General features: G+C 52.0%; 6 protein-coding genes across 7 annotated transcripts; 1 reads left to right on the top strand and 5 right to left on the bottom strand.

Annotated features, from left to right (window-relative positions):
• Positions 1-23,828: 23,828 nt before the first annotated feature.
• On the bottom strand, positions 23,829-26,702 carry LOC120692981 (U-box domain-containing protein 4-like). The gene is made up of 2 exons (XM_039976389.1): positions 25,190-26,702; positions 23,829-24,336 (listed from the first exon to the last, which is right to left on the bottom strand). Exons 1-2 carry the CDS (start codon positions 26,513-26,515, stop codon positions 24,247-24,249), a joined length of 1,416 nt encoding a protein of 471 aa, XP_039832323.1. The 5' UTR covers positions 26,516-26,702; the 3' UTR covers positions 23,829-24,246.
• A 5,594-nt stretch (positions 26,703-32,296) lies between these two features.
• On the bottom strand, positions 32,297-37,864 carry LOC120692968 (heterogeneous nuclear ribonucleoprotein 1-like). Of its 2 annotated transcripts, XM_039976380.1 has the most exons (4): positions 37,290-37,864; positions 36,696-36,949; positions 35,398-36,577; positions 32,297-32,757 (listed from the first exon to the last, which is right to left on the bottom strand). In XM_039976380.1, the coding sequence occupies exons 2-4, from the start codon at positions 36,915-36,917 to the stop codon at positions 32,744-32,746; spliced, it is 1,416 nt and encodes a 471-aa protein (XP_039832314.1). In that variant the 5' UTR covers positions 36,918-36,949; positions 37,290-37,864; the 3' UTR covers positions 32,297-32,743. The 2 variants fall into 2 exon arrangements, with proteins under 2 accessions (XP_039832314.1, XP_039832309.1); XM_039976375.1 differs by lacking the exon at positions 32,297-32,757 and having other exon boundaries at positions 35,049-36,577; positions 37,290-37,807.
• Positions 37,865-41,808: 3,944 nt separating this feature from the next.
• Positions 41,809-45,069, bottom strand: LOC120692965 (BTB/POZ domain-containing protein At5g48130-like). Its single transcript, XM_039976364.1, has 4 exons — positions 44,336-45,069; positions 44,152-44,221; positions 42,948-44,072; positions 41,809-42,846 (listed from the first exon to the last, which is right to left on the bottom strand). Exons 1-4 carry the CDS (start codon positions 44,560-44,562, stop codon positions 42,151-42,153), a joined length of 2,118 nt encoding a protein of 705 aa, XP_039832298.1. The 5' UTR covers positions 44,563-45,069; the 3' UTR covers positions 41,809-42,150.
• A 3,487-nt stretch (positions 45,070-48,556) lies between these two features.
• Positions 48,557-50,653, bottom strand: LOC120692958 (probable serine/threonine-protein kinase WNK5). The gene is made up of 2 exons (XM_039976354.1): positions 50,014-50,653; positions 48,557-49,300 (listed from the first exon to the last, which is right to left on the bottom strand). Exons 1-2 carry the CDS (start codon positions 50,509-50,511, stop codon positions 48,833-48,835), a joined length of 966 nt encoding a protein of 321 aa, XP_039832288.1. The 5' UTR covers positions 50,512-50,653; the 3' UTR covers positions 48,557-48,832.
• A 1,855-nt stretch (positions 50,654-52,508) lies between these two features.
• On the top strand, positions 52,509-58,778 carry LOC120695570. The gene is made up of 5 exons (XM_039978786.1): positions 52,509-52,813; positions 52,970-53,057; positions 53,310-53,511; positions 54,387-54,458; positions 58,255-58,778. Exons 1-5 carry the CDS (start codon positions 52,509-52,511, stop codon positions 58,500-58,502), a joined length of 915 nt encoding a protein of 304 aa, XP_039834720.1. The 3' UTR covers positions 58,503-58,778.
• A 290-nt stretch (positions 58,779-59,068) lies between these two features.
• On the bottom strand, positions 59,069-61,674 carry LOC120692950 (putative yippee-like protein Os10g0369500). Its single transcript, XM_039976342.1, has 3 exons — positions 61,013-61,674; positions 60,326-60,434; positions 59,069-59,321 (listed from the first exon to the last, which is right to left on the bottom strand). The coding sequence occupies exons 1-3, from the start codon at positions 61,153-61,155 to the stop codon at positions 59,244-59,246; spliced, it is 330 nt and encodes a 109-aa protein (XP_039832276.1). The 5' UTR covers positions 61,156-61,674; the 3' UTR covers positions 59,069-59,243.
• Positions 61,675-68,758: the final 7,084 nt, after the last annotated feature.

Genomic DNA, 68,758 nt, shown 5'->3' with positions numbered 1-68,758 from the left:
CATGATAGCATCATCATGGGACAATTACATGATGAGGGTATCAAGGTTATCAAGGAAAAGTTATCACAGGGAGAAGCAAAGTATAAATGTTTCAGAGTGGATCATAGGGGAGTTCTATGGTTCGAATCCCGACTGGTGGTACCTAAGGATCATCAGCTTAGAAAGGAAATCCTTGATGAAGCACATCTATCGAAGTTTTCGATTCATCCCGGTGGTACCAAGATGTACCATGATCTCAAACAAAATTTCTGGTGGACTCGAATGAAAAGAGAGATCGCCAGATATGTTTCTGAGTGTGATGTCTGTCAAAGAGTTAAAGCTAGTCATTTGAAAGTAGCTGGTACTCTCCAACCTTTATCTATTCCATCCTGGAAATGGGAGGACATCAGTATGGATTTTATCGTTGGTTTACCCACTACTCCTCATAAGCATGATTCTGTTTGGGTAATAGTTGATAGACTCACCAAGACCGCTCATTTTATTCCAGTACACACCACTTATTCTGCCAAGAAGTACGCAGAGATTTATCTCGATCAGATTGTTCGTTTACATGGTATTCCAAAGACGATTATTTCTGATCGTGGGCCTCAGTTTATAGCACGTTTCTGGGAGCAAATGCAGGAATCCCTTGGAACAAAATTGATTCGTAGTTCGGCTTATCATCCACAAACAGATGGGCAAACTGAACGAATCAATCAAATCCTTGAAGACATGTTGAGGGCATGTGTTATTCAGTATGGCAAGAATTGGGTTAAGTGCTTAGCACTGGCAGAGTTTTCATATAATAACAGTTATCAATCCAGCTTGCAAATGGCACCATTTGAAGCATTATATGGTCGAAGGTGTCGAACTCCTTTGAATTGGTCCCAAGCTGGAGAACGCAAAATTTTTGGGCCAGATTTAGTCTCTGAGGCAGAGGAGCAAGTCAGAATTATTCAGGTTAATCTTAAAGCAGCTCAATCAAGACAGAAAAATTATGCAGACAAAAGGAGAGATCCTTTACAATTCGAGGTAGGAGACTTTGTATATTTGCGAGTATCTCCTACTAAAGGTGTTCAACGCTTTGGCTTAAAAGGGAAATTAGCACCCCGATACATCGGACCATTTGAAATTATCGAAACTTGTGGACCCGTTGCCTACCGACTCCGTCTTTCATCTCAATTGGCCGCCGTTCATGATGTCTTCCATGTCTCACAACTTCGGAAGTGCACCAGGGTACCTACTGAAATCCTTGAACCACAAGATATCGAAATTGAATCCGATCTATCTTATACGGAGTATCCAATCAAGATTCTTGACACAAAAGAAAGAAGTACTAGAAGGGAGAAAGTTAAAATGTACAAAATCCAGTGGAATCAGCATACTGTAGAAGAAGCTACGTGGGAGACTGAAAATTTTCTCCAAAGAAACTTTCCCGACTTTCTTAGAACCAATCCAGGTACCAAATCGTTGCACCCTTTTCTTTCTGTAATCTCGGGACGAGATTCCTTTTAGGGGGGAAGGCTGTAACACCCCGGGTGTTTACGCAGTATTTTAATTAGGTGCCTGCACAGTAATGGTGTAGGTTTGCTATGCATCATGTGCTTGAATTACTTAAAAAGGATCTTTTTGTAATTATGAAAGGTTATATGTGTAATTATGATTTTATGCAAGGTCCTTTATATAGTTAATTGTGTTTATAGCTTTTATGGAGGGTGTTTGTGCAAAATTTCAGTGCATTTATTGCATGGCAACCAATTTTGCTTGTAAGTCTATGTTTGTAGTGAATTTACGTTGAAAAAGACAAATTTCCTAGATTTCAAAATCCCTTCAATGATTTTAATTTTAGCTCTTGAATCTTTGGTCAAATAAATTTTTGCACAACATCAAAGTTGTAGATCTTGAAAAGTTGAACAACTTTCATGTTGAGCACTTTTTCATTTGAGCTTTAGTTCAAAAGTTATTGCTTGTTTACAGAAAGGTCCCTGGAACTTTTGGAAATTGCAAAATCGTCCTTATGACCATCTCCCCACCCTGCTCTGCTTCTCGCCGCCGGCCACCGACAGCGCCGCCCGCCGACGATTTCCCGGCCTTCCCGGCCATCAATTCGCCGTGCGCTGGCGCCCACGCGTCGCGGACGAGCTCCTCCCCCGCCTGTTGCCTCGCGCTGGCGCCTCCACCCCTCGCCACGCCGCCCCGCCGCGCCCAGAACCTCCCCGCCGGCTGCCACCTCGCCGCCGCCGTGGAGAGCCCAAACCAGAGGCCCAGCTCTCGATCTTTCGCGCGCCTGAGCACTACCAGAAGCCCCGCGCTCTATTCCCCTCCTCGTTTCGCCAGTTCCCTAACCCCACGCCCCAGAACGCCGCCGCCGCTCACCCCGAACGCCGGCGAGCTCCACTCCACCGCGGAGCCGCCAACCCAGGCCCGCTCCACCCCTACATCCCCCACCTTTAGCACCGCCTCGACCTCGCGCAGCTCCCAGGCCACTTCCCCTCGCCTGAACCTCACCGGAGCACCCTCGCCGTCGCTTGCCTCCGCCGCCGACCCGCCCTGCTCCGCCGAGCCGCCGCTTCCGAGCCCCTCCGCGCAACCCTAGGCCACCCAGAGGTGCGCCTTGCACCCGTGAAGCTCACGCACCCCTCCACTCTCGCCGCCGGTGAGCCCCTCGCCGGGAAACGGCCGGTCAACCGCCGCCTCCCCTCTCTGACCCGGCCCAGGGACCTCGGGTTGAAAGGAAAGAAAACCCAGGGGGTTATTTGCATAGGCATAGACTCAGATGAATAGTGCCAGTAGGGGCTGCTTTGTAATATTTTCAGTGAACTTTGAAATTCTAGATCAATTCGTAGAAAATTCGTAAAATAGCAAATCTTGATGTTTTGGAATCCTCTTGAAGAGCTCTATGCAGTAGAACCAGAATATGTTAGGCCTTAGTTGCAAGTTTTTGCTGTAGATGTTGTTTTGTGTTACTAGGTGTATAACTACTTGTTCTTTAATCTTTTTCTTATCTGATGCTTGAAAGCTTGTTTTGCTTTGAAATTTTGGTGGTAGTTTACTCATGTTACACTAGCTTTGCTATAAAAATTTCATGATCAGTTCTTTGTTGTAGCTTTTTATTTGATTTAATCTTTGTTTAATAGACTTTATTCATGGTAAATAGTTTCTGTTCTTAATAAATCCTGAAAATATTCATGAGTGTTCTTCTGGAGTATGTTAGCTTGTCCAGGAAGTTTGAGCTTTAGTTCATGTCTAGAACAGGAGCAAAAATTAAATCTTGCTAAGCTGATGTCTGTTTAGTTTAATTTTTCTGAATTAATTCCGTGCAGATAAAATCATGAAAAATTCACAGCAGCTAGATCATCCCTGTTTAGATCTCATGTTAAATTTTGAGCTTCTGATCTTCTTTAGTTTGACCTGTGTAATTTTTGCTTGTTCTAGATGTTATCTGAGTAAATGATTTATTGTGATTAAATGATTACATGTCTTGGCATGATTTTTGTAGGGTAGATTACTTTATTCATGTTCTGTTTAGAGTAATTTTGGTAGATTTTATTACTGTTTGTACTTTGATTTGTTGATTTATTTACAAACCATGACTTATTTGTATAGGAAATCGCCACCACTCTTTTTATGAAGTTAGTTAACTTCTTTTGTGCTTTTGATCATGATGCCTTGTGTAGTTAAATTTGTTATTTAACTACTCTATAAACGATTGCCCATGTTTGTTTATAATGTTGTTCTTGCATTGCATATAGATACGACTACTTTGTCAGACGGGACGTACGAGTTGATTCCGGAGTCTGACGGAGGTGATCTCGAAGCTCAAGTGAACACTGCGGAACTAACTGAAGCCCCGAACCAAAGTTCGGAAGAGCCTAGCGCTGAAATAGTTAGCAATTACCGAGAAGGCAAGCCCCGGACATAACCTATATTTCAAATTATTATCATTTACTGTTATTACTTACTTGTGCATTTACAGTTCTTAGGATTTGAATTGAAACCCTAGATGCATGATCCTAGGAACCTATGTACTGAACTCTAGACCTAAGTTCGACTATCTGCTAAGCTTATAGGAACGGTAAAAGTCGAGTGATTGCCTGTCACTCGCGAGCTTTATAGGAATTGCTTGTTTACTTTCTGTTATCAATATAAGGACGACGGACGGGGTTGTGTCGATATCATGTCCTATGTGAGACCCCGTCTGTGTTGATGAACTTGCTAAGGTCGCGGTGTGTGGTAGTGCTGGTTAAGTTTTTGAAAGTACTAGTCACATGCCGTAAATATGGTACGCGGCAAGCCTAGTAGCCGATTGGACCGGGGAGTGGATATACCTCCCACTCTCTCAGTAGGGATAGGTTTTTTTTATATGTTGCGCAACACTACGACTTCTAGGGACAAGGTTCGGCCTTGGAGCCCTGTAGTCGGGGAGAGTGGCACTATCCACAAGCCGGGAAGAAAGGTTAACGGTTGTTTGGGAATGACCCGACGGTATTCCAGACGTGTGTGCTAGGTTACCCTTGCAAGGTTGAATTTCGATTCAGAATCGTCCGCCTCTCACGATGAAATGAGACTGCTTGATCTCTTTGCCACACAGAGTAATAAGAGCAACAATATTCTTATTAATCTTGATGCTTGCTTAGAAGTTCCACCATGTTTGGTTAGTAGATGCTTACATAGAATGGTTAATCAACTAGAATCTTGAAGCTAAAACTTGAAAGTAAGGACCTACTCTTTATTGTTTTTCAGCAAAGGAAAACCAGAGCCTTACAAATGCCTTGCATAGTCTAGCTAAGGTGGGCTACTTATACCCGTTGTCGGTTAAGTCTTGCTGAGTATTAGAATACTCAGCCTTGCTGTTGAAATCCTTTTTCAGGTATGAGTTTTGAGGATCAGATCGCTAGCTTGACCTATCCTTGCGCTTTGCCTCCTGGCTGGTCCGTAGAATGGGATACGTCTTCGGCCAGCAATGACTATGACGAGTGATACCCGGCTTGGGCTAGCTTGGTATACTTTTGGCGACGTGTTGTAGAAATCGTGTTTCATCTTCCGCTGTTTAGACTCTGAACTTATAATTATGTTTTGTAGAACTGTTTTACTTAAGTTGGTTTTGTAATAATGGTTTGAACTATTTTGTAATCACTACTGAACTTGCCTGTGTTGTAAAATTTGTGGTTGTAATATCTCTGGACTCGCCTTCGTGCGAGGTCTGCTTGTTCGATCCGAGAATCGTTGGTTGTATCGGGACGTTACCCGACAGACCAAAAATTGTTCCGTTTGAAGTGCGTTTAAGCTAATGTTGCCTTTATGGTGATGGTTTACGCACTTGAGCCGGGATAATTTAGGCGGTTCTGCCACAGGAGCGACCTGACTCAGGAGGCCTTGGAGGTTCTGGTGCAGAACGTGACTGGGGACGCCTTCATCCCGGAGAACCTGATCCTCCCGCAGAGCATAGTCCCCCTCTGCGAGGACTCCACGAGGACGGCGGTGCTGGCCACCCTGCCAACCCTGGACGACGGGGGACTGGCCCCACGCCAAACCGGAGGCGACGCGAACCGTGGGCTCCGGATCCCTGGCGCGTCCGGGGATCAAGCCACGCTGAGTGCTGCGGGGTCCGGCGCCACCACGAAGGGGAAGCAGGCCGCGGCTAGCAGCGCGGCCGCAGCCGGCTCCAGCCGGGCACAGGGCAGCTCCGGTGCATCGTCGGGCGACGCAGGCCAGCGCAGGCTACTCCGAGGCGACGAGACCCTGGTCTCGGAGCCCGCTGCGAAGCGCCAGAGGTCTTCCGAGGGCGCAGGCCAGGGTAGCTCCTGGGCTGCCGGCCCCCACGGGCCCTCTGGGGCGACTGGACCACCACCATCGCCGCCGAGGAATTCCTCCCGCCGGCAGCAAGAGCAGCAGCAGCAACAACAGCCGCAAGAGCAGCGACAGCAGGCACGCGGCGGCAACAGCAGCAACAGGTGGGACCCCGGGTTGCGCCCATGCCGCAGCCACAGGGACGGCAGCAGCGGGAGCAAGCCCGGGTTGCACCTGCATCGCAGCTGCAAGGGCAGCAGCAGCAACTGCAGCAGCAGCAGCCGCCTGAGAAGAGGCCCGGGCTCCGGGGACGCTGGGTACCCGGTACTTCTGGGTTAGTGTCATCCTGCTCTCTTCCCTTGCGCCGGTGCTCTGTTTTGTTTTTTGAAGGCTTTTCTTCTTTGTTACCAGGGCTCCTCGCCCCAGCGGTTCTTCTACCCTCGCCGGCACATCGGCAGGTGTCCAGGCGTCGGCGGCGACGGCGACAGCAGATGCGGGACCCTCAGGTACGGCGACCTGCTGCTAGCTCCGTGGCGCATGACGTGATGCTGAATGGCGTGTCATTTTTAGACTCCGCAGCGCACAACGCGGCGGCGGCGACGGGGGCGCCGGTGCTGGGTGCAGCCGCGCCCGACACGGCGACGGTGGAGACGCCGGTGCCGGGTGATGCCGCACCCGATGCCGCGGCGGCTGAAATGCCGGCTCTGGACGCCGCGGCCCCCGGCGCTGCGGTGGCGGAGGCGCCAGTACTGGGCGCAGCCGCACCCGAAACGGTGGTGGAGATGCCGGTGCTGGGCGCAGCCGCACCCGACGTGGCGGCGGCGGAGGCACCGGAGCTGGGCGCAGCCGCACCCGACGCGGTGGCGGCGGAGGCAACGGAGCTGGGCACGGCTGCGTCCGCCACGGCGGCAGCAGGGACGCCGGAGCTGAGCTCGGCCGCGCCCGACACGGCGGCAGCGGGGGCGCCAGAGCCGAGCTCGGTCGCGCCCGACACGGCGGCAGCAGGAGCGCCGGAGCTGGGCACAGCCGCACCCGACGCGGTGGCAGCGGAGGCGTCGGAGACAAGTGCCGCAGCGGAAGCCCCCACCTCCAGCTCCGGTCCGGTTGCAGAGGAGGAGTTGGAGGTGATCTTTGGCAGGCGGCTCCTGCAGCTCCAACTCCCGGAGGAGGATGCGACTCCCCTTCCCCAGGTGCTGTTGCAGGTTCGGCGGTCGATCGAGGAGGCAACCTCTTCTGCCGAGGTGGCCTTCTGGCGGGAGTGGTCTGCCCTGGAGAGCGAGCGCCAGCGCCTCTCCGACTAGCACACCCGCCTGGAAGCGCGTACGAAGGCTGAAGCCTCCCTCGCTGCGGAAACTCGGTCAAAGCTCAAGGCGGACCAAGAAGCCTACCGAGCCAACCTTAGGAAGGTGTTTGACCGAGAGTTCGCTGTGTCAAACCGAGAGAAATCCTTGGCGCAGCGGGAGCAGGACTTCACCCTGGAGGTTGTTGGCTTCGCTGCTCAGTGGTCCGACCTCGAGGCTCACCTCGCAGCTCAACAGTCCGAGCTGGAGACTCGCAGCGAGGACCTCGAGGTCCGAAGGCAGGGGCTCGACGTCTTCTCTGCGACTCTGCAGGGATGGCATGAACAACTGCAGGAGAGAGCCCGCCAGCTAACTGCCGACGAGGCGGATTTGGAGGAGGGCCGGAAGTCCCTCGCCAAGCGGGAGGCTCACGCCACCGGCATAGAGAAAGAACTTGGGCGCCAGCGAGACTCGCTCAAGAAGCTGAAGGAGTGGGCGGAGCAGAGGGAGGCCAAGCTCGAGGAGAGGTCCCGCGTGCTCGAGGAGAGGTCCCGCGAGGTGGAGGTGGCCAAGGCGGCCCTGGACACCCGGGTGCAAGAGGCGGTCCAGGAGGCGGTCCGGAAGCACCAGGAGGACCAGCGCGCGGGAGCCCAATGGATCGCTGACTGGGCAGCCGAAGCGAGCCTCGCACTGGTGCCATTGGGAATGAGCCCGATCCAGGTGGCGGAGCCGCCAGCTTCGATCGCTGACGCTCTCCCAGTGCTGAGCTCTGCTTCGGATAGGCTCCATCGTCTGGAGCCAGTCCTTGCTGGTCAGCTTGAAGCCGAGGGTCGCGAGCTGATCCGGATGGTGGCGGAGCACATCCTGACCTGCCTCCGGAGCCATGACCCGACCATGTCACTGGCGCCCGTTGTCAATGGCCCTGTAGCGGAGACGGAGGCCGCCGCTCGGGACAGCAGGCGAGAGGTCGTTGACTTCGTTGCCGCCTACTTCAAGCGGGAACCTGCGGACCCTTGAGCGGGGCATTGTACCTTTTTCCTTTTGCATTACGTAACAAACTTTGTATTAGCTGAAATTTTTGAAGTAGAAGAAACTTCAACTTAGCTGTTTGTCTGTTGATTTGCGGTATGCAGCGCCCCGGCGCCCTGGCCCCCTGGCGGATAGGTTCAATTGATTGGACCTGTCTGCCACGTGAGCCGTAGGAGATGCTCTGGACCTCCTTGGTATAAGGCAGCATAGTCTGTAAGACGAGCTAGCGCCTTGTTCCCTGTGTATTATACAGGACTACATATAGAGGAATCAAGTTCACTTATACAGTAGCAATGATACTGCAACTTAGCTGCTTGACGCATGCAGAATCCGTTCGTGATGTGTGGAACAAAGCGGATGCTCCGGGCCCCCTGGAAGATAGACTCGGTTGTTTTGAGTCTGTCTACCATTGAGACTGGATCTTGATCTGCATGAAGGCTTTGAAGCAGATGCTAGGACCCCCTGGTAGGTAGGCTCAATGGTTTGAGGCTGGCTACTACCAATCAGGGCTTAACCTGTGTACCACTTCAAATTTACAGCTTAGTAACAGGCCCGCGGGACTCGTCCGTGACCAGTGCCAGGCTGGTACAAGGTCCGGGGCTCTAGATGCGCAGGTCCAGGTTGATCAGCGCTTGTTACAGAGTGGTGGAGTGTGTAGGCTTAGGGTACGGGACCAGGCTAAGGCGCTACACAAGGCTCCGGACCATTCCAGGAAGCAGCAGTGGCAAGATCACTTTGTTGTACTCGATCTTTTGAGATATAGGACTGGGCATGCCGTGTTGGATTTAGGAAACCAACTCTTGAGCTGGAACGGGGTCCGGGCCCTTAATTACCTGACTCCAGGTACTAGAGTACTTATTACAGGGTGGGGGAGTGTGTAGGCTTTTGGGTACGGAACCAGCTAAGCGGCTACACAGGACTCCGGACCACCCCAGGAAACAAGCACCCGCTCTCCAGAGTAGGTCCCTAAGGGTCTGGACTCTTCTCCAGCAGCAAGAGGGTCCGGATCTGTACGGCAGTCCAGCAACTCAGCTCAGATCTTAGTTGTAGCAACAAGGACAGAGGTCCCCGCGGGGGGTTAGAGAGGTAAAAACTTTGAGAATCGGCATGCGAATTTTAATTTTGACACAAAGACAGAACTGGGAGAAATTATTTCCTTTGCAATCTTGTTGTACATGGCTTGCGCGATGGATGCCAGAGACTGGATTTACGAGGTCGGACCTCTACCGTTCTGGACCGCGTGTTAGCCGACGGTGCGATGGATGCCAGAGGTTGGGTTTACGAGGGTGGCCCCCAACCGCTCTGGGCTGCACGGTAACTCTATCTTATTACAAAGGAAAGGATTATTTTCCGGCTCTGCCTAGGTGTAGAACTTACGCAGATGCTCTATGTTCCATGGGTTGGGCAGCGGCACTCCATCTTCTGTGGCGAGGCGAACGCATCCGGGCCGGCATACCTCTGTAACCCTGAAGGGCCCCTTCCAGCTGGGGGAGAGTTTGTGAAGCCCTGCTCTGCTCAGGATTCGTCTGAGGACGAGGTCACCAGCCCGGAGCTCCCTGCTGTGCACGAACCGTTGATGATAGCGCCGGAGCGCCTGGTTGTAGCGTGCATTTCGGATTGCTGCTCGCCACCTTCGCTCATCAACGAAGTCCACGTCGTCGTGCCGCAACTGTTCCTGCATGGATTCGTCAAAGGCCTGGACCCGTGGTGAGCCCAGGTGAATTTCTGGGGGAAGGCATGCTTCAGCCCCGTAGACCAGGAAGAACGGAGTCTCCCCGGTGGCTCGGCTGGGTGTGGTCCGGTTGCCCCATAGTACGCATGGAAGCTCGTCAACCCATTTGGCATCATGCTTCTTCAAGCAGTTGTAGGTGCGGGTCTTGAGTCCCCTGAGGATCTCTGCATTCGCTCTCTCAACCTGTCCATTGCTGCGGGGGTGTGCTACGGACGCAAAGCATAGCTGGATGCCGATGTCCTCACAGTACTCTTGGAAGAGTCTGCTTTTGAATTGGGTCCCGTTATCCGCAATGATGCGGCTTGGGATGCCAAATCTGCACACAATGGACCTGAGGAAGGCGACTGCTGATTTCTTAGTGATATTCACCACAGGGGTAACTTCCGGCCACTTGGTGAACTTGTCGATGGCGACATAGAGGAACCGGTACCCGCCGACAGCCCGGGGGAATGGCCCCAGGATATCCACACCCCACACAGCGAATGGCCATGAGGGCGGAATCATCTGCAGAGCTTGAGCCGGGGTGTGTATTTGCTTTGCATGGAATTGACATGCTTTGCAGGACCTTACCAGCTCAGCCGCATCCTGGAGTGCTGTTGGCCAGTAGAAGCCATGCCGAAAGGCCTTGCCAACAAGCGTGCGAGAGGAGGAATGACTTCCGCACTCGCCTCCATGGATCTCCGCGAGCAACTCGCGGCCCTCTCCCTGGGAAATGCACCGCATGAGGACACCGTTGGCGCCACGGCGGTAGAGATCCCCTTCTACCACCGCGTAGCGTTTAGCCAACCGGACTATGCGCTCAGCGGACACATCGTCATCAGGGAGGATGTTATCTTTCAGGTAGTCCCGGATCTCGGAGATCCATGCATCGGGAGCTCCCTGAGAAAATGGGTGTGGCTCTGAGAGGTCACCAGGATCCTCTACAGGGCACACGGCCCAGGTTGGGCACCACAGGTGGAGTGCTGCCGGGACCGCTGGCTTTGAGGTGCTAGCTTGATCCCCTTCACCCAGTTCGACAGGCTGGGCGGTAGGTCTCTGCAGCCGTCTTTCGAAGACACATTCAGGCACAGGAGCCCAGGTAGATGCTCTCGCAGAGAGATCATCTGCTGCTGAGTTGTGCTCGCGGGGAACGTGCTGTAGTTCCAAGGCGTCGAAGTCCTTCTCGAGCTTCCTCACGTGTATGAGGTATGCCGCGAGCTGGGGATTGTTACAGTTATAATCCCCTCGGACCTGCTTGATGATTAGCTGGGAGTCCCCCTTCACCAGAAGCTGCCGGACCCCCAATGAGAGGGCTTGCGTCAGGCCAAAGATCAGAGCTTCGTACTTCGCCATGTTGTTGGTGGCCTTGAACTCAAGGTGCACTATGTACTTCAGCTAATCTCCGTTTGGGTCGATGAGGACCACACCAGCCCCGGCCCACTTCTCGCGGGCGGACCCGTCAAAGAAGAGTGTCCAGTGAGACTCGGTGAAGACTGGTGCCCTGATTTCCGGCTCCGGGGGTCCAGCGTTGACGACCGGATCCCCAGGATTGCTTGGGGAAGGAGTCCACTCCGCTATGAAATCAGCCAGGATCTGGCTCTTGATTGCATGGCGTGGCTAGAAGTCCAGTTGGAACTCTGCCAGCTCTGCCGCCCACTTGGCGATATTGCCTGTGGCGTTGGAGTTGTGCAGGATCGCTCTTAACGGGTAAGAGGTCAATACGACAACTCGATGTGCCTGAAAGTAGTGGCGCAGTTTCCTGGACGCAATTAGTATCGCATAGATAAGCTTATGCGTCTCAAGATACCTGGCCTTCGCCTCGTGGAGGACTTCACTGACGTAGTAAACCGGCTTTTGGATAGTCCGGATCCTGGTTACCGGGTCCGGTACGCCCTTATCCACCACATCAGGTCCTTGGGCCCCCAGCGGCTCCGGGCTCCCACTGGCACAAGGCTCGTCCGGACCCCCTTGTGCGGGGTCCGGGGCTTCAGGCAGAGGTGAGGCTGACGGGCCCCCGTGTCCGGGGTTCGGCTCACCATCCTTGGCCGGGGAGACCCTGGTGTCCCCCTGGCGAGCTTGCTCCGCCCTCTCGGCGACCAGCACCATGCTGACTGCCTCCGCAGACGCAGCAAGATACAGAAACAACGGCTCACCGGGCTCTGGAGCCACCAATACTGGCAGCGAGGTGAGGTGTTGCTTCAGCTCCTGGAAGGCCTGTTCAGCCTCTTCGGTCCAAGTAAATGGACCGGACCTCCTCAATAGTTTGAAGAAGGGGAGGGCCCTCTCAGCTAGCCTCGATATGAAGCGGCTAAGAGCAGCGAGAGATCCAGTGAGCTTCTGGACATCCTTGATGCGGCCAGGAGGCCTCATCGCTTCGATCGCCTTGATCTTGGCTGGGTTTGCCTCGATGCCTCGATGTGAGACCAGGAAACCCAGCAGCTTCCCTGCTGAGACGCCGAAGATGCACTTCTCGGGATTCAACTTCGTTCGCGTGGCGCGGAGCCGGTCGAAGACGAGGGACAGGTCCTCCACTAGTGTTGACCCTACCTTAGTCTTGACCACAATGTCATCGACATAAACCTCAACAACATCTCTAATCAGATTACAGAAGGTTTTGTTCATAGCTCGTACAAACGTGGATAAGGCATTCCTTAGACCATACGGCATGACAATGTAGCAATAAAGCCCATCTACTGTTACAAAGGCAGTATGCTTCCTATCCTCTATAGACATCTGAATCTGGTGGAAACCAGAGTATGCATCTAGGAAAGACAAAAGGTCACACCCGGAGGTGGAGTCCACGATCTGATTGATACGTGGAAGAGGATAGGGGTCTCTAGGACATGCCTTGTTGAGGCTGGTGTAGTCGATGCACATCCGAAGCTTCCCGTTGGCCTTTGGGACGACGACCGGATTGGCCAACCACACGGGGTGGTGGACCTCCTCGATGAAGCCGGCATGTAGGAGCTTGTGGACTTCTTCGCGGATGAAGTTTTGTCGCTCCACGGACTGCTTCCGAGGCTTCTGGCGCACCAGCGTGGCATCGGGGTAGATCCTCAGATTGTGCTCGATCACTTCCCTGGGGATCCCGGGCATCTGTGACGGTTCCCAGGCGAACACGTCGACATTTGCCCGGAGGAAAGCGATGAGCGCGTCTTCCTATTTCTCCTCCAGGTTCCCCGCGATACGGGTGGTCCTGATGGAGTCTGCTCCAATCTGCACCGTCTTCACGGGAACATGGTCCGGATCGGACGGTTGGACCTTGGGAGCCTTTGCAGGCGCCTTGGGCTGCGAGGTGGACGGATCCTCCTCGGAACGCGCAGCCTCTCAACTGCAGCGACGGCAGCGGTGCGGTCGCCCTGCACGGTGAGGACTCCGGTAGGGGAAGGCATCTTCAAGACCAAATACCCATAATGAGCAATGGCCATGAAGCGGTAGAGCGCCGGCCGGCCAATGATGGCGTTGAACGGGAGGTTTACTTCCGCAACATCGAACAGAACGCTCTCTGTGCGGAAGTTCTCCTCGGTCCCGAACGTGACCGGCAGTGTGATGCTCCCCAGAGGGAACACCGGGTGTGGGCCCACTCCAGAGAATGGGCGAGAGGGAGTCAGCTTGGACTCCGGGATCTGCAGCTGCTTGAACGCTGCATAGCTGATGACATTGAGGCATGCCCCACCGTCAATCAGCACGTGATAGAGCCTCACGTTGGATATGACAGGAGCGGTGACTAGAGGTAGTACACCAGCTCCGGCCATATTCTCCGGGCATTCGGATGGCCCGAAAGAGATGGTGGTGTTCATCCACCTCTGGTGCGGCGCCGCCTTCGGGACCCCCGGCTTCACCGAGAGGACCTCCCGGCGAAGGGTCTTCACATCCCGTCGGGAGACAAGCTCCCAGCTTCCGCCGTACATTACGTACAGCTTCTTGCGGCGGTCGCCGTTGTCGGAATCGGAGTCGTCATCGTGGTAGACGCCCTTCAGCTCTCGAGCGGGGGATTGGTACCCCAGCTCCCTCTCCCCGGCGGCGGCCCCGCTGTCGGAGGCCTTCTCCTTACCGGCCCGCTGGCGAGGAGGGGGTGAACCGTCCTTGGAGGACTGCTCACGCCGCCCACTGACCTGCTTCGCGAGCTTCTGGATCTCACGGCAGTCAGCGGCGCTGTGGCGAGCGGTGGGATGCACTGGGCATGAACCTCCGCTTCCACCTTGCGGGCGAGGGCGTTTGCCGTGTGCATTCTGGCCCCCAGTCGCTGCTGCCGCAGCCGGCGTCGCTGCTGGCGCCGCCGCTGCAACGACTGGTCCACCAGATTGCAGTTCTCCGCGATTCCGGTTCTTGTTCTTCTTCTTCTTGCCACCGCCCTGAGCGGTAGCACTAGAGCCGCCAGCCTTGGCGTCTCCGCTTAGGGGGGCTAAGTGCCATGCACGACCCTCAGCGGCCCTGGCACACTTGTCTGCCAGGGAGAAAAGCGTAGTGACGCTTTCCACCTCGTGCGTCGCCAGCTTCTCGAGCATCTTCTCGTCACGTACCCCCTGGCGGAAAGCAGTGATAATAGATGCGTCTGAGATACGAGGAATGGTACCCCGTACCTTGGTGAAGCGCGAGATGAAGGCCCGTAGCGTTTCTCCGGGCTTTTGCCTTACGGCGTGGAGGTGTGCCTCCACACCATGCTGCTGGTACGCACTGGCGAAGTTCGCTGTGCACCTCGCACAGAGCTCTTCCCAAGACTGGATCGTTCCAGGTGTGAGGTTCATGAGCCAGGTCCGGGCTGGCCCAGACAAGGCTACATGAAAGTAGCTTGCCATGACGGCGCCGTTACCACCAACCGCTGTGATGGCAGTAACGTACACCTGCAGGAACTCCGACGGGTTAGTGGTACCGTCGTACTTTTCCGGCAGGTGGGGGCGGAACTTGGATGGCCATGCCACTGCTCGGAGGTGGTCCGCCAGCGCAGCGCAGCCCACCCCAGCAACTGGTGCGCCTGGCTGTATCCGGGCGTTCACCGGGGGCTTGGGTGCCACCACGTCCCAGTCGGCGTTGAGGTTACGGCCCTCAATGTTAAGACGGCGCTCTCGCGCCCTCTCAACGGAGACTCGGGCATCCTCTCCCGCGCGCCGGCGGTTGAGCTCCGCCCGCAGGTCTTCTGTTCGTGCACCCCTCACGGTAGGGGAGCGCACGGACGCCGACGCACCGCCCTGACGCTGGTGGTAAGGTACCACCGCATTGCCGGGCGGAGGTCGTTGCCCAGTCCTTGCAGAACTGGGTGAGGCCTGAGCCAGGTGGAGGAGACGGTCAACGTCGTCCCGCCACTGCTTCAGGGCGTCTGGCGAGGCTGCCTCAGCCGGGGGGTTGCGAAGCAACTCCCTAGCCGCTGCCAGCGCTCCGCCGCTCGCAGTTTGTGAGGGGCCCCTTGATGGGCGCCCTGACTCTTGCCGGCGAGCAGCGCGCGCTGCCGCCGACGGTGGCTGCTCCACAGGCACAGTTGCCCCTGGAGCAGGAACACGAACCATGGGGACGATGAGGAGATGAACTGCGACCAGCTAAAGAGGCCCCCTACCTGGCGCGCCAAATGTCGTGGAGCTGCAACCACGGCCGGGTGGCGGAAGGCACCCGCCCTAGCCCAGAGGGTGTGTACTCGGGGGTTAGCTAGTCCCAGAACGATCTCACTCAAGAACACGATGAACACAGCAAGATTTAGAGTGGTTCGGGCCGCCGGAGCGTAATACCCTACGTCCACTGTGTGTTGTATTGCCTCCCCACGAGAGTGTGAGAGCTGCGAAAGCTTGTGTCCGTCCGGCCCTATCCTGTACACAGCGAGTGCCTCCCTTTTATATCTCAAGGGAGGCGCGTACATGGCTGCCGGGACCCCGACAAGTGGGCCCAGCGATGCGGTATAAAATATAGTACTGTTCATCATTATGGCGTTGCAGGCAAAGGAGATCTTTCTCTGGATATCTTTGCCTGCTCTTGGAGTCTCCCGTTCAGCATGTCTAGGCGCTGTCTTGTCGGAACGGTGCTCGTCGTAGCCAGCGGCGTCGCCTGCCACGTAGCTGAACGGCTGTGTAGGGAGCGGCGTAGGCGGTATGATGGAAAAGTGCCGTGCCGTCGTATCCATTTAATGCGGCTGACGGGCTCTGCGCGGGCGCGGCACAGGCGGCTGCACTATGCACCTTGGTAATACGCGGTGCACAGCGGGGCCTGACAAAGGCTGTCCCGCGTGCTGCGGCGGCAGAGCATGCGTCAACCATCCGCATTAAATGCGGTGGGTGGGCGAGCCCCCCTTGCGGAGGACTCGCGCACGAGCCCGCGCCCGTGCCTCCGGGACACGTGGCGGCTCCGGACCCCCGCACGGTAAGGGGGGTCTGGACGGCGCAGGAGGTCCCGGACCCCTATGGGGGGTCCGAGGCCTCGGCTGTCAGCTCGGAGCTTCCCTTCCTTAGAGACACGTGGCGTCTCCGGACCCATCCCCAGGCGGGAAACGGGTCCGGGGCCGTTGGCCTGGTGAGGGAAGAGCCTGACCGGAGGGGCCTGGCTACTCCGTCCTTATGCGTAGTTACGGATAACTACGCGGGTCCTGTCTTGCTGCGGTAAGAGTGGGTATCCCTGCTACAGGGTACCGACAGTGTCGATTAAGGACCGGTCGTTGTCGGCAGTGCTTATCGGGGATTAAACTATACTAACCTCATGCCGGGAGTAGGAGGTAGTCGAAACCGATAAGCCTAGTACTGCCTCGCTTCGAAAGTATAGAACTGCATCACCACCCCTTAGGGCGAGTCGAGTAGTCGCGGAGAAACGGGATGCATATGTTTATTTTTTGTGGTCTCACGTTGAGCTCGGCTGACTATATGAAGGTGGGGTGGTTCTGTAGTTCGAGGCGGGGAGGGGAGAAGGGTTGGTGCGTGTGGTCCGACGGGGCATACGCGTGCCGTATTGGTTATGTCTACCTTGCAGGGTTAAATCGAATCGATTCGCCGTGTCTCGCGGTTATGAGAGCCTTGATCTCTTTGCTGCATCGTAGCAAAATGTTAGAATGTGAGCTATCTGTATATAGTGTTGAACATATTAAATTATTTTGATTGCACCACCATGCTTGGTATAGTTGGTTCGTGCAAATATTATATTAGAGTTAATTTATATATAGAATTTGGGGGCTAAAATAATGAAAGTAAGGAATTACTTTAGTTGCTTTTCTGCAAAATAACCACCAGCCAAAAGCCTTGAATGTCTAGGTATGTGGGCTAAGTTATACTCACGGGTCGGGTAAGTCTTGCTGAGTATTAATTGCTCAGGATTTGTTGCCACCATATTTTATTTCAAGACACCCAGACGTCGATTTCTGCCCCTGCTGCGTCAAATTTATCCGCAGAGATGCAGAGGGGTGAGAAGTGGTGGATAAAGACACTTAGATTCGGGATTTGGCGGGTTGCACACTTAAGGGTAGGGTGTGCAGCCCTCAGCTTTGTTTCGACCGGTCTGGCCGGTCAGTGGACTGGTCTGACCGGTGGTTGCTTAGGCCAGGTAGCACCGGTCTGACCGGTGAGATGTACTGGTCTGACCGGTGGTGTTAGAACTGAACCAGTGAAGTAATGTAGTTGTATGTTTTCTTTTCCATTTGAGCTCGGCTACCCTATGTAAAATTTGTAAATTATGTAATTTATGTAAATTACGTGAGCTTGTATTTTGAACTAAATTTGTAAAACTCTTGTTATCGGTTGTCATACTTGTATATTTTCAAGTATTTTGTCGTGCTTGTACCATCTGCGCCCGTTTCCGCGTGGTACTTCCGGTGTTGTTTCGATCGGGCCGTGGGTTGAGAAAGGATCGCTAAATTAAACCATTAAGCTAATGCGCCCGATGTGTTCAAATGACGACCATTACGTTTAATTTAGAGTTTTAATTTGGCGGTTCCGTCACATAGAGTACTGTACAGTATTCAAAGGCGCCAATTCCCCCCGTTCATCCGGCCCCGACCGCATACGTAGCGATCAGCCTACAGTTCATCTAGTAAACTACCAGGCTCGGCTCGATAAAAAGGGCCCAGGAAAGGCCGGGAAAGGGGTCGCAGAAAGTCCGCGGCCGGGAGCGCAGCGCAGCCCGTGGGGGCACTTTTCCCACCGTGACAGCCCGAAAAGTCAAGGCGGGTTCGCGCCTTCGCGGCCGCGCTCGGCTTGGCGCCTTGCGGCGGCAGCGCGCGTGAGAGGGGACGCCAATGGCGCGCCGCCACCTGGGATCCGTCTCATGGGCAGGCCGCGTTGTTTAATCGGAGAGGCGGAACCGAGCGGCGACGAGCGAACCGGCCCGGACGGGGGCGTGGGATGCTGGGTGCTACCAGTCCGCGGCCGCGGGCGGGCGGGCGGGTGGGGGTGGGGGGGCGGGCGCGTGCCGTGGCCGGCGGCGCCTGTCCCTGTCCGGGCGCGCTCGCACGCTCGCGCAGGGTTTTTCAAAGGCGGGGATCATCATCGCGAACGGGCGGGCGGGTTCGCGAGCCGGATAGGCGTGGCCAGGCCACCCCGCGGCGGGGCCGGGCCGCCGGCCGACCGCGCCGCGCACGGGCACGAGGCGGCCGCGCTGGTGCGGGCGCGTGCGCTGCGGCGACGGAGCGGGGACGAGAGTCCCGGCATCGGTCGAGTACGCTGATGAGTAGGCAGGCGAAGGACCGACCGAATCTGGCCCATGTGCGGTTGACGCCTCCACGAGATGGACGGACGGACGGGTGGTGGCAGTGGCGCCCATGAGCCGGATGGTCCTGCAACCGTCAGGGCATGTGCGGGTTGCAAAGCATGTTTCTTGGTGGTGGTGGGTGGGTGAAAGGAGTGACCGAGTGAGCCATCGAAAGGTCCGGAGGCTGCGCGGTGAAACGCCGGCTCAGCACACATTGTGCACTGTCCTTTTCGCCGGCGTGCCGGTGTTATTGTTGTTTCAGCTGCCAGGCTTTACAGCTTGGACGCCGTCTAGCGTAGCTGGAGGACCCAATGAGAGCAGTGTACGCCGATGTCAATTGCTGCTTCACGCATGGTCGAGTAATGTTGCTTCCCCGACCAGGCCTATTCAGAAATCAGAACCAAAACATTTCACAAGCTGCCTGCAGCTGTGTGTTGTTTGGCTGAACTGAATCCAGTCTCCGATCGCCTTCTGTTCCTCTGAAGTACTGAATCCTGAGGTGGGGGGGAAAAGAAAAACTGAATCTCCGAGTTCACAAGCCAAGCAAAAACTGGCTTTTGAAGCTAGCTCGCGCGGCATCCATCACGATGTTGAGGTCGCACATGCGCGGATGTAATGGATTGACCAGAAGAAAGTAAGCGACGGCACATCAACGCGTACTTGATGGCAACTTGAGTGCAAGTATCTTGCTTGTGGATCCACTGATTTGTTATAGTTGTGACCACCGGGAAAGCTACTTTCAGATTCCAGTTAGCGATGACCTTTTTTTCTAGTGCAGTGTAACCGTGGCTCTCCCGCTTGGCAAAACTCCCTGAAACCTGCCAGCAGCCAAAGCCAAATCAGGTCTCATATAACCTCCCTTTTGGAATCCAAGCACCACATACGAGCATGCCACATACTAATGGAGGACCGACCGTGCATGTTAACTTTTGGTGTCTTTTGTGGTGGCTGCTACGCCTGGCATAGCGGTGAGTGTTGTCTTTTCGGCGACACCACAACCTGAAAGTGAAACAAGAGTGTTCAAAGTATCTCTCGCAAGGAATAATTCAGGCTAGTCGCAAAAAAAAAAAAAAGAATTCAGGCTTCAAAAAGAGGCGGCAAAAATAGTTGCGAGCAGTTGATTTGGGCCCGGCCCAATACTAACAGCCAGTACTGATCACCCTATTACGAAATTCGATACCCAAGACAAGACTCTAAGAAGAGTTCTCATGGTCATGGTCTCATGGACCTAAAAGAGTTTCCTGCCCAAATAAGGGATAAAGAAGTTTAGTACAGCTCTTATCCTGTTGTAGGGCACGAAGAAATTGTTCTGGATCTGTAATAGTCCGTGGTCGTACTGTGAGTACGAGTGATCGATGCATAACAGGGACGCTGTTCTGAAGATTGGATTATCTGAAACATTTTCTTTTTTGATCAACGGTTATCTGAATCATTGAATGCCGTTGTGCGTATGCTAGGCTGCTAGCGTTCTTGTCTCCAACCCCGACCGTTGGAGCCGTCGTGATTGAACGTTTGACGTAGTGGGAGTAAAGAACAAACGCTGACGGTGCGAGTTGAAGGAGCCATGTTTGGCTTGTAGCCTGCTTTTGTCCTGAATCCCTGATTGATCGGGGCTGCTCTTCGTGGAAATGGAACGCGCTGCCACGTCTTTCCAGAGCTCTCCCCCTGTGTAGTCCCTGTCATCTCTATCTCTCGTATGATCGTATCTCTACCTCAGCATGTCGCTCTGAAACATTGGGATATTTTTTCCACAGTGTTTGGCACATGAAAAACAGCCCAAAAACAAAGTGTGGAGCTTGGTCGCCCGAAGTCTTGGCCGATGTGCTGCGTGCCATCTCTTGGTTGCACGGACGGCATGCTGGGCATCTACACGGTTGGCCTTGGTCTCTCACCCTACAAGCCGGGCGCTCGCACAGTGCGGTGACGGTACAGCACGGCCCGCATCTCGCCCCCCTCGCGGCCGGCGCACATGGCCGTGCCGTTACGGACGGCGACGCCTCGTCTCCGGAGAACCAGCCGCTTTCGGCTCTCCGCCTCGCCGCACGGAACCGCAGAGAAAACACACCGGCACGGCACGTCCCCGCCGGCCCTGGCCCGTCGACGGCGACGGCCGCCGAGACATCCGATTTTCCGGTGCAGGACGGGAACCTTTTCCTTTCAGGACAGGGTGCTTCCTTTTTTTACAGGTTCCGTGTGGTACTGTTGCGCCCTGCGTACAGCCTGTAGCGGGGAGTCGGGGACGAGGACACGAGCTAGCGAACGAACGGAGGGGTCGCGGCTCGCGAGGATTGGATTCAGCGGCGGGAAAAGGAGCAGAGCAGTGCACGCCGTCGATTTCTACAGGTCACGAAGCAAAAAAATTCGCAAGTTGCCGAACCGCGCCTCGGCTACTTGTTCATGGCAGGCGGTCAGCTCGGTGGCGCGGCCGCCGTCGGCGGTAGGATGAGAATGAGATAGGTCGCCACTCGCCAACTTGGAACCTGGTGATTGTTTTTTTTTAGCTTTTTCTATACGCTGACCGTCAGGTACACTCCAGTCTCCAGAGAGGTATTGGCGCGGCAAGCGTGCAGCGGATTCAGCGTTCAGACGGAGCGTGTGCTGCGTGCCTCTCGTTTTTTATTCTTGCACGAGTGGTACACGATTTGATGTTTGTTACTAAGATAATGCTGGATATCTGAAGACTTTGCTGTTGCAAGCTGTTAACACTTCGGTACAGAGGGTCTTTAAAACGCGCGCGCGCCCACTCTAGGTACAGAGACAGCGTCAAATCAGATGCAAAATTGACCAGTAAGTTCTCCAATATGGCTTGTTGGGGCGAGTTTTGACCTCTGCTGGAATCCGTCGTCAGTGTGATGGCTCTAATCTAAAACATGGAACATGTTGAAGATAGCCTGTATGATGAGATGCGGACCATCCAGTTTGGGCGTTGGAGCAGCGACCTTTGAAATGGTTGCTTGATTCTGACGGAGCTCGTCCGCGCCTCTTGTTTCGATCCTATCAATTATCATCACGGCACCACACTGTGTTCGGCTGGTCATCTCCCTTCCAGCGCTACAGTATTTTACTTTCACACCACTCCAGCCACCAGCTCCAGCTCCAGCCAGTCCAATAGTATTTTTCTCTCACACCATTCCAACTCCAGCCTCCAACTCCAGTCTGCCGAACGCGGTCGGCTGGCCTGCTGGTTCAGTTAACGCCGCCCGGTCCCTCACCATTTTCGAACCCGGATTAGGCGAATTCTCTCCAGAACTGGCATCGAAAGCGAGCGATAAACGCCGATCGAGTCGACGTCGTCGTCACATCCCTGGCATGCACAACAGGTCGAGGCACCGAACAACAGGAACAGCCAGGCCGCCAGCTGCAGAGACGCCGCCGGGGGCTGCGCCCAACTGGGTTTGCGTCCGCGGATCAGCCTCGAATTGATTCCTCCTGCTCCGTCAGACAGGTCGCATTCTGATGCTGCTATAAGGCTGGTTCCAACGGGGCCGCCGGTCGGTACCGACCCGGCTACCGACCCGCGCCGGTCGGTAAGCGCGAAAACCGAGAGCGCGGGACAGTAGCGCTACCGACCGGCCGGGCGGTCGGTACCGACTGGCGTTGGTACCGACCCGGCCGGTCGGGACCGACCCCGCGTCCGGTCGGCTGCTACGCGGCGCTCTGTGATTGGCCAACGGCTGCCACGTCAGCGCCACGTCAGCTAGCCGTTGTAATTAGCCGTTTTTGACCGTTCGGACTCCAAAAAATTCGAAAAAAATTCCAAAAAATCACAAATTTCGTCCCCAACTCATCTATAAATAGAGAGGGCTGGTTGGAGCTCATTCCACACCTCTCACTCCCCATTTTACTGTGCCAATTTAAATCATAGAGCAACGCGTTCTGAAATGGTTAAGTCTGGAATGGAGAAGCTGACGTGGCGCTGATGTGGCTGTGGGCTGAGGCTGCAGGCTGACTGATGGAGCGCTGGGGTCGAGTGGGCTGGCGAGAACTGACGTGGCGCTGACGTGGCTGTGGCTGTGGGCTGGGGCTGCAGACCCGCTGTTGGAACCAGCCTAAAACCGTGTTCGGCTCCGCCTCTAGCTCCTGCCCTCAGTTTTTTTTCACATTACTCCAACACTAGCCTCCAGTCACCAGCCAGGTAACAGTATTTTTCTCTCACACCACTCCAGCTCCAGCTACAGACTGCCGAACATGGTGGAGATGATTGGAGCGAAATTTTCTCTCAGGAGCAGAGCCTATCTGCCGAGGAACATGGCACCAGGACACGGGCCATTGGCCCCTGTCTCGTCCAGCTAAGCCGGGACAGTGACTCGAGAGAACGCAGTCTGTGTAATGCAATGGAGGTGATGCCGATCTTGTCTCACGGAGATCGCAATTATACCCCGGGTGTGTTTAGATCCCACAAACTTTCCAAATTTTCTATCACATCAAAATTACATCGAAACATTAAATATAGCAAATAATCCATATATGGAGTACTAAATATAGATAAATAAAAAAACTAATTGCATAGTTTTGATGTATGTTGCGAGACGAATCTTTTGAGACTAGTTAGGTCATGGTAGGATAATATTTACCACAAACAAATAAAAAGTGCTACAGTGTCCGATGTGATTTTTTCTCCCACTTTTTCAAGGATCTAAACACATCCCAGCAGAAGATCCAGGATCGGCCTTGGGATTTTGAGCATGGGCTTAGGCCGACCACAGCGGAGGGAGCAAGAGCAAATTTGTGGTCGGAGGGAGCAAGAGCAAATTTGCTCCCTCCTCGTTTCCCACGCCCTCTCTGTCTACAGTGCCAAATAGTACATCTACAGTGCCAAACAATACATTTGCTCCTTCCACCGTGGACGGTCTTCCACAATTTGGGTTCATGTGTTAAATTTCTGACAATGATGAGATCCGACGAGATAGACGGCACATCCAGAGCAATAGTCATTAAAAAGGAGCCACCATTCGTGACAGCTTGCCTAGCCAAATGGTACGTGATCATAAAGTTCAGAAACTTCCATTGGTGGTATTCATATCCCGTCGATGCCAATCTCTGAAATCTCTAATATGTACTCCATATTTAGAGGTGCTAGCCCAATCCAAAAATATTAAGTACATCAGAGTTCTTACGGAATGCTACTACCCAGCAAAGACAAAACATCAGCACCGAATACATGAGTTTCCCGTGAGGCCGTGACCCAATCGCTGGGCAAAGCAAGGAATTCAGAGGTGAACAGTAACAGCCTAAAATATCTGTACATCTGAGTAGCAACAATGACAGACTATGTTCAACATATCTGCCATTCGCTCGTAAGGAGCTTTTTCAAAGTACCAGATCCTTCACCTCGCGGAAACACCACGAAGTCAGGACTCAGGAGTATCGAAACAACAGATTCAGATCATGAAGAACAAGTGCAACTCGATAAAACGAATAGGCGAATGTTGACTCCAAACCTCAAGCAAAAAAAGTAAAAAACACATGGTTGAGGATCCCAACATTCACCTATAACCTGACAAGGCCAAGCAAACATACCCTAGCATCCTGTACACAGCTACAATCCAATATCATTAACCTCAGCACCCAAATCCTCGGCTGACATCCCCTGAAACCCTGAAACCTCTCTTCACTGATGTTAGTGACCAACCAAAGCATCTCTCACTCCAAACCACATGTGTATTCACATAAGACATAACCAAACCGACCCAAACCAGCTGTTATTTACAGATGATCATCACATCACACCCCTCGGGCAGCTGCTCCGCTCTCAAGACTCCAACAGAGAATGGAGCAGACTTTGACCATATAATTCCTGATTTACCTAGCCAAGCTTGTAGCTGCCACAGATCCAGCTCTGCATCCAACTCCTTGTCGCTGCTCCCGCAGGTAGCCAAGCAAAGTCTCGGCCTGCAAATTATACAACAAAACCTTGGTGACTGAACTTCTGTAATTTGGAAACACCTTTCATAAATTACTAAAAGAGATCAGCACATGCATTTTTACTTGTAAGCCAGACAAATGAGCGCGCATTTGTTCCGAGCTAGGCATTCTCTTTTTAAAGAACAACGATACTTTGACAATAATAAACTAGTAATTTTCTTAATTTAACAAGATATGTTGTTTCCTGGAAGGACCCAGTTAGTAGCAACAGCACTGCAGTGTTGACTTGCAGAAGACAGCAAGCATCCCCCTACCTTGAAAGATTTAACAGAACCTCGATTCTGCTTGAGAAATGTAAAAAATAAACATAGTGCGTATCTCCACAATGTGAACCGAATCCAGAGGTCAACACCTGACTTTATGCATGCCACCTAGCACGAACGCCTTTTGACAAGCATGCATAATTTCGTTGAAGAAAAACAAGCATGCATAATACACTGAGCATTTCCTAGGAACAGGTAGAAATCTACCTAAACCACCAGTACATGTACAGTGAGACCTTTCTTTCGTCGGTTCAGTGTACTTTTCAGTACTTGGTGTCATTCAGACTTCAATCAAACTCAAACTTCGTTGCATACTGTTTAGTACAATCAGTTCTAAACAGACAGGCAAGGCAAGGTGACTTCAGTCACATCAAACCGTCGAAGGACTTTAACATCGATCTACTCCAATCAACAATTGCAATGTTAATCAAATAAAATTTAGCAAATCATGCCCGATTCCAACCTAACATTGATTAGCCAATAGGATGCAGTTAAACCTAAAGAAGCCCGAGTACTGAACTTTGTTAGAGAAGAAGATAGGAGTTTGTGTTGCGTACCTTGTGCTTGGCACGGGCAGAACCAGACTGTGATAGCGCGACAAGCGGCGGGATGGCGCCCTCGCGTACAAGAAGCGCACGGTTATGCGGGCAATCGGAGCACAGCTGCAGCAGCGCCACCACGGCGAACTCCTTCTCCTTAGCAGGGCCGTCTTCGATCGCCTCAACCAACGCGGGGATCCCGCCAGCCTCCACCACAGCTTCACGGCCCTCGGCGATGCCCGCGAGGCTCCCCAGAACCACCATCGCCTTCTCGCACGTCCCGCTGCCGCGTTCGCCGATGAGGTGCACGAGCGGAACGATGGCGCCGGCGCTGACCGCGCGCTCCTTGTTCCTGCGCGCCGAGCAGAGGCGGTAGAGCGTGGTGAGCGCGTCCTTCTTACCGCGCGTGGAGCCCGCGGAAAGCAGCGCTACGAGCGGCGGGATGGCGCCGCAGGCTCCGATGGTCGCGCGGTTCTCCTCGATGCCGGACAGACTGAGCAGCGCGCAGGCGGCGTTCTGCTTGGCCGCGGCCGTTCCGGTGCGGAGCGCGTAGACGAGGGGCTTGATGGCGCCCGCCGACGTGATGGCCGAGCGGTTCCGCTCCTCCAGCGAGAGGTTGAGCAGCGCGGTGACCGCGTTCTCCTGCGCGACCGGGTCGGTGCTGCGCAGCAGCGGCACGAGCGCCGGGATGGCGCCCGACACCCCGATCAGCTCCCGGATGTCGGACCGGTGCTTGGCCAGCAGCCGTATCCTGACGGCGGCCGCGCGGCGCGCGTCGGGCGCTGCGTCGGGGCCCAGCGCCTGAACGCACGCCAGCACGAAGGGCTCCACGCGCTCCAGCGGCGCGGCGTCCGGCGACAGATCCATGGACTCAAGGTCGTTCAGATCCACGGCGGCGCGCGCCGGGTCCGGCGCGTCGGATCTGGGCGCCGCCCCCGCCCCCGCCGCGGCCATCGCGAGGCGCTCGAGCTCCCCGGAGATGTCGGAGTTGAAGCTGGAGTAGTCGGAGAAGTCCCGTGACAGCTCGAGTAGCTCCGTGGCGGCCGCGTTGATGGCGGAGGACGACTTGGCGACGGCCGCCGGGTGCGCGGGCCCCGCGGTGGCGGCGAGCTCGCTGAGGTGGAAGTCGATGACGGAGTCGGTGAGGTTCTCAATGTCGGAGTCGCCCGCGTCGCCGGCGCCATCGCGCGGGGCCGCCGGGGAGCCCGGGGCGGAGTCCGGCTGCAGCAGCGCGGAGCGGATGGTGCGCATGGAGCGCCCCGGGCGGCGCAGCGGCCCAGCGGCCGCGCAGGGGCTCTGCCCCGGCAAGGGCGAGGGGATCTGGGAGCCGGCGAGCGACACCATGGCGCGGCAGCCGGGTGGTGAGTGATGATGAGGGAGAGCGGGAGAGGGAAGGTGGGGAGAGGGGAGGTGGTTGGGCGCTGTACTGGTGCCCTGCGTGTACGTATACGCTCGCTCGCCGCCGATGCTGCCGTGCCCAGCACAGTCCGCGCGCACCGTCGCAACAGACAAGCAAGCCGCGGGCGGAACGGAACGGAACGGAACGAGATGCGAGTGCGGCGTGGATCTTTGTTCTAGCCGCTTTTGCTCGCTCGGTGGCGGGCGAGGTGGGATTGGACGGGATGGGATCCGCGGGTTGACGGGCAGAAAGGACAGGTGGCTGTGTGTGCCGCCAATGCCTGCTCTGCTGCTAGCCCACCCGTTGTTTACAGAATGACAGTGGGGCAGGGGATGCTGTGTGCGGAGCTGTCAGTGGGCCCTGCTCTGCTGCTAGCCCACCCGTTGTTTACAGAATGACACGTGGGGCAGGGGATGCTGTGTGCGGAGCTGTCAGTGGGTTGGAGTGGAGTGCCAGTGGCGCAGTGAACGCCGAGGGCAGCAGCGCGGGCGGCTTTTGGCGTGGCCGGCGCCGGGCGGGTCAGGACCAGCGTTTTATTTCCCCACCGGTAACCGGTAACTATCGGGCTCCGGTTCCGGTTTACCAGACTGGTTTGATCGGTTACCGGTCGTAACCGGTTGCATGGAGCTTTTGAATTTGGATTTGAATTCAACCGACCGGCGCGCCATGCCGTCAAATCCAAATTCAAAAGCTCCATGCAACCGGTTACGACCGGTTTACCGGCCGGTTTGACCGGTTTACCGGCCGGTTTTACCGGTTTACCGGTTGGTTTGACCGGTTTGAATTCAAATCTAAATTCAAAAGCTCCCGTGCAACCGGTTTACCGGTTGGTTTGACCGGTTTGACTGGTGGGCCTTAATGGGCCGGCCCATTTTTTCTTTTTCTTTTTTGATTTAACTTTAAATCCCCGCAAACTATACTAAATGAACGAATTTTTGAGAAAATTTGATACTATTAGATTCATCACAAGTTAAAGTATTTTTAAAAAAAATTAGAAATTTTTCATTTTTTAAATTTAAATTTAAATTTTGAATTTTGGCCGGTTGGGTTCCGGTCGAAACCGGAACCGGTCGGGACCGGTTCCCACCGCTAAGGTTAACCCTGGTCATGACTCATGAGTGGGCGCGGTGCGCCGGGCGCGGTGAGGAGTCGACGGGGGGGCCGAGCGAGCAAGCAAGGAATCGCTTTTCCGTTGGCTCCTCGTCCCCGCTACCCGCCGCTACCGACCGGCGCCAGCCGCCAGCCGCCAGCGCCAGGCTAACAAACCGACGATCCTGCCAGGCTGCCACCGCGCGCGGGGCTCCGGCGGTAGCGTTCGTCTCATCGGACGGACGGACGTTTGCCGGAGGCGGATTTGGATGGGCGTGCGCACGGGCAGGGCACGGCTGGCGCCTCTCAGCGCGCTTCTTTTTTTTCACCAGGAACAGGGGGCGGCGTGCCGCCGCGCTCGGCAGATTTTCGCAGGCACGGCGTGGCGGTGGCGACGGGGGTGTGGGGGGGGGGGGGGGGACCGGGTGGTGGTGGTGGTGGACGCTTTTGCCCGCCTCGTGTCCGCGCGTGCTCAAAAGGAGGGGCTCGTCCGTCGCATCTCCCCAGATCATCACGCGGCGTCGGTCGCGCGCCCCCGCGATTCCGAAGCTGGGTGGGCGGCAACAAAAGGCGGGCAGGGTTCAAGCGCGCGTGTGGTGTGGGGAGACTGGACTGGGGAGTGATGAAAGCCCAAGAAAATGACGCAAAGCCAAAGGAGGAGCCGAGATGGCCTCAGCCTCAACAGAACGGAAAGGTGTGTGCAGGCTGCACAGACGGCCACGCCGAGAGCGTGGTGCGAGCGTGCACGGCTCCGGATGTGGTGGTTCTTCCTTGACTCCTTGTGGTATACGGTGACCACTGCTACCTGCGAGGAGGAAGCGCAGAACGATGGCGCTGAGATTTCAAGCTACGTGAATGGCATTAATCCACTCGCCGTTCTTGATTAGCTGGTTGACACTGACGGCTCCAGCTTTTCAAAAAACTGACGGCTCCGTTACCAGCTTTGCAAACCGGCGTGCCGAGTCGTGTTGTGCGGCCTCCATCAGTAGACAGTAACGCCTGTCAACCCACACTGTTCGATAGCCGTGTAGGGATTAGGGCTTAATTAGCTTGCCCAGTTCTGCAGTCAGCACCCAACACCTATCCCACTGTACAAACATGGAGTAGCTAGCGGTGCGCAAAGCAGGGCATTGTGGTTCGGTCCCTCTAATGTCCCCGCGCGCCCTTGTCTTGCGTAGACAATCCAAATTTCCTTTCTCGTTAAGCGAAGATTGTTGCTTTGATCGGTAAGCAATGATTTTTGTACTCAACTAAACTTTCGAAACAAGTTTTTCTGGTATGGTACAATCATTTTTAGTTTTTTTAATCACACAGTACAACTCCGATACTCAAAACGCATGCACACTTACACCCCTATGAACACACGTACGCAAACCCTACGCCTATGAGCATCTTCGGAAACCGAGCCGGCAAATCCTCGAGATTGATGAAGTCACCACATGCGCCTCGCTGTCGACAGGAACATCGCCTACCACTGAATGCACAACGCCGTTAAATCCCAGAATATTCGCTACCACGAGGAGTCAAATTCAGGATCTCAGATGCTATCGAAGCTCTTATAATAACCATTATGCTACATGCCCTTTCGCACAATCGTTTTTAGTGAGTGGATTGTGTGGTACTCGGCCTGCCAACCTACCCCCGGCCCATTGCCGATAAGCCTTTAGTCCACAAGTAAGATGCGAGGCCTATGAGTTGCCGCACACAAACTGTTCCTTTTGATCCCAATGCTGGTTTTCCAGTCGCCCAGACGGAGCCGAACTTCCGGTTGACCAGCACGTGGTGGGTCCCACGCGACGAATTTATCTTCTCTCTTTCTCCTGTTTCCTCTAGCATCCATCCCCTTCCTCCCATTGCCTTTATTTTCCTCCGTTCTCTCTCTTGGTCTGGATCCGGCTCCCAGCATCTCCGGCGAGCGGCGCAGCGGTGGGAAGATGCGGCGGCCCGGCTGCTGATGGGTGGAGGAGGTGCGGTGGCGGCGGGGAGGGGAGGGGCGGCGTGGAGGGACGGTTAGGGCTCGACGAAAAAATCCTAACTCGCTAACTCGCTCGACTCACTCGTTAATGGTTCGGCTCGAGCTCGACTCATTATATAATGAGCCAGCTCGTTTTATAATGAGCCAGCTCGTTTTATAATGAGCCAACTCGGTTTATATCAAGCCAGCTTGAGCTGGCTCACGAGCCATAACGATCCAGATTAAATCTCAAGCCAACAATTAAAATTGGCTCAGCCCATATGTCCATACATCCTTTGCAGCTCGGCTCAGCCCAATAATAAACCCTAATACAGCACACCACCCACCGACCAGAGTCCACCAGGCAGTCAAAGAATCAGAGCAAAGTCACTGTCTTTTCTCCTTCTCTTTCGCCCTTTCTCCTGACTCCTCCCGATCCCAACATCCCAAGCTGCCGCGCGCCCTGCACCCTGCGTGCCTGCGCCCGCCGCCCTGCAGGCCTGCCACCCTGCGCGCCGCGTGCGCGCCCACCGCCCGCCGCCCTGCGCTCTGCACACGCCGCCCACCTCACGCGTCGGTGCGCCGCTGCCCGCCGAATTCGGCCATCGACACGCGCCCGATGCCCGACATCTCGCCCATCTCCAGTTCTCCACACTTAGCTCGCCGACTTGCCACCTTGCCATCCCATCTCGAGCCGGTCAAGGAGGATGAGAAAGAAGTGCAAGGGATGCTTCCTCCAGTGTTTATATGGTTTGGAGCCAAACGAGCTGTTTTCCGAGCCGAGCCGAGCTGGTCTGATGGCTCATTTGTATATCGAGCCGAGCTATAACGAGTTGAGCTGTATCGAGCCGAGCTGGGGTGGTGCGGCGCCGGTGGGAAGGCACGCCGCGACAGGGGTGGCGAGGTGCCGGCCGGGCCCGCTGCCGACGGGTGTCCCGGGTTGACTTTTTTTTGTTGCATTTTTTTATAAATTTTTTTGCACCCGAATTCTTGTTTGGTTTTGGATGCAAAACTTTTTTCTTCAAATTTTTTCACTTCCAAATTTTTACACTTGATTTTTCTTTCAGTTGTTCACAATTTTCTTTCAAAAATTTTCTCGTCAAATTTTTTTCCATTTCCTTCAGATTTTTCTTATGAAAAATTTTTACCTAAGCTTTTTTTTGTTTGGATGTAAAAGTTTTCTCTTCATTGTTTTTTAAAAAAATTTCTACTTCAAATTTTTTTATCAATTTTTTTTGGTTCTCCAAATTTTCCCATGAAAAAATTCTCTGAAACTTTTTTGTCAGGAAACCACAAAAAAAACTACTGGAAAATGGAAAAAAACGGTCTGGAACCTCCCACCAACGGTTGTCGGAAATCGATGGTACAGTTCCATTGTAACGGGCGACCGTAAACTAGCAAAACCCCATGATTAGCCCACAAACTTGTTGCTGGACTACTCGTCTTAGCCCGCAACTCCTCTCAACTTTAGCCCACAGTTAGATGCGATGCACTATCAAAAAAAAAAATGACGCGAGGCGTTCTCCCACACAAACTGTTTTGCGAAGAGGGAACCAGACAACGTGACCGCCCAAGCCCACGTACCCCACGCAACGCAACCGTGGCATCTCACTGGGCCGTCTCGTTGGCTCCAAGGCAGGAGGGCTGGGCCACGCAGGCAGCTGGAGCCGTCCGGAAGCCCACAAAGGCAGCTTGCCTTGAGGTAACGGTCGAGTTCAAGTAAGGGCAGTAGAGGTTCAGCCGTAGTGCTTAACCAGGCAGCACAAACTCACTTTGACTTTACACAGAGCTATCAAATTAAGAGAGGAACGCTGAACCTTCTTGGCAATAACATTTTGTTCAAGTTTTACAGTTAGGATAATAGGGTGGGGTGTTAATCAAGTTTGAGTGTTTGACCAGAAAGCATTTTATCAAGCGTTACAGTTAGGCACGCCGCAGATCCACACTTCGATATCTATCCTATGCTCCTATGAACACATGTCATAAATTCAATTCTTAGGCAAAGGCCGCTAAAGAAACAATGGCTTTGCTTGGGTCAGAAGGGAAAACAGGATTTATCGCTTCAACGTTCAACAATCAACACCCTTTGGTGGAATGCCTTTGGACCGACCATGCCTTCTGCACTACCAGTCTACCATAGTGCTTGACAGTAGACAGGGAGGAAAGCCAAGTAAGGGATTGCACTATATTGATCTGGGAACAAGTCAACAAACTAAATCGAAGAATACGTCTCCAGTTAACTCCACATATATGCTAACAAACACAAGTGTCTAAACTTTTGAAAAATGAATGCATGCTTAAAGTTTAATAACACGAGATTCTTTTGGCAGAAACAGTGTAAATTCAGCCAATGTTCCCACTAAAATTATCTGCCCCCTGAGTGGATGCGAAAGCGATTTGGGAGAAACACAGTGAGAAAGCAATTGGGTAGAGTCATGATGCGAAGGCCTCTGTGAAGGTAGTTTCAGGAAGCAAAGCAAGATATGCTGTAGATCAGTTAAAAGGGCAAATCTACTAACTGCTATGCACTTTACAACAGAGCATGGAAAAATATGTATGCATAACTACAACAGATAAACAAAATTAAACAAAGGCAGGCACACAGCAGAAAAGGAAGGTATAGTACATGTATGTACTTTGGTGGCTTTATTACTGGGGTCAAGATGGCTTTGCACCCCAATAGTTTGAATATTAAGCCAAGCAAATATCTAGTATACAAATGGAATGGTTAAAGAGAATAAAAACAAGCGAGCTAATGTAGCCATAAATGGGCAAAGATAATACAGCATTCCTTTGGTATACAAGTTTATCCTTCCGTATGACAGAATTCCAGCTTATGTTGGAACACTTCTAAGTATGTGCCGCAATCAACACTGCACATCTCATTCAAAAAACAAAGACCTAATACACGTAGAAATTAAACTAAAATCTGAAAGCTTCACAAAATGTTTGTATCTGCTCCTCTAGCATTTTTGGTGTTCGTAAACCACACCTCTGGTTACCTAGAAACAAGCAACTAACCCATATATTAATCTGACATCACCAATTCACAGTCATGCACCTGAAAGCCTGATATAGTAGTGGGTGTTTCACCTATCCCAAGTCATATATGAATATAATAGTACTCTCCCTAGGAAGTGATACCTGCAAAGGATCCAACAAACTTTAGTCAGATTTAAGTTCTATAGCTGTCCTCAATATATGTTTCAATAACAGAGTAGTATATATCGCAGGCACAGATTGGTTGATAAATCATAAATATCATATATCCAACATCATACTTGTGCAGTAGCACCCTATTCCAATTTATTTAAAAATAACAAATTCATTCCAATTTTGTAATTAATACAACTACTGTATTACATCACTGACGAGGAAGCAAAGTAATGTTCAGAATAGAAGATGGCTTATGTATTCAAGACAAGAAACTCCTGCCAACACCACATTGAGATTTACACTGACCAATGATCTCTATATGAAGCCCACCAAGTGAGCATGGCTGCCCAAATTAACATCACGGTTATGAAGAAATTAGAATATGAAGGATGGCTTTTGTGTATAATCCAATCTTGAATCACTGGTCATTTCTAGGCACACACCAACTAAGCTAACTGCACCATTGTCCTTGTATGTAATTGTATAAACTATAAATATGGTCAGCCTATTGCAAGAATGGAAATGCTATCCAAAATTCAGGATAGTTTTTAAAATAAATAATTTAAAACAGTGTAGTAGCTTCAACACAACTTTTAGTAACAGCAACTTGTCTAAACATTGATTCCCATTAATATTTGCAACTCTTCAACTGTAGTACAAATGGATGAGTCTTACACTACATATCTGCATTTTGACCCTAAGTAAATGGGAAATATTCTAGAAAATCTGACCAAAATTGTACGACCCTTGGTTTCATGGACTTATAGAACAAAATTTCACAGAAGGGAAAACATCCAGCATTTAGTTTAGTGAACTTAACTATGATCAACCCAGAACCACTGAATGCTAAGAATTTATAAATATTTAAAACATCCATCAAGTACGCCTAGCATGTTTCCTTGCTATGTGATGATGTGAAAAATGAAAAGGGGAAAAGAAAAGGAAAAAATGTCAAGAAAATATAGAAAATGAAAGTGTAAGAGTTGGCATTGTCTCTTGTTGCCTAATGGTGTGTTCTTTTGTTGGCTGTTTCTTATTTTTGATAAGCACATACAGTTGTCAATATATATGTTCAGCTTGGATACATATGTCACTTGTCAAAATTAGTAGGAAAACAATGCTGACTCAATAAGGATCGACCACAAGTCAGCTATTGATTAATCCAAAAAACCAACTGTTCTCTGGTTGGCATTGTTTCCTATTGCAGCTTTAAAAAAAGCAAGAAAATTAGCAAGATGTTGTGGTTCCGCTTGATATTTATGTCAAGTAATCAAGGATTAAATGTTAAATAATTATATCAAACACATTGAAGCTGTATGTCAAACAACAAATATTATTGGCACGATCGTGTTGAGGTTGGCAGAAAAGGGATTTTATGGGGATTTTTATATCCAAATTGTACATCAAACATAAACAAAACAAATTGTCGAAAAACATCATGCATCAATTGCTTCCTTGAGTCACTCAGCGCTCAGCACAGTTCGACTGAAATCGCATGACAAGGGAAGTATATTGAGGTAATCCCCATGTCTATGGGAGGGGAAATGCTAATGCTACATTTTGATGTTGATCATCATTCAAAGCACTATTAGGTTCTGCATGATGACTGTCTCTAGAACATTTGGAGTTCACAACTCAATGTTAAATATGAGGGCTAACGTAATATGTGACCCCAGTACAAAATTACAATATGGTCACTATTAATATCAATAATCTGTATCTAAGTTCTTAACTGATCAATCAAGAGAAAGCACAGAAGAAGGATGTTGTACTTTATCATACCAAAATTAACTGCAAGATTTAATCCACGCGCCTGAACTATAAACAGGCTTTAGATCCCCTAATAAAATTACTATTATTGATGTCTTTTTCTTTGATATATGTTTCTCTTCCCCCTCGGCTCATGTTGGGTTTCATCTCTAGCCTACGCCAACTTGATCAGAACTAAAAGATTTGATTGTTGTTTCTGTTGCTGTTGTGCATCAAAACAACTGCATGCATCTGAGTCAAATGAACTAATCAGATATGAATGTACGGGCAGCAGAGTAACTTAACCTTACTATGCTACATGGAAAAAATAAAGGTGTCCTGAGTTGCGAGCCTTTCATTGTCACATCAAGCTACAACATATTATTATGTATCAGCAATTATTTGTTAGGTCCCAAGTCCCTACTTGCAATAGAAAATAGGATACGAGCCTTGCATGATTTATTGCTTATATTTGATAATGATTGTAGAATAAAGAGTGTTAGACTGTTAGTCAAGTAGAGCATTAGGAATAACGAGTGACAGATCGCGAGCTTTGATTAATATTAAAGCAAACTAATAGAGTTCACAAAAAAGTACTGTGCATAGAAGTAGTTGAGCTGCATGTGAAATTTAAAGAGTCACCAAAGAAAGGCCCATTACATATGCCGCTATGTGTCCTGCTTAAGGAAAGGCCATTAAACTTCCGGTTCCAGATTCAATAGCTACATTTTTTTCCCTAAACTGCCGAAAAGAGGACAGCACTTTGTACATATTTTCAGCCCCTTCAAACATCCAACTTATTCAGGAAGCACATTTCCTTTTTAAAAGAAAGGGAAAACTATGTGTAGATCATAGCACAATGTTGAAATAGCAACTGACCTCTGCTTGTCTGATTATTATTAACAGTATAGTTGCCCATATAACCTGCTGATATTTCTGATTTGATATCCGGATCGACATTTCCAAGATCATGACCAAAAGGAGGCATGTCTACCTCAGATGAGGTGAACCTCCAGGTTGTGTCACCATAAATAGAGCTGCTGCCATAGGCACCTTGATTGTTCGATTCATATGCATTGGCTGATGCAGAAAATGGCTCGCCAATGGTACCAGTTGAATTGCTCCTCACATAGTTGCCGGAAGGCAAGCCAAAGTTGTTATCTCCAGTTCCACGGCCAAGGTTTCCCGACCCAAGGCCTGAAATGTTGCCCATCCCATGAGCAGAAGTAAGGCCTCCCCAACTAATACCATCGCCAGGAATACCCCCACCGCTTCCAGGTGGAGCAAAAGCATTCATGTTTGTAGGGTTGCCCGTGTAGTTCAGATTTCCATTACTCCAGACATTTCTTGACATTGAATTCAGTATTGATCCTGAATCGTCATTAAGGCCAACATACCCAATAGGACTACCTAATCTGTTTGAACTACCATTGTAGTAAGAACCTATTTGCCTCCCACTGGAGCTATTGATGAAACCAGAGCCTGCACCAAAATTTCCACTCATTCCACCTTCAATGTTCATGCCCATTCCAAAACCTGGACCAAACGAAGAGAACCCATTCCGTGCACCTGTAAGGAGACCGTACCTTCCATCGACCCTCGTGCCATAACCACCAATAGGGTTCGGGTTGTAACCCTGGTTGAATCCATTCAGGATGTTATGAACTCTGCTCATAGCATAGTTCTGCCCTCCTGCAGGTGAACGTGCAATTGGTCCAGGAGACTGCTCCTTTGGGACAGCCCTCTTGACCTCAACCATTTTACCATTCAGCTCATGGAAGTTCTTGTGCAGAGCCTTATCCACTGCGTCTTCTGAGTCATAGGTGATGAAACCAAATCCCCTAGGCCTCTGCGTGTTGTGGTCGTACATCACAACCACGTCGGTTATCACACCGAATTGCTCAAAGTACCTTCTGAATTCAACCTCAGTAACATTTGAAGCTAGGCCTCCCACAAAGATCTTTCTAGTACGTCCTGGTCCAGGTGACCCTATGCTGCTGCCATTGTTCTTGCTTGTGATACTCTGGTCGTCCCTGGGAACAGCCTTCTTGGCTTCCACCTGAATCATAAACAGGAAATTCAGCTAGTGCAGTGAGAAACAGCTCCACAACAGAATTCCCCGCGAAATGCACGCCAATGCATTAGTAGAAAATAAGGTGAGAGCGTGAAGCAGGTACCATCCGGCCGTCGATCATATGTTTGTCCATGATAACGCGTTCGGCGACCGTGGAGTCGGCGAAGACCACGAATCCGAAGCCGCGGGCGCGGCCGGTGTTGCGGTCCCGCATGATGACGGCCTCGGTGACCTCCCCGAAGCGGCCGAAGTACTCGCGGAGGCGGTCCTCGTCCGTCTCCCAGGAGATGCCGCCGACGAAGAGCTTCCCGGAGTCGACCTCCATGACGTCCGTCCTCCCCTCCCCTACTCCTCCCCCTGCAATCCACAACAGCAGGCCCAGTTTCATAACAGCCAGCCACTGGCAAATGCGGACAAAACCCCGACTTATCCACAGCGTTCACCACAGAAACGCACGCGGGACATCAGCTAGATCCGAGCCGAAAGCAACGCCGGCGCGATCGGGGCCGCGAAGCGCGCGCACGGACACCCACACCCACACACGGCGCAAAACGCCAAGGCTACCTCACAGGGCCACGGAATTACGCGGCGGGCGCGAGATCCGTACCAGATCCGGCCGCCCCCGGCGCAGATCCGGCACCGATCAGCGCGGCGGCGAGCCCGCGGCACGCGGCGGTCGGATCGGGGCGGCGCTTACCGGTCGGTCGGTCGGCGGCGGCGGCGGCGGCGAGGACGGATCGGGGGTCGCCCGCGCCCGCGTCGCCTCTCCTCTCGCTGTCCCGCTTAAGATCTCGATGCGGGCATGGGAGGGGAGGGGAGGGGAGGGAGGTGGTGGGGGGAAGTTGCTTGGGTTCGGACGGCACGCCTCGTCTCCTCCTCTCCTTTTTATCGAAGCTTTTGCTTCCCCCCTGGCGTTCCCCCCCTCCGCTCGGTGGCTGGCGAGCGATGCCTTGCCTGCCGCGATGCGGTGGTGGTTGTTTGTTTTTACCTTTGCGGGGGAGGGCTGCCTTTTTTAATCGCCCCCGGTGCCCTGCGATTGCGGTGCTCGGCTGGATTGGGAAAGCGGAGGGTGGGGGGCGCGGAAATGCATAAATAATGGAGAGGCAGGTCGGCCTGCCGCGCTGGAGGCGACGCGATGGGCTTCTTCTCGGTGCTGCCTGCGTGTGTGTGGTGCGCGCCTGCGCTGCGCTGCGCGGGGAAGGAGACGACGACGCGGGCGGGCGGGGGAGACAGGCAGACAGCGGGTGGGCTTGTGGGCTGTGGCTACGTGCGCGCGTGCCAAGGGAGAGGACGAGAAGACGGGGGCGAAGCGAGAGAGCGAGGTGGAGCCGACGAGGCAGCAGAGCAGGCAGCCGAAGCGGGCGGCCTCGGTTGGGCTCCCGTGTCGCGGCGGCCCGTCCGATGCTCGAGCAGCGGCGGGAGGGGTGGAAGCGTGCTGGGCCCACTCGGCAGCCACCGAGGTGCTGTGCGGCAGAGTGGAAGACGTGGAGGCACGTAAAGAATTTTACTATTTCTGCTTTATTATTAGTGGATTTCTTTTCACGACGAATTTTCTTGTTCGTGCTCACTATTCATTCATCTAAGGATAACCTACTGTGGATTAAGGTCATGACGTCCTCAGAAGTCTGAGATCTCGTCCAGAAATTTAAAACAACTGGAATGCGCCACAGGTGACCGTGACGGGAAAAAAAAGACACGGCATAGATAACCAAACAGACAGTAGTATCTAAGGATGTAAGTGGGAACCAATAGTGTTTTTTATCAGCTAAATAATTACAATGGTAAGCTATTCTAGTTCATTTCTCCTCCCAGATTATTTACATAGAATGCTATTCTTGTTCGTTTTATCAACTTTTCGAATCAATTCAGTTACCCAACAAAACATATATAAATTGCATCCCTAACAGTATCAGTTGCGGCGAACCGTAGTAGAGCTAGATATTCAGGAGCCTGCCGTGTTTTGAACTTTCCTCCAATTTGTACAAATAGAAAGTGCTTTTTCCTAAATATAGACCCAAAATATATTCTTGGCTATTGAAATCACATATTTGGCTATATTTTTAATATTTTGATGTGTTTATTTATGTTGCCTTCATTCTATTTAATGTGATTTTATCATTCAAAGGTACAATGCGTGCATTTAATCTGTTCGCGTCGTCTTTATCCTATTTAATTGATTTTTTTATTATTCAAATGTACCCTAAGTGAATTTTGATGTTGTTGAACATATAACAGCTTGTAAAAGGGTTAAAAGGTGACAAATTAAAATGATAAGACCTGCATTTATGACTTAAATAGTCACACTGATACCAGAAAAAAACATATAAATCCTATGTGATCCTACTAAACCATATGCTCAAGATCATGATTTTATGATTTTAAGATCCATTCCGACTGATCTGTTTCTACGAAACATAGTATCATACACATACAGATGCCACTATATGCATCATAGTCCTCAGGGTCTTTGGTAAGATCACCAAAGAGTTCAAAATATTTGGTGATTGCAATGCACCTGACCGGCTGACTCAGACACTTGTCTTATTTCACAACTCACCGTCAATAACGTTCATAAGAAAGACTTAATTTTAGCAATGTTGGTATGTGCGAAAGGGTCGTTGTACCATTTGAATTTTGCAGCAAGCAACATCAATGTCAAATTGATTATACGATGTGCCCATGAAAAAGGTTTGCATATATAGTTTGGCCATCTTTCTTCACACTAATGTTAACAACGAAGCAATGACAGCCAGGGAGGGGATGGCAACGTAGTGGCCGGACTCCAAACATTTAAATTAGATATCTATGATTTGCATATATTATTGCTATAACTTGTATTTCTTAGCTCCGAATATTTCAGAAATTTGTTTGATGTAATTTGCTTGCCCCCTGTATTGTTGCAATCCTGGCTTCATCCATGAATGTCAGACTCTGACAAGTAACAAGTTGACTGAATACTCAAATGGATCATGACTAAATACTCAATTATATTTCTAAAAGTCAGCATCATAGCTCTTGTTAGCGAATTTACTAAATCAACTTATCCTTGATTTTATAGTTGGGTAATAACTCAATGTGTAATTTCAAGAAAACAGTGACCACAGGCACTGACAAGATCTTGTGCGATGACAACATCTGGCAATTTGGCTTGCAAGCTCCGAATGTTTTCCCAGTTACCATTTACCAACTTACCATTAGTCATCATGACGGATTAGGGCTGGATTTGTTTTTGAGTGTATGTTAGGGTGACGCTGGTCATGTGAATTTGAGTGACAGGTGATGCGGGGCTCTTAAATCCGTTGATTTCATGAGTTTCAACCTTTTATTATAAGTGACGGTTTTTCCGTGAAAATAACCATTCTCGTAAAATATTGTTGTGTTCAGATTTCCAGGATAATTTCTTGAAATTGTTTTCCTGCTGGTGATGAAACACATCGAGATCTCAATCCCTGCACACCACTGGCCCAGTTATTGCGTGGCATGTAGCAGTAGCATGCCGTCATGGACAATTGGACACAGTGGCATACTTAGGCTTGGTGGGGTTTGCCGAGTCTGCTCAAGCATGGCTGGTTGTGCGTTGCCCGTATTGTGCAGTGCTGACCTACTTTGTGCTGCCAACTAAACATGCACTGTAGCCCTCTCGAGCAACTCCCAAATCCAATTACCCAGTAGCAACGGATCATGATACTACTGGTTGCTTCACAATTCAATATGGTCCATATATATTTTTAGCTTAAAAGTATGTAAAATAAGAGCCCAATTCTTTTTAGATTTGGCCCTTATTAGATTATCTACGCTAGATTTTGAGTTCCTTTAGGCTGTCCGTGGGAGCTCTATCCCACGCGGTATCCCGTTTGCAGTAGGATTTTAGAGAAAAAAACGCCGCAGCGGCGATCTGTAAAAGGCACGGTATCTTAGCGCGGCTCCTCCGGTCCGCCACTTCCAGCGCGCTGCGGACGGTGCGCTATCGCTGACGTGGTGCGGGGCCCGGACTCCCGACGCGCGTGGAGCCAACCACCAGCAGCTGCAGCCCTGGGAGGCGAGCTCCCTCCACCTTCGCCTCACCGCGGCCCGGTCGCGCCTCCGCCTCCGCCTCTGCCTCCACCTTCGCCTCGCGTGCGCCCGGCCAGCAGGGGCCGCGGCCGCCGCGAGCAGAGGGAGGCCCGCCGCCGCCTCCTTGATGCCGCCGTCCTCCGCACCTCCTCTGCGTCGCCGGTGCCAGCGGGTGGGCCAGCTCGAGGTGGGGAGGGGCGCGCGAGCCTGACGCGCGGATCCGGCTGGGGCCATCGCCGACTCCACCTCCGAGCTCCGCCGCGGCCGCCATGGCCACCTCGCCTCGCGCCGTCGCGATGGGAGAGCGAGGAGGGAGGAGGGGGGCCGGGGTGGGCGCCATGGCCACCTCGCCTCGCCTCTGCCGGGAGATGGGGGAGGGAGGGTGCCGGGAGGAGGAGGATGCGTCGCGGCGGTGCTAAGGGAGGGCGCCGGAGCGCAGGCCGGGGAGGGATGGCCGCCGGCTCGCCAGGCCGCCGCGCGCACCCCACCCCGTTTCACCAGGGCGCCACTCCTGCTCGCCACGCCACCGCGGCCGCCCCTGCTCGCCAGCGGAGGGAGCTCCGCGGGGAGCCCGCCGGTGCCATGGCTATGGGCCCGAGCTCGGTCCGCGCGCGGGCCGCGTGAAGGCCGCCCTGCCGCGGGCCTCCACCTCCGCCACCCCTGCTCGAGCTCGCAGGTGTGGAGGAGGGAGGGAGGGAGGGAGGGGCGTGGAGGAGCCGCTGTCGTGCCCTGCCCCGGCTCACCACGCCGCCGTGCGTGCCCAACCCGCATTGCCGGGGGCCGCGGCGAGCTCCGCCCGCCCCGCGCCAGGGAGCCGCCGCCGGTGGTGAGGGAGGAGGGAGGCCGCCGCCGCTCCTTGGCCCAGCGCAGGGGACGCCGGGCAGCGCAGCTCCCCAATCGCCACAGCGAAGAGAGAGGGGAGAGAGAGAGGAGTGTGCGGTGGCCGGTGGGAGAGAAAGGGGTTGGGTGGATAAAAAATAAATCTCGTGGGTCCCACGCTGGGTAGTTGGTATAGAGAGGAGATATTGAGAATGGATGAGCGCGGAGAAACTGAACATAGAGAAGAGAATATTGATGACTAATACGGAATATTCTATTTAGATAGTGAATTTGAAGTACGACGAGTGCGGATAGCCTTACCGCTCCTTCTACTTTCACAGTCATGGTCCGGAATCTCAATTTCAATGACCTAAAGTTCCCTTCTCAAAGTCCACGAGAGCACCATTTTCCTAGGTTACAAGAGGCAAACAACACCTAAACTTTCGCGTCCCAATAAACTATGCAGATGTTCAGAGTTGCTAACCTAACAAAGTACTTTGTCCTTGGACCGTCTCTACTGAATGACCACCTGACAGTAACTACCTCTCCAAATCTTTGACATTGCTAGCAATATGTACACACAAAAACACTGTCTGCTACTAGCATGCTTCCCAAATCTACAGTAGCATCTGCACTTTCTATCCCACAAGCAGAAGTCTCACCTTTTTTCCCTCGTGTGCTCACTTCTACATGCAATTGAGCTGCTCTGTTGCTGCCCTGCACTTGCTCTGCTTCCCCCTCGACCTTCCCCTCCCGAACACGGCGAGCCTCGCGAAGACGCGCAGGATCCTGTTGGCGCACCGGCGCTGCGAGCCCCAGCGCATGGACCCGATGCAGCTGCCGGACACCGTGGCCCGCCGCTTGATCGCCGCCGGCGCGTTCGCGTCTGTCGCGACCCTGAAGCTCGGCTCCTTGTTGCCGCCGTCCCTGCGCGCCGAGCCCTTGAGGGTGTTATGCCGCTGAAGGGTCCGCTTCAGCGAGATGATCTCCTGCTCCAGCGCCTGGATCCGGAAGCTGGCCGTCTCGTAGTCCGACGCGTCGTCGCGGGCGCGGAGCCTGGCGTCGCGCGGGGCGTGGTGGCTCTCGTACGGGCTGCTGCCGCTGAGGGGCTGGCTGGTGGGGATGGCGGGGCACCCGGGGCTCGGCGTGTACGCGCCGGCGCCCGCGACGAGCTCCCCGGAGTTCACGCACCGGAACGAGTCGGAGCACTCTGTGAAGGCGCGGTGCGTGTGCAGCTGCTGCACGAACAGCGCCTGCACGATCAGCCGGAGCGGCATCCGGTCGTTCTGCACGGCCTGGATGCACGCCTCGTGCGACAGCTTCCGGCAGTCGAGGTGCCCGCACAGCGTCGCCTTCTCCTCCCCGGACAGACCCCGGTGCTCCTGGCAGGCAGAATTAGCACCCTCTCCGTTGTTAGCAACGATTCAATCATGTCACGATCTGACAGTCGTGAGAATGACCGAGTGCTGAGTGCTTGACTTACCACTAAATACGTGTTGATTGCTTCGTACAAATGGTTGTGGCTCTTCCGGTCGCCGACCGGGATGACGCCGATGAGCTCTGATAGCCTCTCCGGCCGGAGCTTCGGATCACTGGCGATTTGCAGGAGGTACCGATCCCACAGCTCGGCGACGGCCTCCGCGCCTTTTCTTTGCACGGAGACGACATGGTTTGACACGATGCTCTCAACTGCCCTCACCTCCCTGCTGTCGGCGATGGGCCGGTCCGTTTCTTGCTCCGGCAGCGGCAGGTCGTCCACGCGGGCGAATTGCAGGTTTGCCGCCACTTGCTCTCGCAGTCTTGTCTGGCTTTGATCGCTCAGCTCCAGGGTGAGCGATCGCGACAGCAGAGCGAAGTAGAACGCGACCGGGATGGCGCCGCTCGCGGCCGCCTCGACGGGGAGCAGCGCGATGACGCCCTCCATGATCGCAGCGGCCCTCCTGTTGGCGTCGGTCTCGCCGTCGACGGCCTCGTCCGTGGTCGCCCAGAACTTGTGCGTCTTTTTGGAGAGCACCCACTTGTTGGCGTAGAAGAGCACCACGGGACTCACGTACTTCTCCTTCATGCCCTGGCGCCGCAGCGCCTGCACGATCCGCTCGAAGAACTCGAACGGGAGCGCGATCAGGTCCTTGATCCAGAGGTCGCGCGCGGCGAGCTCTTTGACGAGCTCGGCGTCCCAGCGGCGCCCGACCAGCTCGCGCGCCCCGACGGCGCCGGGCTGGTCCCGCCGCTGCTCCGGGTCGAGGATCTCCATGCACGCCATGAACGCCAGCGACTCGACGCAGCGGCTGACGATGAGGAGCTCCTCGGCGACGGGGAGCAGGGGCTGGCAACGCTGCAGGACGATGAGCGCGTCGTCCCAGCTCTGCAGCACCACCTGGTTGATGTAGAGGTCGCAGCGCGCGCCGAGGCCGCCCACGCCCAGGAACTCCGCCGCGCACCGCACCGCCGCCACGTTGAACGGGTCCAGCGCCACGGCGTCGCCGTAGCAGAACAGCGCGATCGCCTCGAACGCCTCGCTGCCGCCCGGGAAGCTCGCCGGCAGCTCGACGTCGCCGGACTCGAGCAACGCCTCGCTGAAATACCCGCACTTGGACGCCAGAGGATCCTGCACCGGCGAGCAATCGTCACGAAAACCTGCTAGCTCGGTCCAAACAAGATCACAAATTTTTCCAGCAAGCTCTTACCTTGTGCAGATCGAAGCTTCTGTCGGCGACACGAACGCGGACCGTCGCCGGACACCCGGTCTCCTTGGCCCTGCACCAACAGAGCTGCCGATCAGTAGGAAGATGACTCAACAAACAAAACAAATAAACAAACAATCCGCCATGGACATGGAGCGACTGGAAGCTCGAGCTCAAGCAGCCATACCATGCGACGACCCTCCTCCGCAGCAGCACCGCCGTGCTCGGACTCGAATACGGGCTAAACGCGGCGGCCTCCGCCTTGGCCGCCGGAGACAGCTCCACCACCGTCTCCAGGTCCACCCCCGCCACCACAAGCTTCATGGCGACGACGACGACGAGCACCACCCGCACACGAGCTCGGCCCGGCGAACTGCAAGCCTCCGCCGGTTTGGTAGCCGCCAGCACGTACATATACTAAGCGGCAGTGCTATACGGCGTTGAGTTTGAGTGTGGGAGGAAGTAACCTAGGGAGGCGTGCAAAAGGGTACAATGGCTGAGGGCGCACGAATGGGGGTTGAACCCCAGTTTTCAGGCTGGGAAATCGGATCGCCCCCTCGTGCAAGCTTTCTTATCCCCCCCCCCCCCCCCCCCCCCCAGGGGCCTGGGTGCGCGTGCGGCAGCAGAGGGGGGAGGGGGAGGAAGAGGAAGCCGTGGCAGCGGCGGGCGGCGTTCCCCTGGTGGACTCGCGCCCGTGCCCGCCGCGACGGGGGCAGGCTTGTAAGGATCCGAGGGGGGGCAATGCAACACTAGTTTAAACCGGCGATGAAGCTGAAGCTGGGGGTGCCTCTTCCCTGCCTTCGATCCCACTCAAATCAAATGGCCTCCTGCGCGCACACTTGGTAGTAGCGAGACATGCCGGTGCAGCCTTCCTTCCTCGAGAAAACACTTTGCTGCGTGACGTGTTGTTGTTCTGGGGAGAGAGAAAATTGTCGATCTGCACCCTGATTTTGATGCCGGGCGTGCAGTCTTTTCCACCGAGCAACGTTGAATACTTGAATGTTCGTTCGTTCAGTATTCTCAACCAGACAGAGGATATGTATGCTCATCCGGTCGTACCAGAAAAGCTTTCCGGGCCGTAGACGACACGAGCGGCCATCGCCGCGGCACCCTGTCTGTAGATCCTACGAATAGATGCCGCGAAAGTCCAAGCTGAACAGAACAGGCGATCGGCAGCACAGGATTGAGAGTTGCTTGGAGGGAACAAACAGCCTCGCTTTAAAGAAAAAAAATGGCCCCAGGACTCGATCGACCGATCGGCACCGGCTACTTTTTTTCTTAATTTCTAATTGCCTGACGAACTCGCCGTGGAAACTCAAGACGGCGGCGTGCGTAACCCTGACAGCTCCGCTTCCATACGGCCTTCCTTGTCCTGCTTCTTTAACAAAAGCGAGCGTGCGGGTTGACGACGACGAAGGGAGCCCGCGAATAGAGACACGAGCACGAGAGCGATGGCGTCCCTGTCGCCCGTTCAACGTGTGCCCCGTCGTTCACCAGGCGCGCACGCCAGGGACTCTCGCGCTTGGGCACCGGCGCGCTGCTCGAGCTCCAACCTGCCGCGAGGGGCCGAGCCCGAGCATGGCGACATGGTCGCTGACAGGCACCTCTCCGCTCGCCGGTCACTGGGACGGCGCCGGCGATCCGGGACGGCCCGGTAGCATCCAGCCTCCAAGTGTTGGGAGGAGGGGGAGGGCGCGGTTCTCGGGCATAGTTTACAGCCGAAATCTCGCCATTTGGCGTGGTCAGCGGCCGCGCGCCACGGCACGGCGATCGCCATGGGTAGAGGAGAATGTCGGCAATAAAAAATCGGGTTGACGTGCATCGGACGGCGCCGGGGGAAGGTTGGGGTTGGAGAATTTGAGGTCGTCGTCCTCGTCCGGTACCATTCCGCTGTGACGGAGCATCGGGAAGCCGCCAAACTCCCGTGCGCCCCCCTGCTCCTTCCCGATCGATGCAGCTAGCGCGTGGTGTGACCGCACGGGAGCGTTGAGATTTCTCGAGGCCTCGTCTCTCGTGGCGCTCGTGGGGGGCGCGTCGAGATCGGAGCGGGGATTTTGTTTCGGCTCGGTGGAAAACGACTGACCGGAGACGCCGGGTCGTCGTGCGAGGGCGGCGACGCCCGTGATTCACATCTGAGCACTTTCAGGAAATATACTAGGGGCATCGCAGTCCAACTTCCGAGATAAAAAAGGCTAATCGACAGCTTTAGGATGGATTTTCAATCAAATTGCATAGTTTTTAGAAGTTCTCAGGTTTCGGCTTGTATTTTGTCAACCCTACTTATGCCTGCACTTTCTTTTTTTTCTTCTTCTCCTTCATGGTATATGACTCTAGCTTGGGTGCGGCAAACATTTGGCCCTGGAAATCCCTCATGCTTCAACTATAATGGTTGGTGGTTAACTGCATACTTGATTTGGACGACAATTATCTACGATCTAGATCGGAATTAAAACCAGTTTGATTCCAAAGGCAAATTGCAAGTACTATTTCAAATGCAAATAATTCCAGAACTAAGCACGCGAGAAAACACATATATTTAATTTGCCCTTGTCAAAAAAGAGAAAAACATACGGACTATCTACCTAATTTTACAAAACGGGCTACTTCCTCCATTCCAAATTATAATTTATTTGACTTTCTGACCCCCCAAGTTTGATCACTAGTCTTATTCAAAAGTTTAAACAAAATATCGTTTCTTTTGGGGTGGCCTGCTTTATTGATAAAAGTTCTTCAAGAATGATTTAAATTTGACTATGTTTGCATAAATGTTTTGAATAAGACATGTGCTCAAATTTTAAAGTTAAAAAAAGTCAAACATATTACAATTTAGAACGGAGGGAGAACTCGAGTGCCACTGCTGATGGCTTTTCAGCTCATCGTCTGACTTTTTTGCTCTCTTTCTGCAACTATAAAAGACGTCCAGCCTCTCATAGTTATAAAAAAACTCTCTCAAATCCCGCAGCAACCCGCAGGGAATCACCTAGTTATTATAATATATAAGTATTTATATTTAAAATAAATCGTTCATAAAAATATTGATGGTTAAAGCTGAACAAATTTGACTTTGACCAAATCTAAAAATAATTATATTTTAGGGCAGAGGGAGTAGCAAACTACCGCATCTTAGCTACATTTCCTATATGCAGCATCAAGATTTTGCTGCATTTGCGCCACACGTTCCCAGATAGTTTGGCAGGGCCCTTGCACATTATTCGTTTTCTTAATAATTTCCTAACATATCCATTTCGGTCCAATTGCAGAGTGTGAAGTTGGTAGGTCAAGCATGACTATTGATTTAGATATACCAAAATTGTGCTATGTCCTTCTACCTCGTGAATTCAGGATAAGGTTCCCCGGGGTGTGTGAGTGCGTTGTGTGTACGGATATAAACAGATTCTACAATTGTACAAATGTGAGAGGCTTTAAAAAATTCAGAATAAGGCTTGTTTTTCATTGGACTTCTTCCTGAATTCTATCTGGGTCACCCATGACCTCAGCCCACAGAAATACAAGCCATCCAACCGGCCCGGCCCGGCCCGAGTTGTTCTTGGATTAGCCTCAGTTAGCCAGTCAAACACTCGAACTGGTCCAGCTCTCTTAGCTGATCAGCCCAACTGCCTGATGCATACAATAGTTTATCCGAACTATAATCATCAATTACTCCCTCCTTCCCCGATTGTAAGGCGCGCGGCCGTGGAGCGCAGGGACCAAGAGCGATCCTCAGCGTATGCTAGCGCTTTAAATGCTACATCGAGACTAGACTAATTGCTGCATGGCTGCATGCAATGTCGCCGCTTCGTGTCCCGTCCCATCAGCTGCCAAAACAGCCACGGCAAATATTTTCCTGCGCCAGTTTTTCCCTCAGAAAAACATTGCCAGCCCAATCGCGAATAAATGAGGCAGAAGTACCGAGACGTAGCTGGACTACCGGGACACTGGCGCCCTACATAAACAAAAAAGCAGAAAACCGACGGACGCCTTACAATCGGGGAAGGAGGGAGTACGCCATAAGCATCTCTCAGTTGACCTGCGAAAGGCAAGCCACTGCCAGCCATACAAGTTGATGAACCATCGAGCATTTTAACAGGTGTAGCCTGAGGGTCACAAAGGGCAACAATGAGGAAGATGGCCCCATTTCAAGAAACGTTTGGTGAACTGGATTGGGACCTGGATTTTGAAGAGTCACATCCAGCCTCAACCTGAGCAGGATTGCCTGACAGTCTGTCTGCATCTTGCAGCCATACCTGCCCATGATGTTCCTGAAGCGTCAAGGAAATCCAGGATGGATGCTGGCAATTGGCATGCCCCTGGGCCCCGGAGATCCAGGATGGATGCTGGCCTCATCTCTCACACGTATCTCTCAGCTGTTCAGCACCCCGGCTTATACGGCTCGTTATCCAGCTCAGAGGAAACTCAAATCTGCACTGCAGCCATTCTTTCGGGACAGAATCAGGAAGCAGAGTCAAATACAGCGCTTCACCTCGCCCAAAAGGCACCAACAATTATTGGTACAGATACAGCGAAAACTACTCAACCGATCGCCAGGGAGACGTAAGTAATCTAGTATACACACTTGCAATCGCTCGCCGGCCGGCCAGGAATTCGCTAAGTAAGACCAGCAGCCTCTCTTCCTCTGCATTCTAAAACACAACGAGCGGAATATAATCCTGGCACTGATGGTCGGTCAGTCCAGCCGGAGCCCGGCGAGGTCGTCGACGTAGCTCCTGGGGCGCGGCACGGGCGTTCCGGCGACGACGGTGGCCGCGTCAGCCAGCGCGTCGTCGTCCCCGCTGCAGACGCCGTCGAAGAAGGGGTCCTCCAGGAGCTCGGCGGCCGAGGGGCGGTTCCGCGGCTGGCCGATGCAGCGCTCGATGAAGCCGCGCAGCTCGGGGTCCTTGAGCCGCTTGAGCGCCGCGGGCGGGACGCCCCGGGTGACGTTGTGGAAGATCTGCACGACGCTGCCGCACTCCGAGTAGGGCACCTCCCGCGTGACCATCTCCAGCACGCACATCCCGTACGAGTAGATGTCCACCGACTCCGTGTACGCCTCCGTGTAGAGCTCCGGCGCCATGAACTCCGGCGTGCCCAGGATCGTGTGCGCCACGTGCGTCTTGTCCACGATCGCCGCCAGCCCGAGGTCGCCGATCTTCACCTGCAATGCAATCAATGGTCCTCAGCTGCTCCGATTGAAAGGAACATCTAACAGAAGCAGGCGGCATCCAGTCGTCCAACAGGGCGAGCAAAGCAAGCAACGCGTGCGGAATCTCGGCGGCTCTTGCCTAGCTTAGCTGGATTTAGCGAGAAAGCGATCGTCGCCATTAACGTACGTATACTAGTAGCAAAATTAAAGCGCGCGCAGCGCAGGCGTGCATCATTTGGGCTTTCTCCTTTATTCCAAAGGCGCAGCTCGGAAGCAGGCGTATCTTAGGTTCCAGCTCGTGAGATGCCTTTCAGATCTCTCTCGCCTCGCCTGCCTGCCTGCCTGGCTCGGAGAGCTACAGGTTCGTCACAGAAAAGAAGCGGAAAAAGGCGACCAGAGGGCCCCGCCGCTAATCGCCTAGTGCCCTAATGCGCGGGTCGGTGTACATCTCGAGCAGCAGCACCAACAACCGGCAACAAAACCAACCGGCCCAATTCAAATTTTCAATTGGACCTACCATTATCATATTCCCACCTAATATTTGGACTTATCGCGTTTTCCTAATTGAAGAGAACAGAATCACGCGCTGATGGCCTCGGATACAATAGAAATTGCTAGAATTAATTGACGAAGGGATAGGGATCAATCAAGCGGAGGGAGCAATTTGCGGAGAGGAGGGGATTAGGGTTGGGGGGCAAACTGGCAATCGTGTTTGCAAGGTGTACCTGGCCGTTGTTGCCATTGATGAAGACGTTGCTGCAGTTGAGGTCGCGGTGGATGATGCAGGGGTCGTGGGTGTGGAGGTGGTTGAGGCCCTCGAGGATCTGGCGCGCCCACTTCTTGAGCGCCTTGACGGAGACGTGGCGGTGGCGCTGGCGATACTCGCGGAGGCTCCCGGAGGTGCAGACCTCGGTGATGAAGTTGAGCACGCCGGCGTCGCGGTCGAGCCACACCTTGTGGAAGCCGATGATGTGGTCGTGGTGGAGGGAGCGCAGCAGGCGCACCTCGGCGTGGAGGCGGTCCACCATGCCGGGGTCGCGGTCCGCCAGCGCGCGCAGCCGGACGCGGTTCCACGCCACCTCGATCCCTTCCTCCTGGTCGAAGCCGCGGTACACCTTCTTGACGGAGCCCAGCCCCAGCACGTCGGCGTACCGCCCGAACCGCCCCGTCGGGTCCACCTCCTCGAACGCCTCCTCGCCCTCCACCACGCGGTCCACCGCCATGGCGCCGGCCGGGATGGGGCGCCCCGCTGCTGCTGCTGCTGCTGCTGCGGCAGCCGGATTGGGGGCGCCGGGGCCTGGGAGGGGCACGCGTCGTGCGCGCGCGAGCGGCGGACGCGAGGCTGGCGGAGCGGAAGGAGCAGCGGACCGTTGCGACGGCGGCTATTTATAGCGCGAGGGAGGGGGGGAGGGGATAGCCGGCGGATGGGGACGAGAGGTTGGTTGGCGCGGTGAGGAGGGGGCGCGTCGTGCCGTGTCAGGGACGCGCCTGCACCAGGCGGAGCCGAGACGGACGGGGGTGGGGCCGTGGGGTATACGAGTCGGTCGTCGTCGTCGGCGACATATTGCGCCGCGCTTGGGCTCTACGCGTGCCCGTGCGGCCGTGCACGTATTTGACCGGGCTTCTTGCGGGTGCTCGGGCGACGTGGGCTGTGAAGTCGTCGCGTGGACTCACCAACGAGCAAACGTTTCGTTTTTGTGTTTTTTAACCTGGTTTGATTTGATTGCGGCTTTGACCGGAAACTCGGTAAACCGACTGCCAGTTAGCCGTTGATCTGTTTGTTTTTACAGGCTGCTACTAGCTGGTGGCCGGCGCTAGGTGAGGTAGGCGTACGTGGGCAGAGCCAGAGCGTAGCGTAGCGGAAGCTAGAGGTGATTGGGCATGGCGTTGAAAGAATGCATCGTGATCCACTACTGAATTTTCCCAGAATACCAGCTTTCCACCACACGATTATTTTCGCGCTCGCTGGTCATTGACACAGGGGCCGTTTAGTTCCCAAAAATTTTTGGAACCTTTGACCACTAATTAGGAGTATTAAATATAAATTAATTATAAAACTCGCGAGACGAATCTATTAAGACTAATTAATCTGTCATTAGAGGTTGGTTACTGTAGCACAATATTGTCTAATCATTGCATAATTAGGTTCATTAAATTCGTCTCGCGATTTCACCCGGGAGTATGGAATGGGTTTTGTCAGTTATCTATATTTAATACTTCGAATTAGTGGTCAAACGTTACAAATTACTGTAGCACGACGAAAATTTTTGGGAACTAAACGGGCTGCACCTGCACGAGCTTACCGTAAAGCAACCTGATATTTAGCTGACCAAGTTCGAATTCTCATTCTACTTTAAAGTGAAGAGTAAAATGCATGAATAGCCATTATACTTGTTAGCGTGTTTCAGTTTGACCATTATATTTTGAAAAGTGCCAATTGCGGTCACTAAAGTTGTTTCACTCTATCAATACGGTCACTACCTCTGTAGCCATACGTATTTGAATGATGTGGCATCCAAAGTGTAGTTCTGTTTTGCAAATTACTCTCTCATTTGAGTTAAAATCTGCAAAAAAGTAGAGGTTAAACCTATTAATTTTGACTGCCAAGTGATGCAGAGTGAAGCGATTCATCTTCGAGCTACAGTCGAATCAAAAATTTTGGAAAAAATAAGCTTCCGAGCTTTAGGAAGTAATAAACTTGTACATGCATAATTCCATGTATGCACAAATTATTGAAGTGCTCTTGACTCGAGCTCAACACCCCGTGGAATTGGAGCATTGCGGCGGCGACGGCGGTGGCGCAGGTCAAACAGTACTTGATTTAGCAAGGTCCATTATCAGGTTGATATTTATGTGTCTCAAATAACTCAAATGAGAGGGAGCAATTTGCAAAAAAGAACACATTGGATGCCATGTCATCCAAATATGTATTGGCTATAGAGGTAATTATCGTATTGATACTGTTAAATGACTTTAGTGGCCACGATTTGCACTTTTCAAAATACAATGGCCAAACTGAAACACGCTAACAACTATAATGACTATTTATGCTTTTTACTCTAAAGTAAACCATGTACTCCAGCTGGTAGGGCCGTTTTGCTTCGGCATGCACCAGCTGTCAGAGGAAGGGGCGGGCTAAGGCCGAGACTTTCGGCCCGTTACAATTTCCGGGCGTAGGTTTGGGCCTAATCAAGCTAGGATCGGAGCAGCCTTGTGGCCCATGGAGATTAGTATCAGCGCCGCGGCGGCGGCGCCGGCGCCGGCGGAGTCTCGTCTCCTCCTCGGAGCTGAACCAGCCCTTGGGTCCGATGAGCCGGGTGCGGGTGCTGGGGAGGCGGAGGCAAGGCCGGCGGCGAGGACGAGAGCGGCGGCTGCATCGGCGCCGCGCCGCTTGTCCCGCCGCACGTGCGGGTGGCTGCCGCTCCCCTTCTCCCGCCGCAACAAGGGCGATGCCGAGCTCGTCCCTCCTGTCTGTCGGGTGCTGGATGCCAAACATCTCAAGAGGCTTCGGGAGGAGAGGCGCAGGTAATCACCACTCGCTCTTTCTCCATCCAGGTCCTTGTATTCAGTTAAGCTGATGCATCTGATCTCGCTTAGTCGCATTCATATGGAAACCGTTTCCCTCCGCTTGATTCCACGATGCATTGATGCGTACGTGCGTGCGTGTCTTTTTGTATTTAGAGCTACGGAGCCGGGGCACTTCAAGCGCTTAGCCATCCAGCGCCAGCTTGTTACGGAATGCCTGCAGCACTACAACTACATGCATCCGGTTGGTCATCTGTGCTATCCGTCCTTGCCCAGCGTTCCTGCATACCAAATTAACTTGCTCTTGTGATTAGGGCCTACCAATACACAGACAATAGTGCTCTGGACTAGATATTATCAGAACATCAGAACTTTGGATTGACAAAACATACTAAATGAAACCATTGAACTGATTGATCGTGCCGATGCTTCTCCTTTGTAATTTTACATGTCTTTCTGTATTGACTTAGTTTTCTGCTATTGCTCGATTGTTCAGAATGACGAGTATGAACCTGCTCCTGGTGAGGTGACCAAATATATCAGGTGGCATTATGGCACTCGCTGGACTCATGGCAACTTCGTAGCACGTCGCAAGCGCTCTGGCTGCTTCTCCTTTCTACCTGCTCCTCGAACACTCTTCTTTTTTGAGCTCATGCATAGCCCTGATTTCACAGGAGTCGTGACATGCACCCCATTAGGTATTGATCACTTCTACCCAGCTTATTGCATCCTTATTCTCTCTGGCTTCTGTTACAGCATACTGGTATATTATTTTTTCCACTAAAGTTGTTTTGTTCTCTTTTTCGATTGCCAAATTATCTACCTAAAAAAATGGGGATCTCATCTGAAGGCATAAAACCATGTAAAGATTGCAGCTGATTGCCCTTGAGAAACCTTATAATATAGTAGACTGCTCCCATCAAGAAGGTACCCAAGCTGCTAAAATACTTTAGCTGCCTTTTACCTTGTAAATCTGAGGGGTTTGTGGTCCTAGTACTAGTTAGGAATAGGTGAGCTGTTCCTTTATCAGCACGCATATTCACTGTCTTACCTTTTTTTAACTTGCTTTTTTCTTCTTACTTTTTTGTCCATATTCAATATCTGACAATTAATTTTTGATGATTTCATTATGTCTACAATCCCTCTCTGGAAATATCTATTCATTTTTTTATAAACCAACCCTTAAATCTTTAGGCTTTATTTAGCAACACTCTGCATCATATAATGGTTATGCTGCACATATTTTAGGGTAGGACAAATTGTCGTATATTCTCCTTGGATGGGTGGCAAGGTGATTCCCAGCAAGTTTTATTCTGAACAAGGCAACTTTGAAGCTGTTAGCCACTTTGCCCCCCTTGGCGCACAACCTATGCTTCTTGCTGACCTAAGAGACATTGAACAGTGGTTAATAGCATGGTCTCTACCATGAACATTTTTCTGCTTCCAACCATTGTACTTTGGCTAACCTAATTTTTTCTATGTTGGGTTTTGTTTTTGAAAATGAAACTGATTAGTATATTTACTGTTGTACTGGCTGAATCTGATTTGTAGTTTTCCTTTTCTTTGAGATCAGATGAACCAGTTACTGAAGGCTATAGTATCCTGGGTTTTCCTATTTGGTGGGGTACTCGTCGTAATGGCAGCTGTATGTCTCCTCCTAGCCCTCTCTTCCCCTCTCTCTCCCTCTCTCTCTCTCAATGCTGTCTGTCGTGGTGCTGCAAACCACAGCCGGGTGGCGGAAGGCACCCGCCCTAGCCCAGAGGGTGTGAACTCGGGGGTTAGCTAGTCTTAGTTCGATCTCACTCAAGAACGCGATGAACACAGCTGGTTTAGAGTGGTTCGGGCCGCCGGAGCGTAATACCCTACGTCCATTGTGTGTTGTATTACTTGCGCTCTCTAGCTGAGTCTTGAGAGAGTCTGAGGATCTGTGTTCTAGCGGGTGTGCTCTCCCTTTTATATGTCCAAGGGGAGCACGTACACTGAGCGGGGCCCCGACATGTGGACCCGGCGATGTATTATAAACTACACTTTGGCCTTCAATGCCTCAGATCCGGAGATCTTGTCGTCGGCTTCCGTGCGTAGCTTCTGACCAGGGATGGTCTTGAGCTGTCCTGTCAGAGTAGAGTCTAGCCTCTGCAGCCACGCGTCGAGATCATGATGAAGCGCCGAACTACTGACTCAGTCCACTGTAGCAGTATGCACTGTTGCTCCAGTCAGTAGCTGGTCATCATGACTCGTCGCGCATGCGCACGGCGCTGAGTCTTTAATGCTTGTCTTGGTAAATGACGAGCCGTGTCGGTAATTGGCGATCCATAGTGTGGACTGACAAAAGCTGCCCCGTGCCCAGAGGCAGCAGAGCCCACCTCAACCACTCGCACTTAATGCGGGTGGGTGAGGGAGCTTCCAGCGGAAGGCTTGCGCCCGCGCCCGCGTGACACGTGGCGGCTCCGGACCCCTCCCGAGCAGCTAGCTGAGCCGAGAGCTCACGGGGGTCCGGATAGGCACGTGGAGGTCCAGGACCCATCTGCGGGAGTCCGGATGGCACGTGGAGGTCCCGGACCCACCTGCGGGGGTCCGGGTCCGCGGCCACAGGTACTGAGCATTTCCACCTCTAGGACACGTGGTGACACCGGACCCGTCCCCGAGCGGGAAGCGGGTCCGGGACCGTTGGTCCGGTGAGATGGAGTCGGACCCCAGGGGTCCGGCTGCTCAGCTCCTTAGGGCGTAGTTACGGATAACTACGCGAGTCTTGGCACAGTAGGAGTGGGTACCCCAGTTGCAGGGTACCGACAGAGGCCCCCGGGCCCCCCCGGGCCCGCCTCGGGAGAGGCAACGAACCCGCAGGTGGGGCCACTACTGTGAGCAACTTGGCTGCTTCTGGCGCCCAGCGGTGCGCGCCGCAAGGGTCTTGCCCCGCGTCGTCCATCCTTTGGGTCACCTGCTGCATCATCACGTTTGGACCTGCACATGACTCAAGGTAGATGCTTAGTAGCGTGCCCACGGGTCCCAAATCCTGTTGGCTGTAATCCTTTGAGATAGACAGCTAGGTTCAGTGAACGGAGCTCAAGGGGCCGGCCTTTAGGTTAAGAGAAAGTCCGGACCTCCAGGTTCCCAGTCCTAGGTACTACGACACTCATTCACAGGAGGTGGTGCGTGCAGGCTTAGGGTACGGAACCAGGCTAAGCGGCTACACGGCTCCGGACCTCCCCGGAGAATGAGTGCGCTTCCCTGAACCTGCAGGTTCCCAGGGGTCCGAACCCCTCTCTTCCATGAGGGGTCTCGAGCTAAGTCACTAACTAGCCAACTCAATTCGGACCACAATCACCGCACAAGAGTAAGAAGCCACGTGGGGGTTAGCGCAAACAGAATGCGTAGATCGAAATTGGAATGTAACATCCTTAGAGGCGAACTGAGAATAAATTTTTCCTTTATAACTAGATGTACATGAGATGTGCGATGTAAGGCAGAACACGGGTTTATGAGGCCGGAGCTGTCCGGACCTCCGGGCCCCCAGTCTTAGGTACTACGGTACTCACCTTAGGGAGGTAGAGCATGCAGGCTTAGGGTACAGAACCAGGCTAAGCGGCTACACGGCTCCGAACCTCCCCGGAGGGTGAATACGCTTCCCTGAACCTGGTTCGCAGAGGTCCGGACCCCTCCACGGGGGAGGCTCACCGGACTGGACCACACGGAAGTACTACATAGTTACAAAGGAAAATGTTTTATTCCCTGCTGGGCCTCTAAGAGTAGGACTTACAGAGATGTAGAGTCGGGGGTACAATCGGAGTCGGCTTTCCGCCGGAGAGAGCCACCAGAGCCGGCTTTCCGCCGGAGCGGGCTTGGTGCGACCGGAGTCGGCTTTCCGCCGGAGCGGCTTGGTGCGACCGGAGTCGGCTTTCCGCCGGAGCGAGCTTGGTGCGACCGGAGTCGGCTTTCCGCCGGAGCGGGCTTGGTGCGACCGGAGTCGGCTTTCCGCCGGAGCGGGCTTCCTCACATGAGTGAGGTATGCTGCGAGCTGGGATTTGTCGCTCCGCCGCTCGCAGCTTGTGAGGGGCCCCTTGACGGGCGCCCTGACTCTTGCCGACGTGCAGCGCGCGCCGCTGCCGACGGTGGCTGCTCCACGGGCACGGTTGCACCTGGCGCAGGAAGGCGAGAGGCGTGTGGTGCGGATGACGCCACACCCTCCGTCATCTCCAAATGTCGTCGTGGTGGGAGTGCTCAACCATCCGAGCCATGGAGATGAGCAAGAGATGAACTAAAACTAGCTAAATCACCCCTACCTGGCGTGCCAAATGTCGTGGTGCTGCAAACCACAGCCGGGTGGCGGAAGGCACCTGCCCTAGCCCAGAGGGTGTGAACTCGGGGGTTAGTTAGTCTTAGTTCGATCTCACTCAAGAACGCGATGAACACAGCTGGTTTAGAGTGGTTCGGGCCGCCGGAGCGTAATACCCTACGTTCACTGTGTGTTGTATTGCTTGCGCTCTCTAGCTGAGTCTTGAGAGAGTCTGAGGATCTGTGTTCTAGCGGGTGTGCTCTCCCTTTTATATGTCCAAGGGGAGCACGTACACTGAGCGGGGCCCCGACATGTGGACCCGGCGATGTATTATAAACTACACTTTGGTCTTCAATGCCTCAGATCCGGAGATCTTGTCGTCGGCTTCCATGCGTAGCTTCTGACCAGGGATGGTCTTGAGCTGTCCTGTCAGAGTAGAGTCAGCCTCTGCAGCCGCGCGTCGAGGTCATGATGAAGCGCCGAACTACTGACTTAGTCCACTGTAGCAGTGTGCACTGTTGCTCCAGTCAGTAGCTGGTCATCATGACTCGTCGCGCATGCGCACGGCGCTGAGTCTTTAATGCTTGTCTTGGTAAATGACGAGCCGCGTCGGTAATTGGCGATCCATAGTGTGGACTGACAAAAGCTGCCCTGTGCCCAGAGGCAGCAGAGCCCACCTCAACCACTCGCACTTAATGCGGGTGGGTGAGAGAGCTTCCAGCGGAAGGCTTGCGCCCGCGCCCGCGTGACACGTGGCGGCTCCGGACCCCTCCCGAGCAGCTAGCTGAGCCGAGAGCTCAGGGGGTCCGGATAGGCACGTGGAGGTCCAGGACCCATCTGCGGGAGTCCGGATGGCACGTGGAGGTCCCGGACCCACCTGCGGGGGTCCGGATGGCACGTGGAGGTCCCGGACCCACCTGCGGGGGTCCGGGTCCGCGGCCACAGGTACTGAGCATTTCCACCTCTAGGACACGTGGTGACACCGGACCCGTCCCCGAGCGGGAAGCGGGTCCGGGACCGTTGGTCCGGTGAGATGGAGTCGGACCCCAGGGGTCCGGCTGCTCAGCTCCTTAGGGCGTAGTTACGGATAACTACGCGAGTCTTGGCACAGTAGGAGTGGGTACCCCAGTTGCAGGGTACCGACACTGTCAATGCATTTGTTTTGCAGCGGATATCATTTGCAAGATCTGCTATCGTCACTTTAAATTTCCGCATCCTTTGATGAGTGAAACAATTGCATGTGGGCACAAGAATGTGGAGAGAGTTTGCGAGATGTGTGATCGTCGCTCCTGCGTGCTACATCCATTCCCGAACCAGGAGAATGTGCATATGCCTATTGCAGATACCTTCATCGCAACTAGTACTGAGCACGGAGGACCGCAACCATTGTGGATAGAAAGCATACCTGATTTTTGAGGGCAGAAAGCAGACTTGTTACTTTGGTGCTTTAGCTAGTCATTTGTATGTCGCTTGTTGGCTTATTGTACATAGAACATGACGATTACTTTCTACCAGACTAGCAATAGTTGGAATTTGCCTCCAAACCACGCTTCTATATGGGGAAACTGGAAGATCCTTAATGTAAATGTGTCTGCTGGAGTCATATAGTAGTTTCAGCATAAAAAGATGTTGCTTTTTCCCCCTTGCATTTTCATTCTGTGAAGAAAATTAACTGTGCTAATTTGAACTTTACATCATTTCTTGGTCAAGCTACTTTGGAATCAGAGAAGCTGCAATAGTTTGTGTTACCTGTGTATGTGAAACGATGTTCAGCAAAAATTGTGACTCCTGTGGACACAGCGATGGTTTCCTATCCATAAATCCCTCAAAAAGAGAGACAAATTCATGTCCCCAACTTAAAGCTCAATTGGTACGTTGAGGGGGGAGAAAGACAATGAGCCAACTGAACAAGTCCGACTAAATTGAGCCTAGCTTTTGTCAGGGGCTAAACGGATAAAATAGATTGTTACCCGTAGTAAAATAGACTAAAATAGTGCGACACCAAAATGTTTCATAAACTGATTTTCATCACACTTGGTCCTCTTCGGCACAATAATGTTCAGGAAACCACAAACCACAAATTTTAATGAATAATTTACACAGTTGGAAATGTCTGCTTTTACAGACTTAATAATTGATTGATTTCTTCAGTTACCATCATTCTTTGAGCATCATGTTCTTCTCCAGTATATACTTGCCTTCTTTGAATTTCTGATCTTCCTCATAAGCTTTCTCCTGCACTCAATGAGTGGATAACTCATCATGATGTTAACAAGGTCCAGGGAAAAAAAACACAACATGCACCAGGGAGAATGTAAAAAACACATCTGAATATAAATATATTTGCTTGTATCCTCGTGTTTAACTGTGGTAATTCAACCAAACATCTCAAATATGTAGCAGCACCCAGGTTTGGTCTGATTTGCATGGCAATGACCAGTGGCGGAGGTAGGATGAGGGATAAGGGGGGGCTGGATCAATGGAATTGTTAGTTTGCATGAAGATTTAATGGTAATTTAAGGTTTTCGCTACAGTATTTTAAGTGTGATTAGTTGCTCTTAGGGGTAATTGATCCGCCGCTGGCAATGACAACTAAAGTACAAAAGAACAGGCAAACTTGTGCTCCGAGTGGAAAGAAAAGGAAGACAACAGAGTGCTCATGAAAAAGGTGAAAGAATAGCTAAAAGTATGTTCCTCAGTTGACTAACAAGTAACTACTATGAACTAGCAATTGCTGACCAATTAACTTGTATTTTCCAAGTACCTTTTTGACCGCACAGAACAAATCACATAAATCACATGATGGTGGAGGATAACCTGATATTCGGCATCTCATGTACTTTAGCTATTGAGCTCAGGACTGGAGCATGTACCTAATTAATCCCATTACAAAGTAAAAATCTGACTTTCAAAGTTTAAGCTACAGCTTGGGCACTGAATACTGCTTGGCACCACATGATTCTTGTGTGCAAGGGAAAAATACTTATCCTATATATTGTTTCAGAACATTTTTGAGACATTCAAGGAATTGTTCAATTGGAACATGGAGTCACATATGATTTTCCAGGATATTATTAGGATGCCTATCCTCGTAGATGTAAAGAAATCAACATACATCATTCAGATATAACAATGACCAATTTTCTTGCTTTAAATATCTCCAGTATTTTTTTTCAAATATATCAGGGCATTATTAAGTTTAAATTTTCTACAGTAGTATTGGCAAATTGTTAACTTACATATCTCCAGCCAAGGAGTCGCTGGCAGCGGCTACAGTAGATATCATTCACTGTATGCATTCCAGTCATGAGCCGACGATCCTCGTTCGGACCAAAGCTCACATTCACCCTGGACGTGACATTGACCCCAGATCAACATGTAAACAAGAATTTACAATGTGTAGTGATTAAAAATCCAAACCTTCAGTTATATACTATACTTAACTCATTATATGATCTGGAGCTGCGTAATGGTAATAACCATGATAATAGTTACATGTCATGTTACTTATTTGATTCACGCCCATAATGACTCGGGTGATCCTAGAACCAAACAGACACTGAGGCACATACCCCTCCATCCCATCCATTACTGATCCAACCTAAGAGACAGTACCACATATCCACACCCACAAAACTGGTTCTTGCTTGATTACACAAGACAACATTTGATAGACATCACCTCTATACCAACGACCAACAGGAGCTTCAGGGCGATTATTCAGTCAGTAATCTTTCAACCCAGACAGCTAAAGTTGATGCAACTCTAACAAGTGAAGTAACAATGCGCTTTAAACTCCCGCAGCTACACCTACAACAAAGACGCTAAGCGACCAGCCACATTGCAAGTACCGTACGATCCACGCTCTGGAAACAACTATAAATCAAAGTGGGGGGAATAGAGATTGAGGGACAGGCCCAGCTCACACGCTGTCGAAGAGGTAGGCGCGGCCGTGGCGGCCGCGGAACTCCTTGGACACGATGGCGGCCGGCGACGCCGAGTCCACCCTGCAGTACTTGCACTTGAACACCTTGGGCCCCGGGAGCGACTCCACGAACAGCAGCCCCATCGCCCTCCCTCGCAGAACCGCCCGACCGGCGAGCTCGATCGACCGGCGCCGCGCCCCGCACCAGATTCCCCCCCCCCCCCCCCCCCCGGACCAACCCAGCAACCGAGGCCTAAATCTCAATGTCCTGTCAGCAAATCCCGAACCGCCGGAGCGCCAGGGCAAGGCGGCGATTGGGCCCGACCGCCATCGGCGGGGGGAAGGGGCCGGCGGGCGGATCGGGCGGAGAATGCGACGGGATTCGGTAGGGGAGGGTGGGGGAAGCGTAGGCGACGAGGAAATGGAGAAATGAAATGAGAAATTGCTGGAATGCCTGGTCCTTTCCGGGCGCGGTTATTTCCACGCTGGGGATTTATAGGCGGGGACGACCCTTCGACGCGGGTGCCGACGGGCGACGGACGGGGCCGTGCGGAGGTGGCTTTGATTTCCTCGCTCCCATTTGGTTGGTGTGGTGGGTGTCCGTGGAGGCGGATCGGATCGCGCGCTCGCGCCGTGCCCGTGCCGTTGCTTTGTGGAGCACCCGGATGCACGGAAATGGAGCCATTCATTCGCGGGCCTCTGGACCTTTGCTTCGTGGCACTTCCGTATGCGGTTTTTTTATTTTTATATTTTTTTATTTCCGTTTTTTACAAAAATATATTTTCGATTTGAAAATTTACAGAAATATACCCCGGCCGCCCCGCTGCCGGGCGACAAGGATTTAAACGCAAAAAAAAAGAAAAAAATTGCATACAAATCCCTAGAGCCGGCCGCCCGGCAGTTGGGCGGCCGGCTCCCCAGCCCTATATAAGGTGTTGGCCCCCCTCACCCTATTTGGCTTACTAAAAATCCAAAAAAAAAGAAAAGAGAGGAAAGGAGGGAGAGGAGGGGTGAGGGAGAGGCAAAGCGGCGAAGCCCTGTCGGATTTTCAAGGCGGCGACTTTAGGTAACTAAAATTTTCTATATTTTATAAATAGATTATGTTGTAATTTTTTTGAAACAGTAGATTAGCAATCTGTTCAATTATTGTTAGGAGTGATTAGTGGTACATTTAGATGCAGTTACTTATAGTGATTAGCGTTGATATAGTACATTTAGTGTTAGATTTAGTATTAGAAAATACTAGAAAATTGTTAGAGAAGTATTAGAAAATAAAAAATGTAAGATAATATAAGAAAATTATAGAAAATGTTAGAAAATTGTAGAAAATTATAGAAAATGTTAGAATTTTTTTTAGAAAATGTTAGAAAATAGTTTAGCAATCAGTTTAATTATTATTAGGAGTGATTAGTGGTACATTTAGGTGTAGTTACTGATAATGATTAGCGTTGATATAGTATATTAGCAATCTGATTGTTCACTTGTGATTGCCAGGGCTCAACACCATGGCATCCTCAGGATCCACGTACATTCCATGGAATAAGGTGACGGAAACAGTCCCCCAAGGAGTCCAGGTGCCTATGTGTTTTTGCGGATCCTTGTGCAAACTAATGAAATCAAGGATTTTGGGGGACGACTTTGGCAAGAGATTCTTCATGTGCGAGAATTACGAGTACGACCCCCCAAACATTACGGCAAGGACCGAGCAAAGGTACTACAAAACACTTTCAGAGTTTGTCACTTTCTGATCTAGTAATGACTTCTAACATGATTTAGGGAAAGACTCCACCGCCTCTATGTGATTTCGTGCAGTGGTTAGACACCGAGCAATCTCAGTAGGATAAGGACCACGTGGAGCGTCAAGCAAGGTGGGCTGCACAAAGGTGGCAACGAATGCTGCATGAAGAACAAATGGAGGAGAAGCGCAAGAAAAACCAGGAAGACATTCAGAAGAGGATTGCAGATTTGGAACGTCAGAAGGCAGAGGAACGTGAAGCTGACAGGGAGAGGAAGCGAGAGAGGGCCCGCCGTGCTAAGGAAGCAGGATCTGAAGCTATTAGGAAGGGAAAATATCCCCGGTGCACTCAGTAAAGCACCACCATATAATCCCGGCATTTTACATTTCCTAAGGCATGTTAGGTTTACTCACAACACGAGGTTATCGTGTTGCACATGCCATGGTTTTCATTGTTCAAGTATCTAGTAGTACGAACGTCTTAGGCCTCTGCTTTGTAATCGTAGCATTGTTTACAAAACTGTATTGCAAACAGAAAATTTATGATTCGTAACTACCCTTCTATTTTCAGTATAATTTCCAGTTTTTCCAGTGAGATGAATTTTGAGTTACCACTCTCTTCTGTGTTCTTGGATTGTTCTTCCAACCATCATATATATATATAATCAGGGAGCGTACAGTGAAAACTCTATTAAATGCATGAACACTTCTCATCTTGTAAAAGCGGAGTCTTTGATTTTTCTTTTCATAATTCGTCAAGGAGAGTTGAAAAGTACAGAACAACTCAAATAAAACAAAACACATAACAATTCAAATAAAACAAAACACGGAACAATTCAAATCAAGCAAAACACAGAACAATTCAAACACAGAACAATACATTCGTAATATTACATGCTACAATCTGGTGCAAATACATATCCATACATAACGAAATGTAATTATCACATACAGGTCGGAATACATATCCATACATCTGGTTCAAATACATATGCACACATAACGAAATCTAGACGCGACGGGCTCCAAACTCCGGAGGCAATCCATCGGTGGGATTTCCAGAAGGTTAGAAAATGAGTCTTTGGATTCACATTGAATATCTCGTGAAGCCATTTGCGTATGGAACCAAAACTCCTCTCTAAGGATTTATCTATTCCGCACTCTCTTCATTCAAAAGCTGATAGATCTACTCCATACGCATCATAAGAAATATATCTGTCACCATAATGAACTTGAAAACGAAGCTTGCTCGACATATCTGGACACAGAATCATGATATTAATTGATTGCTAATCTACTGTTTCAACAAAAATAATTGCTCGACATATATGAACACACAATCATGCTATTTGTAAAGCGTAGAAGAATTTTGGTTACCTGCAGTCGCCGGCTCGAAAATCCGGCAGGGCTTCGCCTCTCCCCCCCTCTCTTTTTTCTTTGTTTCTGGAATTGTAGTGATGCAAATGAGAGGTGGGGGGACCAGCCAACCCTTATATAGGGGTGGTAGAGCCGGCCGCCCCGCTGTCGGGCGCCCGGGCCTAGGGACCTGTCTGCAATTTTTTTTTTGTGTTTAAGTCCCTGCCGCCGGCAGCCGGGCGGCCAGGTCCCGGCCGCCCGGCAGCGCGGCGGCCGGGGTATATTTCTGAAAAATTCCAAATCGAAAATATATTTTTGTAAAAAATGGAAATAAAAAATAAAAAATAAAAAAAACCGCCTTCCGTATAGAAGTGCGGTCAGCTCCATGGAGGCCCATACATACTAAAGACATGCCGTACACAAAGGCCGGGTCAGCTCCATTCCTGGTTCCTTCTGGGCCTGCATGGGCACGGGCTGGTGGTCGTGGTGTGCGTTTGTGTACTGGGCCGGGGGTAGCTATAGTTTTCTCTTCAGCGACCGTGCTACCTGATGACGGCCCGCACATCCAGGGCCAGCGAGCGTGTGGCGCGGTCGTTGGCTCGTTGCCCTGTCCCTGGCAGTGGCCGCCGGGAGGCTATATGTCGCCTGCGCTACAAACTTCAGATCCATCGCCTGAAGAATGGGTGCATCCGATTTTGGGCTGTTTTAGCATATTCGGACCAATTGTCATTGGTGTGGGCTGGGGAATCCAATTTTACAGGCGACCGCCAGCGAGCATTCTAGCGCTTGATTTCCCGACCAGCCTGGCAGCCCCCACGTGTGTGGGTCCTACTAAGAACCAGTTTCATTCCCCTTCTTTGCGTGGCGTGGCGATAGGTGCTGGGCGACGTCAAGGGCTGTGTTCACTTCCCTCAAACTTTCCATCACATCGAAACATTAAATATAGCAAATGACTCATGCATGAAGTACTAAATATAGGTAAATAAAAAAAACCAATTGCATAGTTTTGATGTACGTTGCGAGACGAATCTTTTGAGCCTAGTTAGCCTATGGTAGGACAATATTTACCACAAACAAACGAAAAGTGCTACAGTATACTATAGTATCAAATGTGACCCTTTTCACCACCTTTTCGCGTATCTAAACACACCCAAGGATTCACACCGCCACGACACATGACCTGGGGCACGAAGGCCTGCAAGCTGCAGGTTTTGGGCGGTGCCGAGCTCCACGGTGGCCGTGCATTGCGGCCAGGAGCTCCTGCGCGCAGCAGCTCGTCGGAGTGGCGAACCAGTGTAGCGCATCTAGGCCGATAGATGCTAATGGTAAGTTTCGGTGATTTATGACAACCGTATGCGACTAACGTGTGTTTTAAAGGAAAGCTCAATAACTGGATTAGTCTCATATGAAATATGAAAGGAGACCCCTCAATTCGAAACAATCATGCGTACCAAGGACTCAATTTGAAAGATTAAGGACCTTTCTAGTCTCAAGTGTCACAAGGAGTTGAAGGACACTTGTTTTAGTTAGGTTTTATAGTTTCTAGTTCTTGATCGTACTATTAAGAGGGGTTCATGAGTTAGTAGCTTGATCAAACTTGAGTTGGCCTTAGAAATCTTGCACACTCACTCAAAAACAGCAAAAGATGGTAAATAGAAGTCAACACAACTCTTGGAAGAAGAAACAATCAAAGTCACATTCGAATCCAAGTCAAAACAGCTGAAAACAAAGAAAATCAGCAGCACCGGTTGAACCGGTGCCCTAGCATCGGAGCATCCGATGCATGGCGGAAGGACCGATGACCTGTCGGTCTATCTTCTCTGGATGAAGGCAGAAATCAAGTTCAGCACCGGTTGAACCGATGGTCAAAAAGATAAGCACCGGTGCAATGAAAGTCCTTTGTTCCAGAGAGCATGTTTTGGTGGACTTCAACCTCTCTTCAGCACCGGTTGAACCGACGCTCCGAAATCAAAGCACCGGTGCAATGAAAGTCTTTTGTTCCAGGGAGCATATTTTGGTGGACTCCAACTTCTCTTCAGCACCGGTTGAACCGACGCTTCAGAATCAAAGCACCGGTGCATTGGATGTACTTTGTTCCAGAACGCTTGTTTGAGTTGATCAGTGAACCTCTTCAGCACCGGTTGATCCAATGCCCCTACGGAGCATTCACCAGTGCAATGACGCAAGCGTGGATACTGTGTCAGAACTCCAACGGCTACTTCTTTGACACAGAGAGACCGGTTGAACCGATGCCCATATTTTCTATACCGTCGGTTCTTCCGGTGGTCACGGCTTTTCTGCAGAAAGCTTCCAACGGCTATGTGACCTCCTCCACTCTATATAAGGGTACCCCCTGGCTCATTTTAGTTGCCTTTTGACACCTTGAAAACCTGAGGCCACCTTTGAGAAGAAGAGAAAGAGCTTTGAGCAAAAGAGAGAAGATCTAGTGCTTAGTTTGTGCTTCAACTTTGAAGAACTCATCCTTTGCAAGTGTAGCAAGTGTGCTTGAGCTAGGGCCAACTGAGTGTAGGTCAAGTGAAGGCTTAGGAGCTTGTTACTCTTGGTGTTTGGCAGCACCTAGACGATCTTGGTGATCGAAGTGTTTCCCGCGGAGCTTGCCAAGGATTGTGGGAGCCCGGAGAAGAAGATTGTACGTGGCTTGAGCTCCACCACGCCGGGATGGTGAACGGAGACTCTTAGTGAGCGCCCAAGTCTCGGTGACATGGGAGGTGACAAGACTCTTAGTGAGTGTCACAACGTGGATTAGGGGTGTGTGCCAACACATCGACACCACGGGAAAAATCCGGTTGTCTCTTGCACTCTCTTTCATTTCAATCACTTACTTTCATGCTTTCTTTCATGTGCTTGACCTTAGAGATCATAGCTTAGCTCTACCTTGCTTAGTTTCTTATCTTTGTTAGCTTGTGTAGTTAGCTTTGTTTAGCCGGTTGGTGAATTGAGCCTTACTAGCATTGCATAGGTTAAGGTTGTTTTATCTATTTTAGAAATTTGAAAAAGGCCCAATTCACCCCCCTCTTGGTCCATCGATCCTTACAATTGGTATCAGAGCCTCGTTGCTCATTTGGATCATTAGGCTTCACCGCCTAGAGCTATGGCCAAGATGGGAGGTTCGCCGCCTCACTTCGAGGGCAAGAACTTTGCCTATTGGAAAGTTTGTATGGCCGCATACCTTGATGCGATTGCCCCCGAAGTGTGGATGGCAACAAAGACCGGATTCACCGGAACTCCCACCTCGGAGCAATTAAAATGGAACGCTAAGGCTAGAAATGCAATTTTCGAAGCCATTAGTGAGGAAGTCTTTGCTAGAGTAAATGGCATGGACTTAGCAAGTGAGATATGGAAAGAACTAATTGAAATTCATGAAGGCTCCACAAAAGTCCGTGAACAAAAATATCACTTGTTTAGAGCAAAGTATGATTCTTTTAAGATGCTTGCTCATGAAAATTGCAATGATATGTATTCTCGCTTGAATGTCATTGTCAAGGACATTAATGCTCTTGAAGTTTCTAAAATTGACGGTGCCTCCATCAACCGCAAGATTCTCATGCTCCTTCCGAAGCCCAAGTACAACATTATCAATGCTATGCTTAAAAAAGAGAATCTTGATGCAATGGAAGTGGGAGAGCTTGTGGGCGAAATTCGCGCTCATGAAATGGGTATCCTTGGTATGTCCGAAGAGCCAACAACAAGCAAATCAATTGCTCTCAAAACCAAGGCTAACAAATCCCGCAAGCTCAAGATGGTCAAGCAAGAATCAAGCTCAAGCAATGAAAAAGAGGATCATCATGAGAGCTCATCCGATGAAGAAGATGATGGAGAACTTGCTCTCATGATGAGAAAGTTCACACGCTTGAATGACAAGATCAACAAGAAGGGTTTCAACTTTGACCCCAAAAGAAGAATGTTCCGGCCATGGGGAGATGTCAAGAACAAAACTTGCTATAATTGTGGAGAAAAAGGACACATCTCTCCCGATTGCCCCAAGCCGGACAAAAGAAAGAAGGACAACAAATGCAAACAACGCCATGATTCAAGTGATGATGAAGAAGATGAGAAGAAGAACAAGAACAAGAAGCTTGGGAAGAAGAAGAGCCATGACAAGAAGACCAAGCTCTTCCCAAAGAAGAAAGGGCACACCAAGAGAAGCTTCTTGGTGGAAAAACAAGAATGGGTGACCGATGTCTCATCAAGCGAAGATTCAAGTGATGAAGAAGACATCGTCACCATCGCCCTCACCAATGAAGAAGCACCACTACCTCCGCCTCCTATGTGCCTCATGGCAAAAGGTAACACTAAGGTATGTGAGGTAGATAGTGAAGATGAAAGTGATGAAGAGCTTGATCCTTATGAATTCACTAATCTCATTAATGAGTACACATCCGTCATCAAGAGGGAAAAGGGCAAAGTCAAGATTCTTGAGAGCACTCATGCCAAGTTAGAGCTTGCCCATTCCGACTTGCTTGGCAAGTACAATGACTTGCTCAAAAAGCACAATGAGTCACTTGTACTTGCTAAACAAGTTGAAGAGAGCCACAAAAAGCTTAAACAAGAGCATAGGGAGTTGGCTCACAAATATCAAGAACTTGAATTTGCCTATGAAGCAATTGACCCAAGTCTTGAGAACTTTGCTCATGA

This window comes from Panicum virgatum, chromosome 2K (genome assembly GCF_016808335.1).
Source record: "Panicum virgatum strain AP13 chromosome 2K, P.virgatum_v5, whole genome shotgun sequence".
Lineage (NCBI taxonomy): Eukaryota > Viridiplantae > Streptophyta > Magnoliopsida > Poales > Poaceae > Panicum > Panicum virgatum.
The sequence above is the reverse complement of the archived record's forward strand: the minus strand, read 5'-3'. Positions and strand labels throughout refer to the sequence as shown.

Excerpts from the sequence above, each read along its gene's own strand:
- LOC120692981 (XM_039976389.1), bottom strand. The coding sequence starts at position 26,515 with ATGGTGTCGCTCGCCGGCTCCCAGATCCCCTCGCCCTTGCCGGGGCAG. Across the intron at positions 24,337-25,189 it reads CTGCCCGTGCCAAGCACAAG|GCCGAGACTTTGCTTGGCTA; the intron begins GTACGCAACACA and ends TATAATTTGCAG.
- LOC120692968 (XM_039976375.1), bottom strand. The coding sequence starts at position 36,917 with ATGGAGGTCGACTCCGGGAAGCTCTTCGTCGGCGGCATCTCCTGGGAG. Across the intron at positions 36,578-36,695 it reads ATATGATCGACGGCCGGATG|GTGGAAGCCAAGAAGGCTGT; the intron begins GTACCTGCTTCA and ends TTTATGATTCAG.
- LOC120692965 (XM_039976364.1), bottom strand. The coding sequence starts at position 44,562 with ATGTACGTGCTGGCGGCTACCAAACCGGCGGAGGCTTGCAGTTCGCCG. Across the intron at positions 44,222-44,335 it reads CGGAGGAGGGTCGTCGCATG|GGCCAAGGAGACCGGGTGTC; the intron begins GTATGGCTGCTT and ends CTGTTGGTGCAG. Across the intron at positions 44,073-44,151 it reads GAAGCTTCGATCTGCACAAG|GATCCTCTGGCGTCCAAGTG; the intron begins GTAAGAGCTTGC and ends TCGCCGGTGCAG.
- LOC120692958 (XM_039976354.1), bottom strand. The coding sequence starts at position 50,511 with ATGGCGGTGGACCGCGTGGTGGAGGGCGAGGAGGCGTTCGAGGAGGTG. Across the intron at positions 49,301-50,013 it reads TCAATGGCAACAACGGCCAG|GTGAAGATCGGCGACCTCGG; the intron begins GTACACCTTGCA and ends ATTGCATTGCAG.
- LOC120695570 (XM_039978786.1), top strand. The coding sequence starts at position 52,509 with ATGGAGATTAGTATCAGCGCCGCGGCGGCGGCGCCGGCGCCGGCGGAG. Across the intron at positions 52,814-52,969 it reads CTTCGGGAGGAGAGGCGCAG|AGCTACGGAGCCGGGGCACT; the intron begins GTAATCACCACT and ends TTTTGTATTTAG. Across the intron at positions 54,459-58,254 it reads TACTCGTCGTAATGGCAGCT|CGGATATCATTTGCAAGATC; the intron begins GTATGTCTCCTC and ends TTTGTTTTGCAG.
- LOC120692950 (XM_039976342.1), bottom strand. The coding sequence starts at position 61,155 with ATGGGGCTGCTGTTCGTGGAGTCGCTCCCGGGGCCCAAGGTGTTCAAG. Across the intron at positions 60,435-61,012 it reads GCCTACCTCTTCGACAGCGT|GGTGAATGTGAGCTTTGGTC; the intron begins GTGAGCTGGGCC and ends TGTCACGTCCAG. Across the intron at positions 59,322-60,325 it reads GACTCCTTGGCTGGAGATAT|GAGAAAGCTTATGAGGAAGA; the intron begins GTAAGTTAACAA and ends CATTGAGTGCAG.